The sequence below is a fragment of the Ipomoea nil genome, unplaced genomic scaffold (genome assembly GCF_001879475.1).
Source record: "Ipomoea nil cultivar Tokyo-kokei standard unplaced genomic scaffold, Asagao_1.1 scaffold0114, whole genome shotgun sequence".
Taxonomy (NCBI): domain Eukaryota; kingdom Viridiplantae; phylum Streptophyta; class Magnoliopsida; order Solanales; family Convolvulaceae; genus Ipomoea; species Ipomoea nil.
The window spans coordinates 92,208-164,296 of NW_017616542.1; the positions used below are offsets into that span (position 1 = coordinate 92,208).

A 72,089-nucleotide genomic window follows, 5' to 3' on the forward strand; every position below is an offset into this window, starting at 1 on the left:
GTCTAGCTATTAGGTTATTAGTGTTGCACCACATATCAAATACTGAATATTATCATAACTTATCCTAATGTTATAATAATAGTAGCGGATAAACGTTACACTTTAAGCTCCCACATGCTCGAAGTGTGAAATTGGAGTTTGCAGTGACTCGAATACGGTTAGGAGCCAGAAGCTGCTCGAAAGGTTTCTTCCGTTGCGTACTAAATTTCTGTATGTAACATTGGTGTTTCCATTTAGAGGATTTATGAATGCCTCACGTAACAATTGGTGCTTTCATTCTTCCAAAAGGCTGAACCCCAACCCTAAGGGCCCCACACTCCGACCCGACAGAGCATTTGGGAGGATGTAGGATGTAAATCATGGAACGTACTAAATTTCTGTATGTAACATTGGTGTTACCACAGAGGCTAGATCGGTGCTCACTGCGCACAAGGAACCCCCCTCACTTTGAGAGGTTGTTGTTGCTCCCACACTGCCGCATTGGTGTTTCCCTTGAGAAGATTTATGAATGCCTCACGTAACAATTAGTGCTTTCATTCTTCCAAAAGGTTAAACCCCAACCCTCAATTGGTGCTTTCATTGATTTTATGGGTGAGAGCTTTCCATATCTTTTTTATTTTTATTATTATTGTTATTTTGTTTGTTAGCGGCATTCCTCATAAATAAAAAATAATAATAATAAAAGGTGAAAAAATAGTGAAAAAGGGGAGAAAAAACGTAAAAAATTTAAAAAAAAAAATTAAAAAATCCAAGAAAATACAAGAGAAAAGGAGTGGAAAAATACTGCAAAAAAAAAAATTATGATTATTATTATTATGAAAAATATTACTCATTGGTGCTTATTGGTTTCTGTACATCAAGTATAGTATCCAGTTGATAATTTTGTATTGTATGAGATCATTTCTACAAAAGGACCCATACAATATATTCATATTTTAAAGGATGAGGGTCACATCTTCTAAGCTTTGGTATGGTTTGATTTTTATCTTGGATGCATTCATGGCCAAACAAGCTCTTCACGGACAAAATATTTATGATTGGTGTTGTGTTTTAAACATTAAATATCCTAATTTAAAGCTGTTGGTTGTGTGTGGAGACTTACAGACGGATCAAGATGACACTTCGAAATGTCACACTCCTAGTTATTCTAATCCAACTTTTCAAGAAGAACAAAGTAGCCCAGAATCCAAGGAATCGTCAATAGCAACAGTTCTTCTCCCAACCACTCATGATGAAAGCAACATTCAAGATTTCAACAACATAGAGTCTCTTGAGGATTATCTTGGGACAAGACTTGTGAGTATTACCTTAGACTTGGAAATCAACAGTGGGGAGCAAAAGATATTTTTAGACGGTGCAAGCCAAAAGGGGAAGCTATTTATGTGTCACTATCAAGCTCGAGAACCATTTCAATCATTTGTTTTGCCAACTAGTCGTCATCCAAAATTGCATGGACCGATTCAACAAATATGTGTTTATTCTATTCCTCGCTGCACCTTGAAGACAAGGTGTTTTTTGAAAGGGTGGAGAGTGATACGCATCAAAGGAATGAAATAATTAGTGGTTTAATTAGTTGATGGTCTAAAAGGAATGAATCATATGTAATTAGAAGATAATTGAGTAAATATTAGTATAATGAAATTATGTATATTAGAATATATTATTACCTTGTATAGTTAAAATAATTTTAGTAACTTAATTATTATTGATGATAGTAATTTAGTATAAATAGGTATTGTATATAAATACGGGAAACCACTGAGAAATATATTGTTATTCTACTATTCTAGTCTATTCTTCTTGGAGCCCTCACACGGTCGAAGTGTGAATTTGGAGTTTATCGTGACTCGAATACAGTTAGGAGCCACAAACCTGCTCGAAGTGTGAATTTAAAGTTTGTCGTGACTCGAATACAGTTAGAAGCCACAAGCCTCCTCAAAAGGTTTATTCTGTTGCATACTAAATTTTAGTATGTATTACGATGACCACAAAATAGTTCATGTCTGGGTATATCTTGCACTTGTAAGAGTGACGACGATCATTAACACATTTGTTTTACTTCACAAATTAAAATTATAATTTTTTACTGGGCGGTGGAAGAAAGGAATTTTAGAGTCACCAGCTCTATGATTTCATTATGAATGAGAACAACATGGAGGCTGTGCAAAATGAAGAATTATGATTTCTTTAGTCACCAATCCATTGTATTTATGGGTGAAAAAGGTAAGAATTATAAATTTATATGATTTTTCAAAAAGAAAGTGTAATTAGTTATTTAAAGTCTTTAAATACTAATCCTAAATGAAACTTTTGTGCAATGATATTGATATTACTAAATTATCTCTGAATTTGGGTGAGAAAATTTCACAATCATTTCTTTCTGTTATTATCATAAAAAGCTGTCTACGAATGACTTTGAGTTTCTCAAATCCTCCTGTATATAAGGGCTGTCTATGAATGACTTCGAGTTGCTCAAATCCTCCTGTATATAAGAGCTGTCTATGAATGACTTTACGTGCAGTGCCTTGTTCAAATTCTCCTAGTATACTTTATATAAGAGCAGCCTTGGCCTTTTATAAATCCTCAGCGAGCATAAAATATATCTATCTTGCTAGCTTGCTTGCTCTAATTTCAGTGATGGAGGTGGCATTCAACTTCATTTCTTTCGTGTACTGAAGGTACATTATTTGTGTACTGAAGGTACTTTATTTGATATTATAAAAAATAATGTAGTTTCAGTATTTAAACTAGTAATTCACCCGCGCGATGTACGGTAAAAAATTATGTTATTATAAATATAAATAAAAAATAGAAAAACTAAAATATTTTAAATTATTTAATATAATAATATTTTTGAGCTTCCATTGGTCAAGTATTTATTATTTTTATAGAATACAAAATTACATTTAAAATTAAAATTAATATTAAAATTATAATTTTGTATGGTTAATATAATCTCTAATTATGTGCGTATTCAAATAAACTTATAGAGAGAATTTACATAATTACATTGATTTATTCTTAATTGTATTTCATCTATATTATAATTTTCACAATACGAATAATAACTAAGATAATTACATTTGGAAAGCAAATTTCAAATTTTGTATGTGTAAATTTAAACTCTGATTGAATAAATTTTTTATATGATTATATAATATATAGCTATTTTATTTTTCAAAAGTATATTTTTTATATGATTATATAATATATAGCTATTTTACTTTTTAAATGTTGTGCTTTTTTTTTTTTAATAATAAAGGATGTTGTGGCATTAATTGTAACATTAATTATTTTCCAAACCATATAGCTTTATTATATAAAGAATAATGTACTTTATGTACATAAATAATGTACTTTTAGTATATTAACAAAGAAGTTTCCCCCGTTAGGTGTTACAATGCAGACACGATATCACTATATACATACTATGATCCACTTGTCTTATTATGAAGTAGATTACGGAGACCGACCAAACCACATAATTAATCTTTAATCTTTCACTGCATGAACTGCGTACACCGCAAAGTGTTAGAAATGTAATTTTAAGATTATTTTTCTACCTAAAAATTAAACCTAGACTCATCTCTGCTTTTTTGCCAATGAGTTTCACTTCACTTACGATTGCAACGGTTGCATGTGCAGTTGTCTCCACACTTGCACCCATTTATTTAAAATCTTTAAATACTAATCCTAAGATTATCCATAATAGTGAAGTTCTTTTGTGGTTGTTGAAGAGTTTTTGTAACTGTAATCAGGAAAGAGAGAGTAGAAAGAGCAAAAAAAGAGAAACAAAAAACAAAATGATTTGACATTTAAAAAAATAAATAAAAAGTAGGCGCGTGCACACGCTCCCGGCTTTGGCTATGTTGTGGGCGAAACCGCGCACTATCTCACTTCTTTCTCTGATCAAAGCAGTGTTTCAAAAAGCAGTACTTGCAGAGCAAATAAAATCTTCTCCCTCTCCATTTCTCTCTCCGCCATGTCAACCTCTACTGTTCCAAAAACCACCAAATATCTACGATAATGGTGCTCTAAATGAAACTTTTGTACATGTTGATATTACTAAATTATCTCTGAGTTTGGGTGGGAAAATTTTACAATCATTTCTGATATTATCATAAAAAGCTGTCTATGAATGACTTTACGTGCAGTGCCTTGTTCAAATTCTCCTAGTATATTGTATACAAGGAGTTATAAATCCTCAGCATAAAATATACTCCGTATCAATCTTGCTTAGCTTGCTCTAATTTCAGTGATGGAGGTGGCATTCAACTTCATTTCTTTCGTCTTCTTTCTTTCTTTTTTCATTTTACTCCACACACAGTGGAGGAAGAAGGCAAAAACCCGCCGGAATCTGCCGCCGGGGCCGCCGGAGCTGCCGATCATCGGAAACCTGCACGAATTGATGTCAGATTCACAACAACCCACCCACCGTGTCCTGGGAGAGTTGGTAAAAAAATACGGCTCCCAGGGAATGATGAAGCTTCAAATCGGAGAAATTTTAGCGGTGGTGGTCTCGTCGCCGGCGGTGGCTAAAGAGTTGCTAAGAACCCACGACCTCACTTTCACGACCAAGACGCAGTCTCTGGCGAGTAAAACACTCTTTTACAATGGTTTGGGCGTTTCGTTTAGTCCGTACGGTGATTATTGGAGACAATTGAGAAAAATATTCGCCATGGAGCTCCTTAACGCTAAAATTGTCAGGTCTTTCAGTTCAATCAGGCGCGATGAGATCCATTGTCTATTGGCCTATCTCCATTCATCATCCGGCCAGATGGTGAATATCACAGAGAGAATCTTCTTACTTATGTCCTCCATTATATGTAAATCTGCATTCGGTAAGATCAAAATCTGCATTTGAATTTTGAAGCTAGCTAGCTAATTTAAAAGTGATGATAAATGTTGAGTAGAGTTTGTTTTATATAAGGAATAGGAGTGTCTAAGGAAGTTTACATTAGTTGTATAGTGGGTGTTTAGTCACTACTATCACGGAATAAAATAATAGACTTACTGTGGATGTAGACACGTTACCGAACCACATTAATATTTGTCATTCTTTACCTTTCAGCCATTATTATTGTTTATTGTTCTCGTTAATCTCAAAAATAAAATATTTGATAACTGCAGGTGAGGTATTCAACGGGAGAGAAGAGTTCTTAGAGCAAGTAAAAGAAATATCGGAGTTGTTGGGTAAATTGGATTTGGCCGGTGTGTTTCCGTCTTGGAAGGTTCTTCACGGCCTGTGCAGCAACAAGAACAGGATCATGAAAACTCACCGTAAAGTAGACGCAATTATTGAAAACATCATAAAAGAGAAGTTGGAAAGTGGCAATAAGGGAAGGAGTGGTGATAGTTTAATTGATGTCCTCGTAACACAAATGGATAGCAGTGGCCTTCAACTGCCCATCACTCATGACACCATCAAAGCCGTAATTGCGGTACGTACGTATATATGGTATTGTCGTCTCCCTTAGAACACTGCTGGAAATTATAGAATTTCCGACCACTTGAAAGTGATCTTAAATCAAGTCGAAAGTCTTGTTCCGACTATTTTTGGTATTCGGAAAAACTTTTGTTGCTATTTCCGACCACTTTTTGCTTTCGACTTGATTTAAGATCACTTTCAGTGGTCGAAAATTTCATAATTTCCAGCAATGGAAATAATATAATTTTCTTAATTATATATATATATATATATACTACACCTAATATATGTAGTCTACCAAATAAAATCCCACCTAGGTAGCATGATGGGATAATCTTTATTCTTGTTTTACAAACAGCTTGAATATTACTGTACCTCGTCCTATTTTCCATTAGATATATAATAAGATTGAATTCTTGTTTGAGAGTATTATATTGTATTACTCCATTCTTAATTGGCAACTTTCAACATGCGACATCTTTGTTTGAACACAAGTTTTCTTTGTGAGAACATAAACTGCGAATTTATAATTTAATTTGCTTAAGTTCAACATCAGTTTATGTAAAGTATGAATGAATAGATGATTATTATTGAGTTCTGATGCACAAATATGAGTGAATTCTATTTTTGGTCCTACTATTATAGGGGTCATTTCAATTTTAGTTCACCATAATTATTTTTGCCACATTGCGTCCACTATTATTAAAAATGTTCCAATTTTAGTCCACGAAAAATCTTAAAGTGGACTAAAATTGGAACACTTTTAATAATAGTGGACGCAATGTGGCAAAAATAATTATGGTGGACTAAAATTGGAAAAGCCCCTATAACAATAGGACCAAAAAAAGGAATTCATTCCACAAATATATAGTACAATAGTGGAGAAGATGAGATCAACGGAAGAAACAACATGCAATTACGGTTGGAATTTTTAGTATAAAATGATGTTTAAGTGGTTATTTTGGGTTACAAATATATGTGGGGTCCACTCCTGATTTAGGTAGGGGTCAAAGTGAATTCGAGTTTTTCGTAGTAAGACCAAGAAATCAATATATTGTACGCTCAAAACGAATTATAGGTAACACCACTATATATACAAGACCCCTTTTAGGAGTTTGAATTGAATTGTATAGCATAGAGGCTCTTCTCTCGCGTAAGGTCGTGTGCGTCGTGGCATTTTCATAAATAACTTGAACTTTGAGAATTGTCTACATTTCACAATTTATGGGTTTTTTTGTGTGTGTTTGGTTTACGGTTTAACTTTTTTTTTTTTTTTAAACTTGATTTAGAAGTTAACTTTAGAGTTTAGTAATTATAGTATGCGTTAAGAATGCACCTAGCAACAATATAAAGTACACCCAATAATAGCATAAAGTGAGAATAACGTTGTCATTAATTACACTTTGGGTTCACCTTTTAACAGTATACTCTTATGCATTTGTAATTTCAAAGCTACAAAATGAATTTCTTGTAAAGTTTATAACGAAATTTGCTCGGTGTAACCAAAATAGTTTATCTCTTTGAATAACCTAGTCTTCTGATAGCACTTGTCGATCTCAAGCAAGTTAAAGTCTAGAAAGGTAGGAGTTGAATAGACTTTAAACAATTTTTAAAATGTGTTAAGGAAATAAATTTCCTTCAAGTGAAAACTTTAAACTTGCAAAGAAAAGGTTTTGTAGCTAAATTTTGATGAAATGAGTATCATCTTTGCCCAACACATTGATATAGGTTTTACCCAAAAAGTAACTGCATGCTATCAATTTTTCTTATTCAAGTGGTAGAATTAATGTGTATTGTAAATTTGAATTTCTTCGGAACTTTAGTCTCATGGGTAGATCCATAATTCTTACTTGGAAAATTCAATAAACCAATTGTTCTCACAATGAGTTTGGTTTCATTGTCTTTTATGATTTACAAGATTTTTGTTTCCCACAAAAGAGTATTTATCTTACGTGTATAACTTTGACTAATTGTAATCAAAACTATTTTGTGGCTACGACTAAAGAACAACCTATCACTTGGCAGCTACCATTTTACAGAACAACTATTTTGACTGGGAAGGAAAGAAATTGCTCGACCCACTACTCAATTTAGCAACATGAGCTAAAAAAAAAAAAAAAAAAAAAAAAAAGGAAGATTGGGTGTTTGGGATGAGAACTGTAATAATTGTATTGAATAATATATTATAAATGTGCGGATTACAGAAATATATAAAGATAGAGTCTCATGAGACTAGGATAAGGAATCACAATCTAACTCAAATACATAGAGTCATAATACTCCCGCTCAAGCACAAGGTACCGTAGTGACTTGTAGCTTGTCTCTAGAAAAGAAAATCTAGGGCCAGGTAGAGCTTTAGTAAAGATATCTGTCAGTTGATCCTTAGTCGAAATAAAATTAACTTGTATATCTCCATTTGCAACTCTGTGTCTAACAAAGTGATAATCAATTTCTACATGCTTAGTCCGAGCATGAAAAATAGGATTTGCACACATATATGTAGCACCAAGATTATCACACCACAACTTGGGAGTAGACACACCGGTCACGCCAACTTCACGCCGCAGAGAGAGAATCCAAATTACTTCAGCACAGATATCTGCTAGAGCTTTATATTCAGCATCAGTAGATGATCTAGCAACAGTTCTGTGTTTCTTACATACCCATGATATAAGATTGGTACCAAGAAAAATAGCATAACCACTAGTTGACTTACGATCCTCAGGACAACCAGCTCAATCAGAATTAGAAAAAAGTATGTAAATCTCTAGACACTGACTTCCTTATTCGCAGACCATAAGTAACAGTTCTCTTTACAAACCTCAATACATGTTTCAATTGCTCCCAATGAGAGACCGTAGGAGCATGCATGTGTTGACAGAGTTGGTTGACCGCAAATGACAGATCTGGACTAGTAACCGTAAAATACTGGAAAGCTCCAGCCAAACTCCTATGCTGCGTAGCATCATCATATAAGTCTGCATTAAAGACAGTGGATTTCGAAACAGATATAGGAGTGGCTAAAGATTTACAATCTATCATGCCACCACGTTTTAAAATATCGTCTCTCATGTATCTTTGTTGAGAAAGCAAAATTCCATCATCACACTTAATAGTTTCAATCCCAAGAAAGAAACTAGGTTCGCCAAGATCCCTAATCTTGAATTCAGAGGACAATTCTGCTAGTAAAGTACTAACAAAATTCTGATCATTGCCCATTACAAGAATATCATCAACATATACTAGAACATAAATGAAGTCTGAATCTTGCGAGTAGTAAAATAAAGATAAATATGTTTTTGAAGCTTTAAACCCTGATGACATCAGAAACGCATGCAAGCGATTAAGTCAAGCTCTAGGGCCATTCATTTCACGCACACTAATATTACATACCCACGCTAAAAAGGGGGGAAATTTCGGCTAAAATTGAACAGAAAATGCACCGGAATGACCAAATTCGCTAAGAAAGTAATAGTCATGGACCAATTTTGCAAATTTTGAAAGTCGTGGATCAAAGTTGTTAGTAACACCATAGTCGTGGAACTAAAAGTGCAAATAACTCATAACGGGAATTTGAAAAAGTTAGGTCCAATTGTTTGTTGAAATGAATGGTTCATATTATTTTAATTTTAATATTTTTTTTTTCTTACTTTACCCTCTATTATATATTTATATTTTCTAAATACCCGATTTGACATAAGACGCCATTCCCATCAGTGCCATTTGATATCTTCCACCTGACATAGTTGAAATATAGCACAAGGCACTAAGGGTGCGTTTGGCAAGCGGATTAATTGAATGATTAAATAAAATTAAATTTATCAAGTGAAGAATTAATTACAATTTTTCTCCATCATGCGTGATGATAAAGTTTTGTTTTATTTTTTTCATGCGAGAGTGACTCTAGAAAGAGACTCAAATTTATCAACGAAATTAAAAATCGTTAAGTAAGTTTCCATAGAAAAATTTAAAATTTTGTGATTATCTAATTAACAGTTTAACTAATTTGGAATGGACATGGTAAATTAGTTGTGCCATAGGCTATTTAGAGTAAACAATTACTTCAAATATATATATGGTGAAAGGATTAGCCGATTAGGAGAGCTCAACGTTAGTGAAATGAATCAAAATCTCCTGTGAAGTTTGAACCAAACATGCCACAACTTGCTAGTACAATGCAGTCAAAGTAGTTGTGCTTCAAAGAGGACTTTTCTTTCTCAATAGTACAATAATACATTTTGTTAGGTGTAAAACACACTGTAGTCCAAGTCTTTCTCTATCCGTACTAAAAAAAAAAACTTACAATAATGCATTAATCGTACTAAATACTAGCTAGCTCGACTCACTATAAAAACCCATCTAACCTTAAAATCTCAAAGTAACTAAATACATATTTCTCATTGTTGCTAGCTTGCCCATTCTATAATGGATATCCAACTTGCATTATTAGACCTCATTTCTTTCTTCTGCTTTCTTTCCTTTGTTACTCTAGTGATAAGAGAATGGACGGCGGCTACGAAGACGAAAACCGGCCGGAAGTTGCCGCCGGGGCCGCGGAAGCTGCCACTCATCGGAAACATGCACCAATTAGTCGGCGAAAAGCCGCACGTTGCCCTGAGAGACTTGGCCGAAAAACACGGCAAGGACATCATGCACCTTCAGCTGGGACAAGTGTCGACTCTGGTCGTCACGTCGCCGGACATGGCTAAAGAGTTCCTAAAAACTCACGATTTGACCTTCGCCAACAGGCCCGCGTTTCTAGCCGCCAGCATAATCTTTTACGACAAAGCGGACCTGTTTCTTTGTCCGTACGGTGATTACTGGCGGCAAATGCGCAAGGTGTGCATGTCGGAGCTCCTCAGTGCCAAAATCGTACGCACCTTCAGCTCCATCAGGTACGATGAGACCTGTCGTTTGTTGGAGCGTGTCCGGTCGGCATCCGGCACCCCTATCAACGTACACGACCAGTTCGCCCAGTTTACGAGCTCGGTAGTGTCTAGAGCGGCATTTGGTAAGTGCCCATTTTTCTTGTAGCTTTTTTATTTTAATACTGTTTATGTGTTGATTAATTAGTTGCAATACTCACTTTAATTTAATGTTGGGATGAATTAAATGTCAATTCAAATGGTAGAGCATTCCACTGCATAAAATTTTACTCAGAAATACATTAGGATTGTATATATATAACCTATAAAGTGTTTATTCGTAACATTATTGTGGTTGAGCGAACTATTACTTATGAGAGGATGCAGAATTTTAAAAAGAGATTTAATTTATTTAACTCTCATCTTATATATATATATATATATATATATATATATATATATATATATATATATATATATATATATATATATATATATGTATGTCTCTAATTAAATTTATATTCATATTTAGAAAAACTCTATTTTTTAAAGGATAAGTATTAAAACATTGAATAAGTTTTTTTTTTTATTTCGAATGCTACTCACTCTTCCTAATGAAACATACCACACAGAGCTTATGACCTCCTACATAGAAAAGATTACTACATACCATCTGAGCACACGGTGTTTGGCAGCAAAACATTGAATAAGTTAAACTTATAGAAATATATCAATTATTATTAAACCCTTATCAATGATATGATTTTTCTTTTATGTCTTGTGGTTCCTATGAGTTGAAACTTGATAAGAAGTAGTTTTCTTGATGATGACATTTTTTTAAGAGTCAAACTTGTCGCCTATCAGGCCTTGTGGTTGCAATTAGGAGGAAATTATTACAATTCCGAGAGAGGGGTGGGCTTTGCAATTCCTCAAATTTGAAGAATTGTAATTGAGTTAATTCTATCATAGGTTCCTTATTTTTTGTGATAATTTTAAATCTAGTCACATACTATCGTTTTTGTCATTTAACATTCTAGCCTATTATTTATGGACATTTTTAGTCCCTCTCATGACTTTTTCTATTTTTAGTGAGGGAATTGTTGTCTTTTCATATTTTTCTTTGGTTATTTTTCGGGTTTAAACCGGTTAATTGGTTTAGAACTTTAGGTAACCTTTGATTTTTAGTAACCATATTTTCAACTGGTTTTTAGTAAAGTTCTAAATCATTAAATCGGTTGAAACCGAAAAAAAAAAAATATGAAGAGACAAAAATGCCCTTACTAAAAAAGAAAAAGTAATAAGAATGACTAAAGATGTCCAAAAAATAATAGTTTGAGTTATTAAATGACGAAAACGACCGTCTGAGACTAAATTTTGAATTGTCACTAAAAACAAAATACTCTAAACTGGTGGAATTAACTCAATTGTAATTTTATACAATTGCAATTATTCCTCCCAACTAACCTCTGGAATTTTCAATTTATTGAAGTTAAGTGAGAAAAGAATTACAATTCCAAACACCCCATAAAAGATTCACTACTGGAAATTATGGAATTTCCGACCACCTGAAAGTGATCTTTAATCAAGTCGAAAGTCTTGTTTCGACCACTTTTGATATCCGGAAAAACTTTTGTTGCTATTTCCGACCACTTTTTGGTATCAACTTAATTTAAGATCTTTTTCAGGTGGTCGGAAATTTCATAATTTTGTAGTGATTAGAGTTTGTATTACATTATTACCATTTATTTCTTACACCTTATTAATACGGAAAACTTGTTTTGACTTAATTGCGTTTTTTATTCATCACTTGTAGGTAAGGTATTCAGCGGGACAATAGAGTTGGTTCATGAAATAGACGAACTATCGAGGTTGGCGGGTGGGTTTTGCATGGCGGATATGTTTCCTTCATGGAAGATCCTTCACTCGCTCAGTGGCGACAAGACTAGGATGATTAATGGTCACCACAAAGCAGATGCAGTGATAGATAGCATTATAAAGGAGCATATAAGAAATTTGGATTCTGGGAAAAAGGGCAGCGGCGAGTCAGGTGCCGAGGATATGGTTGATGTCCTCTTAAGGCTAAAGGATAGCGGAACCCTTCCCGTGCCCATCACAGACGGCAACATCAAAGCTATAATAACCGTATGTCGTCAAACTATTTTACTTGTCATCATGTTTTATTTTTTGGAGTTATTATTAAGATAAGTTTGTAGGAAATGTTGGGCACAGGTCCATAAATGGTCAAATCCATCAATTAGTGGTTAAGGAATTGTTGGACAGAAGTCTGTGAAGGGTGAAGTCCAATACTCTGCGTCTCGAAAATGTGATGGTGGTGTATATGAAAATAAAATTGTGTTTTCGTTACTAGTTATAGTTTTTGGTGAGTATCAAGTGCTTATCACTTACGCCAAAGCTATAGCTAGAAGAAGACGTAATTTTATTTTCTTATACCGCCACACATTTTTGAGACACTGGGTGTTGGACTTAACCCTTTAAGCCTTTTATAGCAACCTCAATAGTTGTACATTTTTTTGTGGGTTTTTTGTCAGCCATGTAAGACAGAAAAACAAGTAAGAAGGGAAAAAAAAACTAAAGTCATTACACGCCCAAATAATGCATACCCCTTCTGGGCGCGTAGATTGATGCACACGCGCAGCATTCTACCAAGTTTTCCTCCCCCACCCAAAATGGACCCCACCCAAAAATCGTATTTGCAGGAGAAAAATCTAGCTAAAATCCCTCTTTTCCATTACATAAAAACCAATTCTAAGTTTTTTCTTCAAAAATTGAGCAAAAATCACTATTGTGAATGCTTTTACCTGCCTTTGCCCAACAATTCTCTAGCCACTGGGTGCTAGGACTTTACCCGTCTTTGCCCAACAAAGAGTCTGGTCACAAGTTACAATTCCACTAGCTTAATCAGGACATAATGATAAGCGTTTGATCTAACAGAAAAGATGCATACATGCATGCAGGATATGTTTGGCGCAGGAACAGATACATCGACAACAACGACACTATGTGCGCTAGTAGAAATGGTGAAAAAACCAGAGGTGTTAGCCAAAGCACAAGCTGAAGTAAGAGCAGCGTTCCAAGGGAAAGAGATGTTGGAAGAGAATGTGGTGGAAGAGTTGCAGTACTTGGATTTAGTGATAAAAGAAACTCTGAGGCTTCACCCTCCGGGGGCCTTAGTTATAAGGGAGTGCAGGGAAGAGACAGTGGTACGAGGATACACCATTGCACCCAAAACAAAAGTACTTGTGAATGCCTGGGCAATGGGCAGAGATCCCGAGTACTGGGACGAGCCGGAGAGCTTTATACCCGAGAGATTCAAGCTGGATAGCTCCATTGATATAAAGGGAAGTCAATTTCAATACTTACCATTCGGTGCTGGGAGAAGAATATGTCCCGGGATTTCATTTGGAATGGCAAATGTTCAGTTTCCTTTAGCACATATGCTCAACCACTTTGATTGGACTGTGCCTGCTGGAATCACAGCTGAAGAGTTGAAGATGACAGAAATGCCTGGATTAGCCTTAGGAGTAAAGAATGACATTTTCTTGATTGCTACCCCTCGTGCTACGTAATTAATTAATGAGGTGTTTCTTCTTAATTAGTATCAAGAATAATGTATAAGCAATGAAGAATATATATAATAATAAAGTATAAGCTAGCAATGAAGAATTTCACCTGACGATATTTATTACTCCCTCCGTCTCATTTTATGTGTCTAACTAGTTCGACTAACGAGGCTTGACTGAAATTACTTTTAATTCAATTTTTCATAATATTAAGTTTAGTATTAGTGTACAAAATTTATATATTTAGAAACTACACTAAAAATACTATTAAATACAAAAAATCAAATTTAAAAATAAGTAACAAAATTATTAAAGAAAAAAGAGTTAGTTTGACCCACGAATCCTCGACAGAACATTTGAGAGGATGTAAATCAAGGTGACTCATATATATGGCTCAACAAACAGGGTCAAATGCCGATGCCCACAAGAAATGTACTCACTTCGAACCTTGGTTCACTACTCGTATATATATGTGCTCAATGGATTTGTTGATAAACTGCTGTGATCTAAAGGCTCAATATCGATCTTATTCAACTTTTTCTTGTCTCAATCCAGAAGGCTTAGGGCCCCTGATTGACCCTAGCCAATTCTTGTTTGCAATTAGTTAATTGGAAAACTATATTGTGGACCATAATCAACATTACAATATGGATAATATATAAGTGTTCATTTTTAATGTATTTAAAGTTTATTTTTATATAGTGTACCAAATAATAAATTTTTAGTTAGTACACAAAAAATTAAAAATTCAAAAAATGAGCATTGAATGTATTGAAAATGAAATTTCAATATAGTAAAAATAAATATTATGTTAATGGTTCACCTTACAAAGTGAACCATGGTTTATAGTATAATGATTGTAGTTAATCATTGCCTGGCTTCTCGATTAATCTCTGCTTAACTGCTGGCAAATTATGCTGTGCAACCGTGTGCTCCATGCATGGTGTACACGGAATTGGATCCATAATTTCTATACTATAGATCCATAATTTCTATACTATAAATTCATAATTTTTATACTATAAATTCATAATTATTAAACTCTATATTCACAATTACAAAACTCTATGTTCATAATTTTCAATGTTCATATTCAATTGTTGAACTTTGTATTCACAAATCACTGAACTATATGTTCATAATTTGATAACTATTCAGTTTAGAAATTATGAATCTATAGTATAGAAATTATGGATCTATAATATTATAAAAATTATGAATTTAATTTCGTGTGCACCTTGCATGGTGCACACGGTTGCGCAGCATAACGCTCCCTGATAATCCTTTGTATCTAATTATCCTCAGCTCTGTCCCTAGGCCCAATACCGGCAAATTATGCTGTGCATCCGTATGCACCATACGGATGCAAAAACGACGTCGTTTTAATAAAACGCGCGTCTCCCCTTTAAAAAAAAATCAAGTTCAATTCCCAGCAACAACATATGAACTAAAATTCCATAATCGATGAACTATAATTCCATAATCGATGAACTATAATTCCATAATCTAATCTATGAACTAAAAATTTTATAATGAATGAACTAAAATTCCATAATCTATAAACTAAAATTTCAGAATCGATGAACTACAATTCTATAATCGATGAACTATAATTCCATAATCAATGAACTATAATTCCATAATCTATGAACTAAAATTCCAGAATGAATGAACAATATAATGTTGTTGCTGGGAATCGAACCTGAATTTTTTTTAAAGGGAAGATGCACATTTTTTAATAAAATGACGTCGTTTTGGCATACGAATGCACAGCATAACTATCCCCCAATACCCCCCTTCACTAAAAAAACTATGATTTTTCTTTGCTAGCTTAATATGAAGTCCAACTCTTCTTGACGAAGAAAATTCAAGTCTTGATGATTATATTGCATATTAGGGAGAGGTGAAACCACACAGTCTCAAGACTTACATAACCCATAAGATAAAGCCCAAGTTCCCAAATGTAAGATGGGTGTATATATATATATATATATATACTAGTATTTGCGCCCGTGCGATGTACGGAATAAATTTGTTGTAATATATTAAGACTATTTGGATCGATGTATAATTATTTAAATTAGAACATCAAATATTATATAGTGCAATTAAATATACGGGCTGGATCATTTATGTATTTTTATATTATCATTGTTTGAATTTAAACAAATAATTGCTCAAATTAATAGCTAATGTGTAGATATATGCATGCAGTGCTGTAACTTTGGAGATTTTATTTATCATTGTTTAGTTTTTTTTTTTATATATAAATTAGACAAATGTCTTCGTTCTCTAGCAACTCAGTTATATGAATGAATTGCTATCTTAATTAATTTGTATGGAGGATATTTTTATTTTTTTTGTCTATATATATAGCAATTTTTGTCATTTAAAAAAATATAATATCAACGATTTTATTTACACATTATTGAAAGCTATCTGTAGACGGCATTGGTAGTAGCAACACAATCTTGTCCATCATCGTCTAGAGCTAACATCTTCAATCGACCAGGATGGGTGACTCAGTGAAAATATATAATGCTATAATATTAGTCAATTAGTGATCCTTTTATATTTTAAATAAATTAATAATATCATATTCATTTTCAGCCAATTATTCTTTTTTATTTTTAGTCAATTAGAATATCATATGCAGTCATATTTTTATCTAATTTCTGTTCCATTTTTAATTGATGATGTATAATATTATTATTGAAATATTTCTGTTCCATTTGTAATTTACCTTTACTATTGTTTAAAATATGCATTTACTATTTATGATGTAAAATATTATTATTGAAATAATTGGCGTTCAATTTTAGTTTCCCTTCCATTTTTAATTAAAATGCAATGATCTAACTATTTTTTTTCATATTAGTCAATTATGGATAATTTTTTATTTGCAGTCAATTATTAATATTCATTTCCTTTTATATTTTTAGTCTATTAGTAATATCATATTTAATTTTTATCAAATTATTTGTTTTTTATTTTTAGTCAATTAATCAATTAGTGAACTAAAATATCAAATTCAATGATATTTTTACCCAATTTTTGTTTCATTTTTAATTGATGATTTAGAATATTATTATTGAAATATTTTCATTTTATTTTTAATTTTCGTTACATTGTTAATTTACCTTTACTATTGTTTAAACTATGTCTTTACTATTGATGCTGTAAAATATTATTATTGAAGTATTTCTATTGTCCTATGCTCTAAGTGTTTGTTTCGCTAAATTAAATTAAAAGCAAAGGACATTAACAAAACAATCAAATTTTCACCTTGATTAATCAATTTTCTCGCTGTATTACCTATTTCAATTATAATTTAGAATTTGATTTCGACAAATTTATCTCTTAATTTGTGCTATCCATGAGGGCAACTATCAATTAACAATAATGGTAAAATGATTTTAATAGTAAAATGGAAACTTTGTATAATTGGATTCGTTGTTAATGTATCAAAGCGGTCATGGATTCATATTTATGATTCAATTGATTTAGCATTTTAGCTTATTAATCTAGAATAAATTGTATTTGTAGAAAGCTCAAAACCAATTGGCCTATTAGCTCAGTTGGTTAGAGCGTCATGCTAATAACGCGAAGGTCGCAGGTTCGAGACCTGCATGGGCCATTTTTAATTTCTTACAGCAAAACACACCCTCAGCCCTTCTAAAATTACGAACTCACCCCCATGCTCCTACAGTTGAAGTTTGCTCTATTAGTCAGCCCTTCTAAAATTATCTTTATATTTTGTAAAGATATTGATAGTTGAAGTATATTAAAAAGTTTTATGTAAATATACTAAATACATTAACATAGAAAATAGTTCGCCAGAGCAGACTTGAAGAGGTTAAGTGGTTAAGTTTAAACTTTGTGTACAAGTCAATTTTGTAGCCAATGACTTAGGTAAGTACATTTCGAATATTGTCTGGATTTTATTTACACAACTTTAAAAGTATATATATATATATATATATATATATATATATATATATATATATATATATCTAAAAACATAATAAACCTTAGTTATATCCTTGATTTATGTCTCTATTTTTGTATGCAAATAAGTGTGTACATTTTATTTTAAATGTTGTACATTCCAACGTTATTAGGCAAAACTACCCTTGCACCGTTATAACACCGTTAATTTTTAATTCTAACATTGATAACACATCATTATTACCATACACCTATATTTATCATATCTTTTTCCTATTTTTTAATTATCATTTTATTAAAATCATTATATATTAATTTAATACTTAATTATATTTTAATTAAATTTCTATGAATGATAAATTATATATATCTGTGTACAAAATACATATATTATTTGTGTATATATAATTCAAATTATAAGTTTTAATTATTTGTATTTATCAATGTTTTAATATTGGGCATGAATTTTCGCGCGTACAAAATGCTAGTATATATATATATATATATATATATATATATATATATATATATATATATATATATATATATATATATATATATATATATATGCTTAATACACCAATTTAAACTAAAGAACCGTTCTGTGGTTCTTATTTACAGATCTAGAAGACTGAATTCTCAGAATTGTTAGATCTGTATCTAACTAATAATGTTTAAAGTTTATGGCCATGAACAAATTTCTTCTTAAAGTCAATTCCAAACTCATAGTACCTTCATATGATCAACATGTTCTCTGATTATCAAGGAACCTCTATGTTAAATAGTGCTATAACTATATTCAAGAAACTCTAGAACTTCTTATTTTCAAATATTGTTTACCGCAGTCAAGTATAAACGAATATGTATCCATCTTCTAAAAAAATTCTTACCGCAGTTAGGGAAAAATTACGAGGAAGATTACACTCTATTTTTAATTTTTTTCATAATTATGTTGGAAAGTAAAGTTTGATATCATGTGTTGAACTCCCAAATTAGAAAAAGAACCATATATTAAAACTAAAAATACATTTCAATTTACACTTTCAAACAAAAATACTTGTACAAAACCAATACTGAAAAATGAATAGTTTTAGAAGACTGTTCTTCTTCTTGCACAATACAACCAAAATTGAACACAACTCAAAGCAAAACCATTTTTTGAAAAATACTAAGTGTCTTCTTCCTGATTGCTTCACATTGTCAATCACTTTAAAGTGGTCGTTCATGATTGCAAGTGTGCTGAACTATCTGTAAAAAAAAAAAATGACTTGCAAATAACATAAAATAGATTTAACTGCTAATATCATTCATTCAGTTAGAAAATCATTAACTCCAAAATCAATTTAGTTGTGTTTAACGGTTGTAATCAGCAATCATTCACACAAATTTGTAATGACTGAAAAATGAATAAGTTATAAAGTAAAGCAGATTCAATAAAAAAAAATTAAAAAAAAAAAAAAAAACCACACACACGCAAACACACAAAATCAATTACTACAGTCATTCATACTAATTCCAAAAATATGAACTTAAAAATGAACAGGTGCAAAATGGATGTGGAAATTGTTGATGAAACTGGACATGTTGCGGCATCAATATTCAGACTACCTACAGAGTTATTGTTGTACTATTAAAATAGAACAAGAGGTACTATTCATGAACCTTCTACAAATATATAATAAATATTAATATTTTATTCAATACTTCCACATGAAACATGTAGGAGTAAAAACTACAATTGCAAAATATCAACAAGCGCTTACAAGAACAAGAGTTCATAGTACAACTAAGATTCTAGTCATATACACAACAAGACAAATTCACAGCTTTCTACACCATAATCTCATTACATGACACTATCATCTATGCAATGTACCACTAATAATCCAATTGCAAATGACACACTACTAACAAATAAAAAAGATGACAAATAGTGAAGATTGAGACAATGACAATGCTACCCCAAAGAAAATTAAGAAGACTTAGAGAAATTCAAACCAATAGTAGTATTTATTTAGACTATCGTGTTTAGACTAAGTATTTAGACCATCGATTTTACAAAGTTGCAAACATTTATTTTAGTGACAATTATAATGAATCTCATATATTATCTTGCATTCATATACTTTGAATTATCTATTTAAATAAACAAATTCAACATTCAATTACCTATGTATTAACTTATCCTATATAATCTTGCATTGATATACTTTAAAATACTTATTTAAATATAAACATTGAACATTAACCCGGTCACACGTGCAATTCGCGTATAAAACTAATACACATAAGAAAGATAAATTATATTACGAAAACTTATAACAAGTTCAATCAAAAAAGTGTTAGCTAGCTCGACGACTAAAGTATTAACAAGAATCAAACTCGCAATTATTCTTATACTGAAATTATGCCACATCCACTAGGCGGCAATTGCTATTTTGCTAATATCTTAATGACATATATTATTAATATTTGCATGGAAATCCAAGTTTTAACCTTTTTTTTTTTTAAAAGAAAAATACTAGTCATATAAAAATATGGGGAAAACCAAGTTTGAATGATGTCAAGGTCAACGAGATTCTAGAGATGAAGCATCTACTAGAAGGTTTTCACAGATTTATTGGTGAGGTGATTTATTTGGGGCACAGTACGTGCAGCTTCACTAAAAAGTGAGGCTGCTTTGGGATTATATATATTGATGACTAGAATTATTTTTCATTTTATCTGATTATATATTAAACTCTATAAATTTGTTTCTATATTCATAAAAAAATTCACCCAATTTAATTTCAAAACTCAATATTAAATAATTGTGTTCTATGCATAATGAGGTTAATCCAAACTTAAACCGTATTCGCACGATATTTCTTAACGTCATGTGTTAGACTAATTAATTGATTATATTCAACCTTTCAATGTGATTTGATCAATGTGCATTATAGTCCAGCGATATTGGCTCAATCTTAATTTATAATATGGTATCAGAATTGTCCGTTGTCCAAAAAAGTGACATTAAGCCAATCTTAATTTATAACATCAATCAAATCACACTAAACAATTGAATCTAATCGATCTTAATTTATAATATGTTATCAGAACATGTTCGATACTCCCAATATTAGTTTATAATAATTTTGTGCAGCCATAAACCTACGTAATGGGCTGCTAACTACTAAGTACAAATTAAACTAAAGCAGCCTGTGGGCTGCTTCGTGCATGCAGCGAACTACTGTACTGCTTATATTTAATTTATAAAACAACAAACATAGTACCGACATTCGAATCCTACCGCAATCACCCTGATAGTTAGTTTATTATATTGTAAACCTTCTGAAGCAAAATATACAATAAAAAAAAAAGAGAAAAGGGTCAAATAAACCCTTAAACATTTCGCTAAATGTCAATTAACCCCACAAACTTTTGAAAAGGTCAATTGAACACATGAACATACAATTTTGAGTCACTTGACCCCATTAACCGGTAACTTTTACCTGATGAACCGGTAATTGACACCGTGGCGTGACACATAAGCGTTGGAGTGGGTACTTGGCTGCCACATAAGCATAAAAAAGAATTAAATTAATAAAAACATTTTAAAATCAGCCATAAAGAATTTAACAGATTATATTGTACATGGCTGATTTTAAATTCTTTTTTTTTTTAATTTAATTCTTTTTTTATGCTTATGTGGCAGCTAAGTACCCACTTCAACGCTTATGTGTCACGCCACGGTGTCAATTACCGGTTCATCAGGTAAAAGTTACCGGTTAATGGGGTCAAGTGACTCAAAATTGTGTATTCATGTGTTCAATTGACCTTTTCAAAAGTTTGTGGGGTTAATTGACATTTAGCAAAATGTTTAGGGGCCTATTATTTGACCCTTTTCTCTAAAAAAAAATTAACGTAAAAACATATTTTGTAGTCAATATCATTATTTGGTTTTTCAAATTTGATGAACTTAAGAATTTTATTGGGTTGTATATTCTTAATTAATGCCTTATGGGAATATTAATTAGGACAGTTAATACTATAATATGATTCATTTGTGGCATTTTCCTCTTTAATACATGAATCTGAACAACTTGTGTCTACAGGATGACGTAAGAATTTCTCCTATAAATTGGAAATCTAAGCCTTAGCTTTCTCCAGCAATAGAATCATAATAACTAATGGAGGCTGTAGCATTCAACTTCATCTCTTTCGTTCTCTTTCTTTCTTTTATCATTCTAATTCACGCAAAAGTACAATGGAAGAAAAAGTCAAAAACCGGCGGGAAATTGCCGCCGGGCCCGTGGAAGTTGCCGATCATCGGAAACTTGCACCAGTTGTCAGATTCGGTATTGCCAACCCACCGCGTTCTTGGAGAGTTGGCGAAGAAATACGGCAGCTCCCAGGGCATCATGGGCCTTCAAATCGGAGAAATTTCTGCTGTGGTCGTGTCGTCGCCGGCAATGGCGAAAGAATTCCTAAAAACTCACGACCTGGCTTTCGCGACCAAGCCGGAGCTGGTTACCAACAAAATAATCTTCTACAATTGCTCCGACATTGCGTTCTGTCCGTACGGTGATTACTGGAGACAAATGCGGAAGATATGCGTGATGGAGCTCCTCAACGGCAAAAATGTCCGATCCTTCAGCTCTATCAGGCAGGACGAAATCCATAGTCTATTGGCCTACGTCCGTTCTACTTCCGGCCATGGCCAGCTCGTCAAATTCCCAGAGAGAATGTTCTTACTCATGGCCTCCATTATATGTAGATCCGCATTCGGTAAGATGACTAGCTCTACTGTCAGCATTTTCCTTGCATGCATGCATCCATACACGGGGTTAACTTAATGGTTTAGTTGTCCGTATTTTAAAGAAGAGACCAATGTTCAAATTTTGGGAGCAATAATGTGGTGATTATGCCCAAAGTGGGCAGATCCCTAAGCACTGACAATTGACCATGTCTGCTCAGCCATTGAATCACCATGATTTACATTCTACCCAAATGCTCTGTTGAGTTGGGGATTTAACCTTTTAGGGAAGAAATATTAAGAGTTTACCACCCAGCCAGGGGCGGACCTATCATGGGGGGCACCCACTAACAAAAATTTCTGGGTTCGCCACTGCACCCAGCCAAAAGCGTGGTTTGACCTAGTTTTGATACCAATTGTTAGAATTAAGGGCTTTCATGTCTAGCTAGTGTGAGCATTCTTGAACCCGTCCAATCTGACTCTGATATCATGCATGCAAAAGTATACTTAGGATTAAGCGTTTATTATAACGTCAAAAGTATATATGGTGATCTGACTCTGATATTACTTGTTTGAATCAAGTGCGTGTCAAAAATTATAACTCACATCAAAGACACAATTTTATTTTCGTCACCACATTTTTCAAGAGGCATGGTGGTATACTTGGCACTTTATGGACTTAAGACCAAAATTTCAGTAATTGCTGGATTTGGCTCTTTATTCTTCAGCCCAACAATTCTCTAGTTACTAATTATTAGATTTGACTATTTACCAGTTTCAACCCAAAAATCTCCTAACCACCAAGGCAAATTATTATGTGAAAAGGTATATCCAGGTTCAAAAATACACAATTTATATACTGAATGTTCAGAATTCAAATTGTGAACATTCAGTATGAAAATTATGTATTTTGAATTAGAGTTCACATTGCAAGGTGGATCCAAGTCCATGGTATAACGGTTGAACAACCCATTACTAGGCTTAGTCCTTTATGCCCTTTGCCCAACACATATTAGTTTAAATACAAATGATTCATTGTACAATTATTATAATTAAACAGGCAAGGTATTCACCGGGAGAGAAGAGTTCATGGAGCAACTTAAAGAAATATCGGAATTGTTGGGCAGCTTTGATTTTGCCGATGTGTTTCCATCCTGGAGGGTTCTTCACGGCCTCTTCGGCGGAAACAAGAATAGGATCATCAAAGCTCACCGCAAAGTAGACGCAATCATCGAAAACATCATAAAAGAACACAGAGAGAAGTTGAAAAATGGCAGTGAATCAGGGAGTAGTGATTGTTTAATTGATGTCCTCATAAGACAGATGGATAGCGGTAACCTTCGAGTTCCCATCAGTCACGACAACATCAAAGCCATAATCATCGTACGTATTATATATATAGTATATCCTTATTTCCCATCCTGAAATAATCGAGTTAATACTTAATTTAGTTGTCAATTTAGTCCTAAATGTCTATTTTGTATTTAATTGACTCTAGAATTTCTATTACTTTATTTAAACGGTGTTTGGAAATTCGAAAAATGATTTTTGGAAATCATTTTTCAATAATTAAGTTCTCATACGGGTTTCTAGTGTTTGGCGGCGGCGCGGGGGGGGGGGGGGGGGGGGGTGTGTGTGCAACCAAAATTTATTTCCAGTCAAAGGGAGAACAAGCCCATTTATCCGGAGAAGTCATTTTCTGAAAAATCCAAAGAACTTTTTTCTTGTTCTCCGTCTTCTTCGTTGGTTTCCGTAGGAACAAGAAATTTCTGGTTCCCGACAGAAACCAGATTAACTGGGGTTTCCCAACGAAAACCATTTACTAGTTTCCGTTGGAAACCATAAGTTTTTCTGTTTTCCGAAGACGAAACCGTACCCATTTTTTTTTTTTTTAAATGAAACAATTATTGCTCTTTTTATTATTTTTTATAAATAATATTAATTTTTAATACAATTTTGCTCATTTTATACAAAATGATCTAAACAAGACAGTTTTTGGAAATGCAACCAAAATTTGAAAAGGAAAATATTTTCTAGAAAATGACTCATTTTCCGAAAACATTCTCCTGAAATCATTTTTCAGATTTCCAAACACACCCTTAATTTAGTCATTTATTAAGCCTTCCGTCTATTGGCGGTTATAATTAAAGATTATGTTGAGAAAAAATCACTATACTAAATTAGGTAAAATCACTATAGTGGATAACTAAATTGGATATTAATAGAGATGAAATTACCAATCTATCATTATTTTAACAGCTAATAAATGGAAGGCATAACATATGACTCGATCAATTAAGTAAAATCAGCATGTCCAGAACCCAATTAACCTAAAAAAAAAAAAGAAGATATTTAGAACTAAATCAAGAATATTGATGGATTTAATTAACCCGGGGTGGACCCGAATCAATAAACCCGGATAAGAATATATAATAAGAATAATAAACAAATAATATAGAACGATATCGTAAAGGTCGCGGTGGACCGTATATTATATTAATTGCCGTAGTATTCGGCTATTACAAAGATTCGGTAGGACAAAAGTGTGTAATAATCGTATAATGTGGAATGAATTGCCCTTTGTTAGGACATGGAGGGGGGTTTTTATACAAGCAAACCCCCCAACCGCCTCCCCTTAAATCGGGGGTGGTTAGATCTCAAGTTTGACCGGGCCCGGGTGGACCGGGTCGGGTCGGGTCCCGAGCCCGGGTGGTGCCGAGCTCGGGTCGGGGCACCTCCATGGTGCTCCGGGTCCGCGTTGCTCTTGGGCACCTCCGTGGTCCCCCGGGTCCGTGTTACTCTTGGGCACCTCCGTGGTCCCCCGGATCCGTGCTGCTCTTGGGCACCTCCGTGGTCCCCCGGGTCCGTGCTGCTCTTAGGCTCCACCAAGGTGCTCCGGGTCCATGTTGCTACCCCGGGTCGGGTCGTGGGTATAATATATCCATCAAATATAGTGAGAACAAAAATGGGTATTAACTCAGGAAATAATCATAATAACATGCAAATAAAGCAATGCTAATTAAATTGATTGTTTTATGCAGGATATGTTTGCAGGAGGGAGTGAGACATCAACAGCAACAACTGTGTGGGCTATGTCGGAAATGATGAAGAATCCGAGGGTGATGGAAAAAGCACAAACAGAGGTGAGAGAAGTGTTTAAAGGGAAAGAAACGTTGGACGAGAAAGACATTATTGAACAACTACCATATTTGAAGCAAGTTGTCAAAGAAACATTAAGGTGTCACCCCCCATTTCCTGTGTTTTCTCCAAGGGAGTGCAGGGAGGAAAGCATTGTCAATGGCTACACCATTCCCCTGGAAACAAAAGTAATTATTAATGCTTGGGCAATAGGGAGGGATTCCAAGTATTGGGAAGATCCAGAGAGCTTTATACCCGAGAGATTTGAGGAGAGTTCAATTGATTTTACTGGAAATCACTTCCAGTATTTGCCTTTTGGTGCAGGGAGGAGGATTTGTCCAGGACTTGCATTTGGTTTTGCAAACTCCATTTCTCCTTTAGGTCACTTGCTCTTCCACTTTGATTGGAAGCTCCCTAATGGAGTTACTGTTGATTCTTTTGACATGACGGAGAAACCAGGATTATCTGTGGGAAGAAAAACCGATCTTTGCTTGATTGCCACACCTCATATTGCTTAATTACCTTTAAATTCTTTTTTTTTTTGGTCATCATGTACCTCCATTTTCTTCTAGTTTTCCTTTATTTTTACTCTTCTTTCTTCTCTCGACTATGTTCTTGGCATAAGATTACTATTGAATCGTCGCGGTAGATTAAGCTAAAGTTGGCCAAAATTATAACACTTATGTTATTGTTTATTTTCATTTAATTACTAGTGCCTAGTTCTTTGATATTGCATATACCCTCTATATATATATATATATATATATATATATATATATATATATATATATATATATATATATATATATGTATGTATGTATATATATATATATATATAACGCTCAATTCCGAGATAGTGATGTTGCACACGTGCACTCTATGTTATGTCAATTAATAAAATACAAACAGTAATCCTTCATAAACTCGAGATAACTAGACTGAATTTCTACCATTTATGCAATAAAACACGAATAGAGCCTCAAGATAAATAATATGCACAAGTGTCAAATAGATCCATCTACTATTGCGAAGTGCTCAATTTCCACCACGAACTAAATTAAGTGTCAAATAGATCCATCTACCAGCTAAATTTGTTCGATTGACATTTTTTACAGGTTGCTAGCATGTTGCCTATCTAATTATTAAAAATAAATAAATAAATAGAATAATTTTTTTTTTTTTAAAAAGAATATCAGCCACCGACTGTTTGCGAAAGGGCAGCCACCGGCTGTCCTCACCGGAAAGCCGGTGGCTGATATTCTTTTTCTTATTCTTTTTTTTTTTTTTTTAATTTTTTTTTTAAAATTTTTTTATTCTATTTATTGATTTATTTTTAATAATTAAATAGGCAACCTGTAAAAAATGACAATTGAACAAATTTAGCTGATAGATGGCCCTATTTGACACTTAATTTAGTTCGTGGTGAGAATTGAGCACTTCGCAGTAGTAGATGGGTCTATTTGACACTTGTGCCTAAATAATACAATCCTAGTCCAAGTCCATGCCATAAACTAATTACTCATACATGCATATATTAAGCATAAAAATCATAAAAACACAAGTAATAAGCATAAATATTACAAATGGAAGAAATAAGAGAAATAGACTTACCTATCTTAATCTTAATAATTATAATAAAGCCATATGGTCTTGTGAAAATTAAATGTTGATATTATTTAATTTTCACAAGACCATATGGTGTGTGTGTGTATATATATATATATATATATATATATATATATATATATATATATATATATTACAATATTATTATTATTATTATTATTTTTGTAATAATAATAATAATAATAATATTGTAATATATATATATATATATATATATATATATATATATATATATATATATATATATATATATATATATATATATATGAATACGAATATGAATTGCAACTATGTTGATATTAGGTTATGTATTTTTTAATAAATAATATTATTATAATGTTGTCCAATATTCATTCCGTGCATCGCATGGGTAGCAAGGATTAGACATACTCAAGATCAAATATGTATACCGCTAGCTGTGATTAATAATAGTAACTTTTTGTATCATACTATTTTCAATTATTAAATTAAATATTGTAAATACAATATCATAATTATTTTGTCATATACTTAATAAAAATGTAATTTTAAACAATTAAATTGTTGTTCATGTTTTCTTCTTCTGTAGTTCAAATACCATTATTAAAAACATTTTTTTACCTATTCTAACATTACAAACAAATCTTTAATATTTAGTCCGTGCATCGCACGTGACAATACTAGTTATGTTAAAAATGAAAGAAAATCTTCAAATCCAAGTGTCGAATCATTGAATACAAGCTCAAAATAAGTTTAAGTAACTAAATCTAACCCTACCCTAACCTAGGCGTTTGTGAGGAACAGATGCCTATTGTCATAAAAGACATTTGTAAAAAACAGATGCCTAAAGGTTAGACTTTCAATGTCTTGTTCATAGGCATTTGTTGTAAAACATATGCCTTTTCATTTCTACAACAGATGCGAATGAGTTGTTTTGTATTAGTGCCTAAAAATGTGTAAAGAAAGGCATGAAAAAACTAGGGGTCGGAGTAGAAAATGACTTATAACGCGCTTATATGGTGAGCAGTGTACCCAACATCAACTTGAGAGATGGTGGTCCATCAGTTCATCCATCTTATGACAAAATGCAAATTATCTTCAAGAAATAGAGTAGTAATGGACGTCCGTCCGTTATTCCTTCCTTCTTATCAGAATCTCTTTCCTTACCATATTAATGTGAGAGTTATGCTTGATGGTCTTTATAAAAGTTACAACCATTTGAATTGTATTTTCAATGGACATTCTTATTTCTTACATTGAGTTATGATCAAAATACTGAACAGTACTATGGTAATGTTGAGTTAAAAAGCAATGCAACTTTATGGATTTTTTGTTCCACTTTTGCTTTGGTTTGCTCATATAATCAAGTCGTACCATTGAATACACCGCTTTTTAACTCTCTAAAGAGTATTGCATCCATCTCCTTGCCTTATAGTTGGCTCTGACTCTAAATTAATCCAAAATGTTCCAAAAAAATTTCATTTCTACTCAAAAATAAGAATTATATTATACCTAATTGATCAAATAAAACAAATAATTAAAGATCCTTTTAGACACAGTTATAACAATTGACTACCAAAATAAATATGTATATAATATAAAAATTAATAAGTGTGAATGAAAATTATACCCGTCATTTATATCTATTTTTTCCGTTACTCTTTTAGTGCATTATGCTATAAGAATTGTACTATATAATATTTTGGTAAAAAATACTCCTACGCAGTGGCGGATTTAGCATGGGGCAGTGGGGCAGCTGCCCCCACTCACCCCACCCCCACTCCCACCCCATATATAACCCTTATATATATATATATATATATATATATATATATATATATATATATATATATATATATATATATATATATATATATGTATGTATGTATATATAGTACAGATTTTAGTATAAGTATAAACAAATAGATAAAAATTAATAAGAGATGGTTAGATTAGGTGGCAAAGCATGTGATTAGCCTTAAGAATAGACAAGGTTTGAATCCTATATTAAGGTTTTATTCAACACAACTTAATTATGGCTTTTCTTTTCAACACACGTAATTTCTTAATGACTTATAAATATTAATTAATGGTGTGATTTGTGTGACACCCCGGAAATTAATTCATTAAAACCGAATTTAATTACTTAATTAAATCCTAATGGCTTTGCAATTACTTCTTAATTTCCCGTTGAGCATAGTCGAGGGACCTAAATTGACTAAATCCCTTAGCCTTTTTAACTTAGTCAATCCGAAGACTTGGTGCTTTATTACTTGTACTCTAGCCTTTAATTCTCTCCTAACTTGCTTGTAGAAGGAAGAGGTCTTTTTGGTCTTTTCACAATCCTAACTTGGAACCCAAGATATTTCCCTAGACTCCCATCCTAGTCTTCCTCACTTAGACAGGAAACACCTCTCTTTCTACACTCTAGCTTTCTCTCCAAGCTACCCTAAACCCTCCCAACCTAACCAAAGAAATCCATCATCTTCTCTACCTTGAAGACCACCAAGTTTCCACATGTCCTCATCTAAAACCTTAGGAAGGGTAAGTTATAGGCTTTATTGGTTTTATTACTTAGTTTTCCACATCCTTTATCAAAGAATTATTGTATTTGTTAGGTTTTTGGTTTGTGTTTGAAAGATCTTTTGGAAGAGGACCTTCAAGGAGGATCTTAGGAGTTTGAGGAAGTGTTGTTTAGGCTACAAAGGTAACCCATGTCTTACAAAATCTATTTACACTTGCTATTTATGATTTCTTGATGCTATTGAGTGATTCTATGCATTTCCTTGTGTAAATGCCTTGTGAGAGCTTGTATTAAGGGTTCTTTAATGCTATTCATTGAGCTATTCTATGTGTTCAAGTTCCTTTGCTGATTGATATGACTTTTGAGGTGTTTTGGACTTGAACTTGAACATTTTGACAATTTTCCCCGAAGTGGAATTTCCCCTCTGTTTTCGGTACCAGCGGGTACATTGGCGGGCGGTGTGCCACCCGCTGGAACCAAGTGGTGTTGGTGGCGGGGTGCGGGGGTGGGGGGGTCCACGGGTGGTTGACCACCCGCTGGTACAGTGGTGGGGAGTGGGGCGGGTGGTTTGACACCCAATGAACCGTCCACTGGTACGTTAGTTTTTGGCCTCCGTTTTGTTGACCCGTTGTGCACTTGTGTGTCTTGATTGATGTTCTGTAAGTCTAGAATGATATCTTAAGTACCCGTGGTAGGACTTGTGAGTCTTGAATCGTAATGGTGATCCAACTTTGTGATTCGTTGGATTGATGTGAAGTCTATGCCATTCGTATGAGCCTTTATGGTTATCTTGTTGAATTGCATGCTAGCTACGTTGTTCGTTGGTACTAGTATGTGTTTTCCTTGTATTGATCTTGCCTATTTGGAAGTCTTTCGTTATTGTGGCAATACCTTGGAATGTTTCCTTCGTGTTCTTTCTTGAATTCCTTCGATTTAACCTATCATTGTGAGCTTGTACAATGGTTGTACTTATCTCGTTTATTCCTTGATTGGGCTATTGTTGAGCCTCGATTATCTATGATGATGACTGTGTGTTATGATTGTTATGAGATTGGTGGTAATGATCTTTGCTCAAAATGATTGGTTGTATACTATCACGTGATAATGATATATGATTATATTTATGAGATCGGCGGCAAGATGGAGGCAAGAAAGTGGGGAGAAAAATCTCCGGAGGAATAAGGTTGGACTGGTTGTACAGGGTGGTCTCGGAGGTACAGGTTGAAACTGTTATAAGGATGGAGCGGTGTAAAGGTTGGAACTTGATTATGATTGTGATCATCGTATCCTTTGATTGTGATTCTTGTATCTTTATGCTTATGAGCATATCTTTATATGTGACCTTTTGATGATTGTTGTTGATTACCTTACCTTGTTGGTTACCCTTGCAGCCTTAACATTGTCTCCTCGAATTGATTCTATTGTTTAGCCGTATGTTGATCGGTATGATTGAGTGTATCACTCGATGAGTCAAATGATGCTTCTATCTCTCTTGTTTTGAAAGCTAGTGTAACACCCCGTGTTACGACCCCTAAACCAAATTAATTAATTAATTACTCACCCTAAAAAGGGAATTAAAAATTAAAATACATTAATTAACTAAAAGGGGGTCCACCATAGTCCATGGGCCCTTATCCCTAAAGCCAACCCTTAGTCCTATAGGAAATAGAATTAGCTAATCCATACCACTTAGACCCTAATTGGGACTCTTAGATATATAAATAGGGACATAGGAGGCACCTAGAACTCACACCACAATAAGTTTCACCACACAAGAATTCCCAAGAATTCCCATAGGAGAAATCAAGAAAGAAGAAATCTTAAAGAAAGACCCTTCATAGCCAAGGAAATTAATTAAGGCTAAGAGGTAACCCATGTCTCAACAAAACCTATTTTCTTTGCTGTAATCCTCTTCTTTAGTTCCCTCTATATACTTGTGTCTTGATGAAGTTCTTTATGATATTCGTGATATAATCTTGTTGATTGATGTGATGATTTTATGTGTGATCTTGATGATCCTGATGTTAAAAAGAGGTTCTTGATATTTAAGTGATGATTCTTGATGTTAGAGATAAAATATGATCTTGATAATCGGGATCGAAATTAGAGCCCTAGGTTGGGTTGGGAATTTGTATTGTGATGTTCTTGATGTATATTTGGGTGGGAATTCGCATGTTCGGGTTTGTTGTTATGTTTAGAAGTCATGTTAGGATGTGCTCAATATGATTCTTGCTTTTGATCCGTTATTTGCCTATGTGGTGTCGTTAATTACGTTTAAAAGTGTCTAAGCATGGTTTTGGGTTCCACAAAGGATCCAGGGATGTTTATTGAGTTAAAGAGTCAGTGGGGCGTCGGTGGGGGTAGGGGTACCCACCACCTACCCGTTGCCCGAGATTTACCGCTAGGCAGCGGGCAGCCGGCGGGCAGGCGTTTTCCAGCCGGGTACAACACTTAATTTAAAAAGAACTCCCCCTTCGCTTATCGCATTAAGGTAAGGGTACAACACTCTGACTTGACATTTACTATGAACATTTGGCTCTATAGATCAGCATCATGGCACCAAGCAGAAGGCCATCAAGGACTGCGGAACCCGCCACACACGACCCCCTGGCCTAGACCTTGCAACAACTAACCCAGGTCGCCCAAACACTGAACGACGTAGCTCTCCGCAACAACAGACCACAACCACCTCTACCAAACACAAACTCAGAGGTCGCCCGACAAGTTTCAAATCATTGACCACCCACCTTATCGGGAGAAGAAGATCCCGCCACCCTTAAGGAATGGATTCGAACCTTCGACAAAATTCTGGAGTTGGTAGAATGCCCAGAAGAGCGTCGTGTAAAGATAGCCTCGTTTTAATTCGGACACGAAGCGGACCTCTAGTGGATCCACGAGGGACCCACTTACAGACAGGAACCAGGATTCAACTGGGAAAGCCTAAAAACACGACTACGAGAAAGATTCTACCGAGCCCACATAAGGGCATCCATGCACGAAGAGTTCCTCCACCTAAAGCAAGGAACAACTACCGTCATGGAATACCATAAAAGGTTCCTCGAACTAGCACGCTTCGCACTAGAGTTGGTTCCCACAGAGGCAACCAAAATAGAACGATTTATATCGGGCCTCAACTTCGAAGCCCGAAAAGCACTAGTGGTAAGCGGACCCCGGACCCTCAACGAGGCTTACTCCAGTGCCGCCAACCTCTACCGAATCCAAATACTACAACTAGGGGTTCAGGAGCAGATACGAAAAAGGAACACAGGAGGTGGGGCACCTCCTATGAAAAGACTACGGAACGACGCTAACACCAGGCCAAGCAATCCGGCCAACCAAAAGGCCGCCCAGGGAAACAACGAAACTAGTACGAGGGGCTTCTCATGCCCAAGGTGCAACAAGGACCACAGAGGCAAGGACTGCATGGGAAACCCCTTGCGATGCTTCAACTGTGGAAAAGAAGGACACAAGTCCTTCCACTGCACTCAACCCTCAAACCCACGCCCCATAGCCATGGGCCAACGCGGAGGCACAAACAATCAGGGGAATTACGGTGCCCCCGAAAAAGTATTCGTCATGAGCCGCACCCAAGCCGAACTAGAAAACGAGGGCATCCCTGACGAAGAAAACACAGCCCTGGGAGACGAAAATCCCACTAACCAAACAGAAGAAAACCAAGAAGATGAATTTTGTCTAGGGTAACTAGCAAAATCCCTTGTAACCACCCTCGTAGTAGAATTACTTGTTTAGATTAGCTACTTCGAAATTATTATAAATAAATAAGTAAAATCAAAATAATTTAGCATAAAGAAAAAGAGGCTAGAATACCCCGAAAACCCGCATCAACAAACAAGAAGGACCAACCAAATCTTCTACCACTAAAAGACAAAAGAAGGAAAAAAAAAAAGGAGTACACAACAAAGGAGACCAAAATTACCAATGGGGATTAAACTCTAGACCTCCCACTTAGAAACCCAAGTCTTTAATCACTAGACTATGAGTGTTTCTTAGAACCTCAAGGGAATACTCCCTTCTTAAACCCCTCCAAGTTCCTAAAACCCACACAAACCCCCAAATCAAAAACCCTTCTTCTTCCCCCAAGCACACAAAATCTCTCTCTCTCCTCACCTCCACACCACACCGCCGGCGCCACCCAAACACACCCAACCGCCCAGCCAACAGCCACCGCCCAGCAACGCCACCGGCGATCACCCGCACAACTCGCCGCCGCCGCCCGGAAGCTGCCTGCGACGGACCCGCTGCCACCGCTGCCCGGAGGACGCCCGTCGACCGCCCACTGCCACGCAACACCGTAACCCACGCCGGCCAAGATCCCCGTCAACGACACATCCGCCTACACCGCCCAGGTCAGCCGCATCCTTGCCACCCGAAAACAAGCCAGTCGCTGCCTCGTCGCCGGAAAATCCCCGCCGGAGTCTCGCCGGAATCCCGCCGGAAAAACAACACCCGAGAAGACGCCACCTTGGAAAACCGCACAATGCCGAAAAAGCCCGTTGGTATCCGAACCCCGGATTGGAACGACGCCGATTACACGGTAATCGGAGGTAAAGCCCTCGAACCCGACCAATTCTCTCCGGAGTTGGTCGATATGCTTAAATTTCAAGGACTCTTGGATACGTATCTCACCATCAAAGGGGATACGTACCCCGAACTAGTGAAGGAGTTCTATCACCACTTAGTGGCCGTCAAACGGGGTGATAAAGTGGAAATCACCGCAAAATTCTGGGGCAAGGAGAAAATACTCTCCGAGGGCCGCTTGGCCAAACTCCTAAAGCTGACCACCACAGGTGTGTTGGATTACGACCGAAAGGGATGGATTGGTACCCAAGGCACGGGGTATATGGATTACCTCGGGTACCTACTAGGAAGGGAAGAAGGCTTCACCTCGGCCACTCGGCCAAACAGGAAATGGGTAACTGCCGAGCAAAAGATACTAATCATGATTGTGACCGATAGCTTGTTGCCCACGAACAACAAAAACAAAGATGTGGGAAATTTGGAGTGTACTTTTGCTTACTTCCTAAAACACAAGATTAAGTTCAACTTAACGGCCCTCATGTTGAAACACATGGAGTTTTGCAAGACTAGCAACCGACTTAGTCTACCTTACGGGATGATCCTCGGTTGGATCATGGAGAAAAAGGGGGTGGACCTAAGCCACACAGAAATCAAACCCGTAAGTGACATGGTTTTCAATGCACAGAACCTCCGTCACAATGACATCTACACCGAAGGGGGACAGTACATCACCCTCGAGGAGATTTGCCTTAAACCCGAGGAGGAGCAAAGAGAATTGGTTGATCGATTTGATATCTCCAACAAGAAACTTAAACGGGCAATGCAAGATTGTGGGGGACTGGAGGGAAATGAAGAACAGGAAGAGGATAGCGAGCCTAACCCGCCGGCACCCGCACGAGCAAGAGGAAACCCAAGGGGCCAAAATGAAGAATCCTTCAACGAGCGCATCCTCGCATAACTCACCTGGCGAAACCAAATCATGGACGAAGGTTTCTCGTCCCTAATCCGCGCGACACGCACTTTGGACCAAAGGGTGGCAGCAATCGAAACCATACTGGGCACTCGCGCGGCATCCAGCTCGGGAGCAGGGAACCAAGGTAGACCCAAACCTTCCAAACCACCACTTCACCAAAGATTCAATCTACCTCAGCAAAAGACAACACGTGAGGGCCACGTTCCTAATCAGGAGGCCAAAATACGTGACGTCCAGGGGTGAAAGAATGGATCCACGCACCGGCTTCGGGGACGAAGCCTCTTGTAAGGGGGGAGAGTGTAACACCCTGTGTTACGACCCCTAAACCAAATTAACTAATTAATTGCTCACCCTAAAAAGGGAATTAAAATACATTAATTAACTAAAAGAGGGCCCACCATAGTCCATGGGCCCTTATCCCTAAAGCCAACCCTTAGTCCTATATGAAATAGAATTAGCTAATCCGTACCACTTATACCCTAATTTGGACTCTTAGATATATAAATAGGGACACAGGAGGCACCTAGAACTCACACCACAATAACTTTCACCACACAAGAATTCCCATCGGAGAAATCAAGAAAGAAGAAATCTTAAAGAAAGACCCTTCATAGCCAAGTAAATTAATTAAGGCTAAGAGGTAACCCATGTCTCAACAAAACCTATTTTCTTTGCTATAATCTTCTTCTTTGGCTCCCTCTATATACTTGTGTCTTGATGAAATTCTTTATGATATTCGTGATATAATCTTGTTGATTGATGTGATGATTTTATGTGTGATCTTGATTATCTTGATGTTAAAAAGAGGTTCTTGATATTTATGTGATGATTTGATAAATCTTGATGTTTCTTGATGTTAGAGATAAAATATGATATTGATAACCGGGATGAGAATTAGAGCCCTAGGTTGGGTTGGGAATTTGTATTGTGATGTTCTTGATGTATATTTGGGTGGGAATTCACATGTTCGAGTGTTGTTATGTTTAGAAGTCATGTTAGGATGTTGTGACACCCCGAAATCCAAATTCATTTGAGGGATTAATTAAGTAATTAATCCTAATTCAATTGGTGAATTAATTCCAAAAATCCTGAAAATTCAATACTTGGGGACTAGTAATTGACTAGTCAACCCCAAAGTCAAAGTTGTACATTGAGCTTTGTAAGGAGTTCCCTTGTCCCTTACACTTCCCTTGTGTTAGTAAGGGTATTCTTGACCTTTCACTTGTTGTTGGTAATGTAACCTAACCTAGTAGACCACTTCATTCTATCCTTACACTTTTCTAAAAATCTAGCTCCACCCTCTCTCTAAAAGGTGAGTAGCTTTTCTTCCAAGGCAAGTTGGAACCTTGCCAAAACTTCAAGAGTTGCTTCCAAGATTCAACCTTTCTTATATTTGGGCATCTAGGAGGGTAAGATCTAAGTTCATCTTGTGTTTTTGGTTTTATCTAAGGTGTCTTTTCTTAAAGATAGGATCTTTATGATCTTTTGGTATGTTCTTGAAGTGGGTTTGGAAGGTGAGCCTAGTGAGGAGCTTGTTGAGGTGTAAAGTGAAGTCTTTAGTCTACAAGAGGTAACCCATGCTCTACAAAATCTATTTTGCTTACTTATGTGAGTATTTCTTGGATTCTACATGTGTTTTGCTATGAAATGTGAGCGTTTATGCATTGCCTTGTGAAAATGCATATCTAGAGCTTGTTATTAGGGTTCTTGTATGCCATTGCTTGGCTATTCCTTTGATTCAAGTCATTTTGTTGTATTTGGTGAGATTTGGCATGTTTTGGACTTGAATTTGAGTTTGGAGTTGAAAATCAGCGAAGTGTGTTATTGTGGTACATGGGTGTACCCGTGGGTGGAACGGCAGGTAGGGGTCCAACCCGCTGCCCACCCGCGGGGTACAATGGCCGGGAAGCCTGTACCCACGGGCGGAACCGCGGGTAGAGGCCTACCAGTGGGCCTACCCGGGGGTACGTGATGTTGGCTGTTGGGGGATTTGTTCCCCGTGATCCTTTTGACTCGGTATTTGGTCTTTTGACTTCCCGATGTTCTTTTGTGGAACTATTTGAGCGTCTTCTTGATGTTTCGTATGTCTAGAACTATATGGTAGGTATTCATGTAGGTTTTGGTGTCTTGAATCGTGCTAAGTGTTCAACATTGTGTTTCGTTGAAATGTGATGAGTCTTGTGTGTTCTTCGGAACTACCTTTGGTTTACCCGTTTGATGAGCATACTATTTTGATGTTTAAATGCTAGCGTGTGCGTTGTTTGTACCTTCCGGTTGGTTGATGATAACTTGTGTTATTCATCGTTGTTGTTGTTGGACTGTGTTCCATTCCTTGATTGAGTGTGGTTTCATATCTTCGTTGTGATCCGTTGATTGATTCCTGTTGTGGTGTGATGTGTGAGTGGCTTTACCTGGATTGCACGATTAGGGGTATGGGACACTAGTCACCAAGGTATTGTAGCGGTCCTCGTGGTGGCCGTGACGCGATTATGGAGTTTGTGGCCTTTGTGTAAGGTTCACGTGTTTATTTCTGGGATAACATGTGTTATCCAGGGCATGAGTTGCCATGTGTGATCGGTACCCTCTTGTACTATGAAATCGGTAGTTTTGTTGCAGGGACTGTTGGAGGGGGAATGACGATTCCCGGGGGAATAAGGTTGGACTTGGCGTACAGGGTCCTGGAGGTAAAGGTTGGAAGTAGATATAAGGTTGGGGGTAGCCATAAGGTTGGAACCGGGCATAAGGAAGACATATCAACTCATGATGAGTGATGTCACGAGGGCTTGTGTAGCCGTGGTTGTGTGTTCTCTTCTTGTGACGTGTGTTGTCACAAAGGCATATATTGTCGTCGGTCTTGTCTTTACCCTTTGTGTTGTGGTTATCCTTTGTGGTTGGGATGTGTTCCCATATTGTTGTTGAGAGTGTTGAGTCTTGTGTTGACTGTTGATCTTGGTTTTGTACTTATATACTTATGTATTCCATTTCGGAAATGGCTTTATAACTTATATCTTACTTATTTATGATATTTCACATGTATTGGTGGGTTACCAGCATTATTCGCTGACCGGGCGTCGTCCCATGTTTTATTGTGTTCTTTCAGGTGATGTCTAGGCGAGTGCGCAGTCTAGTGCCTGTTAGCATAGCTCTCCCGTTGGTTTTATGACATGTGTGCCTATCTAGTTGTAGACCTGTTGAGACTTTGGATAGTTGTAAACAATGCAGATATTGTCGTAGCGTTCAACCTTGTAGGTGAACGTGACATAACACCCCATGACTTGGATTTATGTTTATCCAGTTATCGTTTAGTCTTCCGCTGTGTTTGTTGTTTAGTTGTGTTATCTGCTTGTTTTAAGGCTTTTAAATAGCCCGTTTTTAGGGGGTGTTACAGTTGGTATCAAAGCCTAGGTTTGAGCCTAGGAAGGAGTTCAGTCTAGACTTTCTAAGTGGCTAAGTGTGGTTTGAGACCCTTAAGCGACCTTAAGAATCTAAGTGTTAGGCTTAGGACTCTAGGGTGCGCGGTGAGTTGAGTGTTGTTCTTTGTTCTTTGCTTGCTTGCTATCTTTTGGTAACCGTGTTGTTGATGTAGAAGTTTGCGATGCCTCCTCGTCCCCGAGCTCGCACCCTGGAGACCCCAACAAACGAGCAGCTCGCTCAGAATCTCCACCAGTTGACGCAGACAATGCAGACGCTCAGTGAAGCCTTGCTGAACAACAATCACGCTAGGCCGCCTCCTCACCCTGCTGGGCACCGCGATATAGGTCGCTTGGTGTCGGGACATAGGCCGCCCACCTTTACGGGTGAAGAAGACCCGGTGGTTTTAGAAGAATGGTTAAGGGTGTACGACAAGATCTTCACAGTTGTGGGCTGCCCCGAAGAGAGAAGAGTGGAATTGGCAACGTTTTACTTTTGCCAAGAAGCTGATCTGTGGTGGGTCCATGAAGGTCCGACCCTCCTTGAAGAGCCTGAGTTTGGCTGGTCCGCGCTGAAGGATAGGATGCGCGAAAGGTTTTACCCAGCGCATGTGTAACCCGCCATGTTTGATAAGTTCCTTCACCTGCAGCAAGGATCCTTGTCTGTGGTCGAGTACCACAAGAAGTTTTTGGAGTTGGCGCGCTTTGCTCGGGTGCTTGTGCCTACGGAGCTTGCTAAGGTTGAGAGATTCGTTGCCGGTCTGAATTATGAGGCACGAAAAGCGTTGACACTAGTAGGCCAAGTTCCCTTAAGGATGCGTATCTGAGTGCCGCGGATCTGTATCGCGTTCAGTAGCTTCAGAAAGGATCGTACGAGCTAGCCAGGAAGAGAGTTGGGAGCGGAGGTTCTTCCACCTTCAAGAAGCCACGACCGGGTTTCCAGGCCAAGAACGTGTCATCTTCGTCTCAAGGACCAATCAGGATGGAGCATCGGGATCAAGTCAAGACACCTCCTTGTCATAGGTGCGGGAAGATGCATGTCGGTCAAAGTTGCAACGACTTTGTGCTTCGGTGTTTCCGATGTGGAGATCGTGGTCACAAGGTCGCGGAGTGTCCCAGCAAGCCGGTCAGAGAGCGTTGCCGCCACCCCTGGGAGTCGGAGGAGCCCATGGAGGTAGTTCGGGTCGTGGAACAGTTGGAGCTAGGCCACCTGGGAGGGTCTTCGTGATGGAGCGTTCGTAGGCAGAATCTGAGGGTTTGGTGGAGGAGGAGTTGGCAGGTAATCCTTTCCCTTAGCCTATCCTTGTTTTTCGCGAGTATCGTGTTCTTTGTTGTCTCGAGTGCTATCTTGTGTTTCGTCGTTGTCTATTTGAGTTACTTGGCTGTCCTTGGCATGTTTTTCTTTGGTAATGATTCCTTTGGGGTTAGGTTTAAACTCTTCTTGTTAAGTGACTTCTTTAGTTTGGTCTATAAGTTTCGTGGTCTATAAGTTTCGTTGTGGAGTTAGCTATCCGTCTTTGAAATGTGTTGTGCTTGGATTAATTCTACAATCCTTATATTTGGTCATCCTTGCCACTATTCTTTTTAGAAATCCTTTGAATTTTCTCAAGTATTCTTTGAAATTGAAATTAGTAAATCCATATCAAAAATCCTATCTTGTGTAGCCTAAAACCCAAGAAAAATGTTTAAATTACAACCATTAAGTTTTGAACCTGAGCCTATCCTTTGCCAACCCAACCCCTAAACCACTTAAACCAATTATCTTTCTTCGAACCTACCCAATCTTAATTCCATTTGAACCATAAATCTTCATATTACCAAAATCCCCAAATTAAATCATCTTTTCCCCAATTTCTCCCCAAAATCCCTAATTTCCCAAAGACTTCTTCTTTTCTTTTCTCTACCCGTGAGACCACCGAAACCCACCCCCCTACCCGTCGCCACCAACAGCAACACCCGTCGACGCAGCTGTCCGACACCGCCTCGCCGTCCACCGGAGTCGCCATCGCTGGAGCTTCCCGCCGAGCTGCCTGGTTTGCCGAAGCCGAGAGCGAGAGAGAGAGCAGCGAGGCCGAGAGAGGGAACCGCAAGGAAGAGAGGAGAAGAAGAGGTAGTGTTGTGGGCTTTGTTTGTTGAGCTTTGGGTCATCATCAACCATGCCTAGAAGGTCAAGTTTGGCTAGGAAAGCGGAATGGGTGGATACCCATTACCATGTTCTTGAAGGTAAAGCCTTTGATCCGGAATCTTTTCCTAATTCTTTGTTGGATATGCTTAGATTTCAAGGTTTGTTGGATGGGTTTCTCGCCATAAGGGCCAAGACTTACCCGAGTTTGGTTAAGGAATTTTATCGTCACATGGTTGTGACAAAGGAGGGTGATAAGCTTGAAATCACTTCTAAAGTGAGAGGTGTGAAGGTTGTGCTTTCTGAAAAGAGGCTGGCTCAGCTTTTGAGTTTAACTGCTTCAGGAGTTGCTCAGTATAGTGGCCATTCATGGATTAGTACGGATACCATGGGGTACCGGGACTATTTGAGTTATCTGTTGGGCCACACGAGTGGTTTCACTCAAGCTTCGAGGCCGGAGAAAAAGTGGTTGTCCGCGGAGCAACGGATTTTGGTTATGTTGGTATCGGATTGTTTGTTGCCGAATAACAACAAAAGCAAGTTGTTAGGAAAGTTGGAGTGCACCTTTGCCTTTTGCCTCAAGAACATGGTTAAGTTCAACTTGCCGGCCTTGATGTTGCAGCATATGGTTTTCTGTCGAGATCATAACCGGAAAAGCCTACCGTACGGGATGGTGTTGAGCTGGATTTTGGTTAGAAAGGGTGTAAGCGTGGATGGTTGTCTTCCGAAGGCCGTGGGAAAGTTTGTGTTGGATGCCGCAAATCTTCGGAGTTGTAATTTGTTTCGGTTGGAGGATGGTGATTACATCGCGTTGGAAGAAGTGGCAAGGAAAGCACCGGGAGAAAGGGCCGAGTTGGCAACCGAGCTTGGGATTCATGCCGGGAAGTTGAGCCTCGCAGTCCAGAGTTTGGGCGGTGATGAAGAAGTTGAAGAGGAAGCAGGGCAAGAAGAAGTGGAAGCTGCCGAAGCCCAAGAAAGTGACTCGGAAAGTGAGGAGAACCAACGAAGAAGAGAAGCCCGCACCAAGAGGGAGCACGACTCCATGACGCACGAGGTGCGTGTTGTCACCTTGCTTCGCCAGCAGAACAGCATGATCGCAGAGGGTTTCGCCTACATGAAGGCGCAGTTCGTCGCAGTGCACCAAAGGCTAGACCAGATCGAAGCCAGTTCAAACCGCAGAGGAGAAGATGCGGAAGAATCCGAGGAGTCGGAGAGCGAGTCCTTCTAGAGTGGAGCTGTGGCCGTCTTGTTTGCTCTTCTTTGGTGGTTGTTATCTTCTTAAGTTGTCGTTACCGTTTAGTTGTTGCTTGTTCTTGCCGTTGTTTGTTGGTTAGCTAGCTTATTAGTAGTTGGTGTTTGGTGTTGGTTATCTAGTTCTTAGTTGTTGTCTAGAAGTCGGCGTTGTGTTGAGGCTAGAGTTCTTGATGCTCAATCTATTCGTTTGTTAAACTCTTGCCAATCCTTGATTTGAAACGCCTTATTTCTTGCTATGAATACTTCATTGCCTAGGAATTTTGTGGAATCTTTTGGAGTTTTTGACCTAAAGAGTTTGTTCTTGAACCTCTTGTCACAATGTTGTTTTTTTTCACCGTTTACCTTTAATTCGTCGTACCCAAGCTTCGGGGACGAAGCTTCTTTGAAGGGGGAGAGGATGTGACACCCCGAAATCCAAATTCATTTGAGTGATTAATTAAGTAATTAATCCTAATTCAATTGGTGAACTAATTCCTAAAATCCTGAAAATTCAATACTTGGAGACTAGTAATTGACTAGTCAACCCCAAATTCAAAGTTGTACATTGAGCTTTGTAAGGAGTTCCCTTGTCCCTTACACTTCCCTTGTGTTAGTAAGGGTATTCTTGACCTTTCACTTGTTGCTGGTAATGTAACCTAACCTACTAGACCACTTCATTCTATCCTTACACTTTTCTAAAAAATCTAGCTCCACCCTCTCTCTAAAAGGTGAGTAGCTTTTCTTCCAAGCCAAGTTGGAACCTTGCCAAAACTTCAAAAGTTGCTTCCAAGATTCAACCTTTCTTATATTTAGGCATCTAGGAGGGTAAGATCTAAGTTCATCTTGTGTTTTTGGTTTTATCTAAGGTGTCTTTTCTTAAAGATAGGATCTTTATGATCTTTTGGTGTGTTCTTGAAGTGGGTTTGGAAGGTGAGCCTAGTGAGGAGCTTGTTGAGGTGTAAAGTGAAGTCTTTAGTCTACAAGAGGTAACCCATGCTCTACAAAATCTATTTTGCTTACCTATGTGAGTATTTCTTGGATTCTACATGTGTTTTGCTATGAAATGTGAGTGTTTATGCATTGTCTTGTGAAAATGCATATCTAGAGCTTGTTATTAGGGTTCTTGTATGCCATTGCTTGGCTATTCCTTTAATTCAAGTCATTTTGTTGTATTTGGTGAGATTTTGCATGTTTTGGACTTGAATTTGAGTTTGGAGTTGAAAATCCGCGAAGTGTGTTATTGTGGTACTGGGGTGTACCCGCGGGCGGAACGACGGGTAAGGGTCCATCCCGCCGCCCACCCGCGGGGTACAATGGCCAGGAAGCCTGTACCTACGGGTAGACGCCTACCCCTGGGCCTACCCGCGGGTACGTGATGTTGGATGTTGGGGGATTTGTTCCCCGTGATCCTTTTGACTCGGTATTTGGTCTTTTGACTTCCCGATGTTCTTTTGTGGAACTATTTGAGCATCTTCTTGATGTTTCGTATGTCTAGAACTATATGGTAGGTATCCATGTAGATTTTGGTGTCTTGAATCGTGCTAAGTGTTCAACATTGTGTTTCGTTGAACTGTGATGAGTCTTGTGTATTCTTCGGAACTACCTTTGGTTTACCCGTTTGATGTGCATGGTAGTTTGATGTTTAAATGCTAGCGTGTGCGTTGTTTGTAACTTCCGGTTGGTTGATGATAACTTGTGTTATTCATCGTTGTTATTGTTGGACTGTGTTCCATTCCTTGATTGAGTATAGTTTCATATCTTCGTTGTGATCCGTTGATTGATTCCTGTTGTGGTGTGATGTGTGAGTGGCTTTACCTGGATTGCATGATTAGTGGTATGGGACACTAGTCACCAAGATATTGCAACGGTCCTCGTGGTGGCCGTGACGCGATTATGGAGTTTGTGGCCTTTGTGTAAGGTTCACGTGTTTATTTCGGGGATAACATGTGTTATCCAGGGCATGAGTTGCCATGTGTGATCGATACCCTCGTGTACTATGAAATCGGTGGTTTTGTTGGAGGGACTGTTGGAGGGGGAATGACGATTCCCGGGGGAATAAGGTTGGACTTGGCGTACAGGGGTCCTGGAGGTAAAGGTTGGAACTAGATATAAAGTTGGGGGTAGCCATAAGGTTGGAACCGGGCATAAGGAAGGCGTATCAACTCGTGATGAGTGATGTCACGAGGGCTTGTGTAGCCGTGGTTGTGTGTTCTCTTCTTCTGACGTGTGTAGTCACAAAGGCATGTGTTGCCGTCGGTCTTGTCTTTATCCTATGTGTTGTAGTTATCCTTTGTGGTTGGGATGTGTTCCCGTATTGTTGTTGAGAGTGTTGAGTCTTGTGTTGACTGTTGATCTTGGTTTTGTACTTATATACTTATGTATTCCGTTTCGAAAATGGCTTTATAACTTAAATCTTACTTATGTATGATATTTCACATCTATTGGTGGGTTACCAGCATTATTCGCTGACCGGACGTCGACCCATGTTTTATTGTGTTCTTTCAGGTGATGTCTAGGCGAGTGCGCAGTCTAGTGCCTGTTAGCATAGCTCTCCTGTTGGTTTTATGGCCTGTGTGCCTATCTAGTTGTAGACCTGTTGAGACTTTGGATAGTTGTTAACAATGCAGATATTGCCGTAGCGTTCAACCTTGTTGGTGAACGTGACATAACACCCCATGACTTGGATTTATGTTTATCCAGTTATCGTTTAGTCTTCCGCTGTGTTTGTTGTTTACTTGTGTTATCTTCTTGTTTTAAGGCTTTTAAATAGCCCGTTTTTAAGGGGTCTTACAGATGTGCTCAATATGATTCTTGCTTTTGATCCGTTAATTGCATATGTGGTGTCGTTAATTACGTTTAAAAGTGTCTAAGCATGGTTTCGGGTTCCACAAAGGATCCCGGGACGTTTATTGAGTTAATTAGTCAGTGGGGGGGGGGGGGTAGGTGGGGGTAGGGGTACCCACCACCTACCCGCTGCTCGAGATTTACCGCCAGGCAACGGGCAGCCGGCGGGTGATCCCCTACCCACCGGCTACCCGCTGGTCCGTTTCCCACCCCGGGTCCTCGGTTCCCCGTTTGATGTTCCCCATTCCCCGTGGTGTCCCAACGGTCCCGTTTGTCGTGCTTGAGTCTAGTTTGATGTTTCTGGTGCCATTCGTAGGATAAAAGAGTCTTAGGAATTGCATGCTAGTTGAATCGGTAACCCGTTGACCTAGGTGGAAGTTGTATGAACCCCTTAGGACTACTCTTAGTATGTGAATGATCACACGTAAGCTTATTTATGCGTCTCCCCCTCCCAATGTGCTATTATGTGCTATTATGTGTTATGTGATGCATGATTCCCCAATTTGGTTGTGATCAAATTGGCTATACGGGCAGTTGGATGGGTTGAAAACCATACCAACTGTTAACCAGGCCGGTTGCGATCGGTCAGGTATATAAATATTATATAGGGCTGCGGTCCACTGTTTGGTTGCACATGAGCTGCGGTTCATTTTCCTGGCTGCGGTCAGTGATTCACTTCTTGGGTTACAGCCCACGGCCTCTTGTGCGGATGGTCCACCGACTGGACGCGCCAGCGGTGTGTAGGGCCACCAGCCTGAGGAAGACCATAGCCCACCGAATGAGTGATCAGGCGGTGTGTACGGCTATGGTTGGCTACGATCCACCGAGTGAAGGGCTAGCGATGTGTAGGGTCATAGTCTCCGAGGATCTTTGCCCACCGTTTGAGTCCCTCAACGGTGTGTAGGGCTTGATCCGCTACGATCCACCGACTGTGCTCGTCAACGGTGTGTAGGGTTGTAGTCCCCAAAAGAGGATCACAGTCCACCAACTGAGCGCGTCAGCAGTGTGTAGGGCTGTGATCCGCCGCCGAGCTTTCGGCGGTCTGTATGGTTGGTTGCAATCAACCCCTTCATGCTGCGGTATGAGGTAGGGTGCTGCGTGGCCATGTTAGTGCTATACGCACTAACCCGCATGTTCGGGGCATGTGATTGGTCCCGTGGCGCCACCAAAGTGTGCTTATGTGATTTGAATGATGACTTGAATGACGAATGAACGATGATTGAATAATGATGTGGATGATTTGAAAGTAAACTGTGACCTTAAATATATGTTCATTATGATGTTGTCTCTATATAACTGTTTATCATGATTGAATGTGCTTACCCCCACTTGCTGAGTTTATCCCTGATTTTAAAGCTAGAGTCCACTAAGTATATCTCTTTCTGCTTCAAAATGATTTCCGTATATCTTTATATATATATCTACCTATATTGTATTTCAACGCGTTGGAGTGGGGTTACCAGCATCATTCGCTGAACAGATATATTTGGCTTTCAAGCACAAATGAGTAGACACTGGAGCGCGCTAGATATCCGGAGCGTAGTCTAGTTAGTTTCCCTTTCGGCCTGCGTGCCATGATTATGTATTGACATTGCTTTGAGATTGTTTAGTTAGTTTAGCCTGTGCATCTGAGTTTTCCAGCTCCGATGTGGCATAGCACCCCGTACTCTTATGTTAATTTTGGGATTTAATGAGAATTCACCTTTATTATATAAGCTTTAAAAGTTTTCAAAATTTCGGGGTGTTACAGCTAGTGTTGCTAAAACTATACTTATGTATTCCAATGTCTCAAAAGTGGTTTTCTTATGTATATATGTATATATATTGTACTCAACGCGTTTGAGTGGGTTAGTTAGCAATTTTCGCTAATGGTTGTAATACCTTATGCTTTTCAGGTACAATCTCGTTGGTCAAGAGAACGCTAGTTGGAGCCGTGGTTCCTAGACTTAGTTCCCCTTTTAGCCTTAGTTTTGATGGAATGTGAGCCAATATGACATACTGTTGACATTATGAATAGTATACTTTGTTTGATAGATGTTTTTGGCCTGTGCATCTAAGTCTGTAACTTAGATGTGGCATAGCAACCCAGTATTGTTTAGTTAGCTTGCGCATGGTTTTGATTTTAATGATTAGACTTTATCTTATTTCCTAAGCTTTAAATGTTTTAATTATTGCTTAAAATCGGGGGTGTTACAGTTGGTATCAGATCCTAGGTTAGTGTTTTTAAGAGCAAGACTTTAAGTTGCTAAGCTTGATTATTTTCTCCAAATACCCCAACATATAATTGGCAATATTATTATGGCAAACTATGATAGGGTTTAGCTTGGTGTCTGGTCCCTACTACAGAAGACTGATTGATCAGGTTCATCAACAGACATACTGACACTGAAGATCTGATAAAGGAAGGTGTTCCCAAAAATGCTGAACGCGGTGTGAGAAGATAGTTTTGGAAAGAATATCAGCGGATCTGTTTTGGAAGGTATGGACCGAATATTTAAGATTGCATTCTTCACAAATTGTCCTACCATCTACAATCAAAGATATTTTTAGAGAGTGTCCTTACCAAGGAAGTATAAGTACCCTTATTCGGCCAAGAATTAGGGTTACGAGTTTAAGAAGACAATAAACACTATATGCTACACTGAATCAAATATCTTTGATTATTATGTCTCTTCTCAAGACAATATGTTCTTGGTGATTATGATGAAGAACTTGAGAAGAATTATCGTTGCTTAAACGAAAGGACATGAAGATCACTGATGAACCCTATTTTGATTGTTATTTTTAATAGTCTTTTTATAGTTAATTTACAATAATTGATTAATTTTATATAATTTTTTTTATTTATTATTGTTTTTAATAGCTTTGTTAATATTGTTTAATTTTAGGTTGTTTTAATTATTAAATTTGTTTTGTTATTTGAATTTTGCCAGTTTAATAATTCATTGATCCTAACTTAATAATAATAATAATAGTATTAATTAGTTTTAGTAGTACTTTGTCAGTAGGAGAATAATAAGAATAAGACCCATTAAATATGGACTCTAATTTATTAAAGTGTTTAATTGTGTTTTATTTAATTAGTAAAAAAGAAAATAGTTATTTGATTGTGTTTTAGTCTTGGTCGTAAGTCTTCCAACAAAGCCGGTCAAGCGAGAAAGGAGATCGATGAGCAGCTTCTTCGGCGATAGAGGAGGGGATTCGATTGATCAATTTCGGTGAAGCGGTTGGGCAGAAGAGAGTATAAAAGATGGCAATTTTGTAGACCAAGAGAATCAATTCACTTCGGACTAATTCCGGAGGCGGCTTTGTTCTTCACCAAAAGCCGGAGATTTCCGGTGGGCAGTGCTTGGCAGCGACGATTTCCGTCCAACAGTGGCTTGAATTCTTCCTGGCGGTAGTTCCTTGGACGGCAGTAAGCAAGCTCTGGATTATCATTGAATTTGGCTTTACTAAAGCAAGAAGTTTATCATTGTATTTGGCTTCCTTTTGTTATTATTTATCACTGTTTTTGGCTTTAATATTTTAATTAGTTCATTGCGTTGGATTTTACGTGAAAGTTGATTAGGAGTTTTGTTTCTCCACTTTCAATTCAAATTGAAGTATTGTGGCCGCAGCTTTAATTAAGAGCATGTTAATGGTTGATTATCTCTTAAACATGATTTACTAAGTTTTAATTGATTAATTGTCTGCTATCTTAGTTTTCTTGATTTTTGATTATATCAAATTCTTAAGGTGCCTTTATTTGATTTAATTCTCCGCAATTGAAACTTTATTTTGAATTCTTTTCACTCTTTATTCTCGAGCTATTTTATTTCATGGTTATTCAGTTATTCTGTCTAATTTTTGCAAAGTCTCCATCAAATTGCTGCTTTTGTTTTAATTCTTTAATTCCTAAATTGTGAGAATTGTTCAATTCCTAAACACTGCTCTAATTCTTTGATTCCTTTATTTTCTATAATTATTATTATTAATTTGTTATGTGATTAATGAAACTTTGTGATTTAATTTTTGTAAGTTTCATAACAATGCACTTTATAATGAGTTGCTCTTGCGATGGACTATAATGTTTAGTTGGTAAATTTTAAAGTCTTTTAAGTATTGCTTTAAGCTGTTGTTAGCTTTGAATGATCTGTCAAATTGCTTAGCTTATTCATATTTACTTTTAATGGTTGATTTTTAAATGATTTTATTGGCTTAGCTTAATTTCAATTTAATTATTGTGCATTTAAATTAATCTTGATCTTTTATATTCGTTTTAGTACTTTAAAAAGAAGTTAATTGTTTTATTTTTCAATTTATTAAATTGCTTCGTATCAATTCCCTGTGGGATCGACCCTTGTCTTTGCACATTATTACTACAATTGACTCGTGCACTTGCGAGGACAAATAAATATAAAAATTGTCCAACAATCACTCAGTTGTGAGAACAACGTGGGACTGTGTCATTGAAGCGGACTGCATCAGAGTTAGCTCTCCAATTGAAGGGATTTCATTGGACTTCTGCATGCGTGGCTCTCCGACTTCAACAATCCACTAAACCATTGTATATTGGGTACGTACCTTGTGTGGGGCACTTGGTGAGATTGTTGTTTCTCTACCTTTGTACATTGGATTATTATGAGTTAGTGGATTGGACGCCTCGGTGATCGTCCCCCAGATGTAGATACACACTGTATCGAACTGGATAAACATCGTTTGTGTTGATTTATTATCTGCTCTAGTTTTCTTCTACAAACTAATCTGCGATCTATCTAACTGACTGACAATTCACGTCTCTGAATCAGTCAGTCCAATACACCAGTCGTTTATTTCTAATAATCATCTTAAACTGAGGAAATGCAAAATTACAATATATATATATATATATATATATATATATATATATATATATATATATATATATATATATATATATATATATATAAAAGAGGGTGGATTCAAATGAAAACAACCCTTCTAGTAAAAAGTGATGACAAATCTCAACTGCCCATCAAGATTCATCAATGGTGGAGGGTTTTAGTAAAAAAATAATAATAATAATTTTAATTTTATAATTATTGTAAACTTTTAAGTTCTCAATATTTATAAAATTAACTTTGCTTTTTTTTTTTTTTTTTTTTTTTTTTAATTTTGAGCAACCTTTAGCCATTACTTTACCCCAAATAAATAGATCATATTACTCTTTACTTTAAAACATGTTGAGCAATTTTTACTTTTTACTATATATTCAAAAAAATTTATAATTTCCAAATTTAAAATTCTAAAATTTGAATACATATTTGTAGCATCAAATAATATTATTGTATAGGTCCCCAATTTTTTTAACATTGGCCCTGGTTTATGGCAAATTATGCCCTGCAACTGTGTGCACCATACATGGTGCACAAGGTTGCAATAACGGCTTCGTTTTGATTAAAAACGACACGTTCGACTTAAAAAAAAAAAAAAAAATCAATTGCCGTTAACGGCATTATGCTGTGCTATATATCCAGAATTAATGAACTATATATCCAGAATTAGTGAACTATATATCTACACCAGTTATTGGTATACTGTTTTGGCTTATGGCAGTTCGCTACGTCTGTATATATTCAGACTGAATGAACTATATATTTAGAATGAATGAACTATATATTCAGAATTAATGAACTATAAATTCAGAATTAGTGAACTATATATCCAGAATTAATGAACTATATTTCCAGAAGGGTGAATCAACGATTTGGTCCCTCACTTATTCGCGACTTGTCAATGTTGCCCCTGAATCACGTATTCATCGATTTAGTCCCCGAAAATAATTGTTTTTCGTCAAATCAGTCCCTATGGCCGTATTCCGTCAAGTCTCAGGCGAGAGCTCCGATTTGCCCGAGGCATTTTAGTCTTTTCACGCCTTCTTCTTCATTAACTCTGACCAAGCTTCGCCGGAGAAGCTCAAGCTCGCCGGAGGGAGCTCCATCTCTTCTCTACTCGTCGAAATGAGCCCATCCGCAGTAGTGATTCATCCTTGAGAAGCTTCCATGACTCGGTTTCCCGCCAATCTTGAACCAAAGACTTGCTCTGAAGGTCCTTGAGAACATCCCTGAGCTCCCGCTGGAAATGGTCGAAGAGGATAGGGTAATGGGTGCAGGTTTTCAAGCAGATGGCCTCGAGGCCTAGCGGCATCGGCACGGCGTTGATGTAAGGCTGCGCCTGAATAACGAAGGTCAGACCTGGCCCCATTTGCTGCCGGAGCTCCGAGAATTCCCCCTCCCCCTGAACCTCCGCCGTAGCAAAATCTAGAGCCATGGCTTTCATACCTTGACTAATCCACGTCACCACACACTTGCCGAGATCCCTCAGCCCCAACGGGTCGCCGCTTTGGTACAGTGCGACAACGTTCGCCGGCGTGTTCGTATTTTTCCTTGTTAGCGCCGGCTTCCTTCGTCCTTGCCGTTCAAACTCAACCGACGAGCTCACTGGGGAAATTTTCAAATTCTCAACGGGTCCGGGTCCGGGCCCACTACTTCCCCCGGACTTGCAGGTTTTCCGTTTGGCAGTACGGACGGCCTTGGTGCCTTCGCCATTGGAGTTCGCGACCTGGAAGCGGCAATGCGGCAAAGGCGACGCGAACGAGATGGAACGAGAGAAGCTACTGTTCCCGCCGAACGGAGTAACAGAAGCAAAGAAAGAAGAATGAAGGGAATCCCTCTGACGCCGCACCCTTATACCGAGGAAGCTCGATGCACCGCCGCAGAACACGCACGATGCTTCCATTTCCCCAGTCTTTAGCGCATACCCGACCCCCCATCACCGGGTATTTAAGCTTTCTCCGGCCACAACTTTCAAAAAAAAAAAACCTAGAGGAAGAAAAAGAAGAGTTGGAATACTGTGGATGAACTCATTTCGACGAGCAGAGAAGAGATGGAGCTCCCTCCGGCGAGCTTGAGTTTCTCCGGCGAAGCTTGGTCAGAGTTAATGAAGAAGAAGGCGTGAAAAGACTAAAATGCCCCGGGCAAATCGGAGCTCTCGCCTGAGACTTGACGGAATACGGCCATAGGGACTGATTTGACGAAAAACAATTATTTTCGGGGACTAAATCGATGAATACGTGATTCAGGGGCAACATTGACAAGTCGCGAATAAGTGAGGGACCAAATCGTTGATTCACCCTTTCCAGAATTAGTGAACTATGTATCCTGAATTAATGAACTATATATCCGGAATTAGTGAACTATGTATCCAGAATTGGTGGAAATCCCGTCGATTGGAGTTAAAAAAAAATTGATTGGTGGAGTTAAACGGTGCCACTAATGGTATCGTTACTCCACCATAGTGAAACGGCGTCGTTCGCATGGTGCACACGGTTGCACATCATAATGATTGTGGTTTATGATATAAGATTTTTATAGACTGATAAAATTTTGAGGAAACTTTATAAGAGCTATTTAAATAATATTAGTGATGTTAAAAAGTAATTTGGCATAAAATTTTCTTATATTATTGGCACATTTTATCTATCATATAGTGTGATGACACCTCTGTTACTATTTTAAATGGGTAGACACAAGATCGAAGCTCGGTCTTTGGGCTGAAAAAGATTATAAAGTATACAATCGAACCGGCTAGGCGACGGCGGTGGCGCGTGCGAGAATCCCCCCTTTCCCTCCCTTGAAAACATTTCAAAGACTCCAAAAGAAGTGGTATTTAAAACGTGGGGAAAGAGTCTCTAGGAAACCAATGTGGGACAAGTAATAAGACAAAAACACATCCTTTGAATGTTATCTCCAACAATCCCTCACACATTCAAGGGGTGTGGAGACAGGGCATATGAGTATAGCACTTGAGCTGATCTTAATGCCAGTGTGTAAACTTAAACTGACACGTAGTGACCTGAGTAACTAACTTCTCAGGAGTGAACTAAGTCTTGAATTCTTTGAAAAGTGGGTAGTTTTGAACTCTGGTTCACATATCAGCATTTTAGGGTGCTCTTCGTATGTCAAAGTACATTTTGACTTAGAATCTACCTCTATGTAATCTAATTTAGCTTCATATGGGCATATAAGTCTTTTCATGGCTTTGTTTGACCACTACTGTGGTGTCCACCTCGAATTCCTTACCTCTCATTTTAAGCTCATTTCTCTTGACGTGTTAAGGATAACTTTCCGGTTTAGCCCTTTTGTTAGAGGATCTGCAATATTCCTCTCAGACTTCACGTACTCTAGTGTGAGTACTCCATTCACAATTACCTGCCTTACAGACTCGTGTATGACTCTTATGTGTCTTCTTTTTCCATTGTAGGCACTATTTTTTTGCAACACATATGACAGTTTGTGAGTCACAATGAATGGGCACTGATGGAGTAGAATTCCCCCACAACGGCACGTCTGCCAGTAGGTTTCTTAGCCATTCAGCCTCTTGCCTAGCCAGAGGAAAAGCTATGAACTCAGCCTCCATTGTTGATCTGGCTATGCAGGATTGTTTCGTGGATTTCCACGACACAACCACTCCTCCCATGGTAAATACATACCCACTGGTGGAGCTGACGTCATCACTGTCATTGACCCAGTTTGCGTCACAGTATCCCTCTAGGATATTTGGAAACCCGGTGTACTGAAGGCCCCACTCGATTGTGCCTCTCAAATAGTGTAGTACACGTTTTAGTGCATGCCAGTGGGCCTCACTCGGGTTGTGAGTGTATCGACTGAGCCTGTTGACTGCAAAAGCGATGTCGGGTCTGGTATAGTTCATTAAGAACATCAGACTCCCTATTAATTTCGCATAATCCTCTTGCGCCACTCTTGCCCCAGTGTGTTTTTCCAGTTTGACACTGGAGTCAAACGGCGTTGAAGCCGAGGTCACTTCATAACTGTCAAACTTCCTTAACAGTTTTTCTGTATAGTGACTTTGTGACAACTTTTAGTCATTTCCACTTTGAATGACTTTTACCCCAGTATCACATCGGCCTCTCCCAAGTCTTTCATGTCAAACTTCTCACAAAGGGACCTTTTGGTCTTTGTTATTTCTTCGACATTAGGACTAAAGATTAATATGTCATCTACATAGATAAAGATGAGCACAATGCTAGACTCAACCTCTTTTGAGTATAGGCAAGAATCTGATCTATTTATCATGTAACCCAGATCTAATATTGTTTTATGAAATTTTTCATACCACTCTTTTTGGAGCTTGTTTTAACCCGTAGAGGGGCTTCACAAGCCTACAGACCTTTCTTTCTTGTCCCGGGTCAACACACCCAAGAGGTTGGTCCATGTAGATTTCTTCCTCTAGGTCCCCATTTAGGAAGGCCGTCTTGACATCCATTTGATGGACTGTCCACTTATGCGCTACGGCTAAGGCAAATAGTACTCGTATTGTTGCTATTATTGTCACAGGCGAGTAAGTGCAGAAGTAATCTTCCCCAAACCTCTGTTTGTAGCCTTTGGCTACTAGTCTTGCCTTAAATCTTTCTATTGACCCATCGGGTCTTAGTTTTCTTTTGAAGATCCATTTGCAGCCAATATGCTTAGCCCCTTTGGGAAGCTCTACTAGTTACCATGTGTGATTAGACTTTATTGAGTCTAGTTCACTTTGAACGGCCTCTTTCCAGAATACCTCATCAACCGAGCGCATAGCCACATCGAAAGATTTTGGCTCGTCTTCTACGAAATAGCAATGTAAGCAGAACTGCCAGAGCCACTGGCCACATTATTCATATAGATTGCAGTGTTTCCGTTTGCAATGAAAGGCAACACAAAAAGCCCCCCACGCAGATACCCTTTCCCCAAGTAATCACCCCTGCGAGTCATTATCATTCTTTCATATTCAAATACTAACTTAATCCCGGCCCTTACCAATAAAAGCCCCGAGAATAAGTTCATCCGCAAAGTGGGAACATACATTACATTGCTTAAAAACAATTTTTTTCCAAAACAAAGTTTTATTTCTCTGGTACCACTACCTCTTACCTCGGCCATGCTATCATTGCCCATAAAAACTTGTTCACCTTGTCCTCGAGCAATTGCTTGAAAGTTCTTGAAGGGTTCTTATTGGAGCAGAAAGGGCGTGATGCTCCAGTGTCCATGATCCATTCCTCGGAGTCTTCTACAACATTGGCTTCTAGTGTTACGACTGCTGCCACTACTTCAGATTCTTCCACCATATTTGCCTGATTTTTTGGTCCGCCTTGGTTCCTCTTCTGGTCAGTTGCTCCCTTCCTGTGGTAGCACTACGCTGCATGATGCCCATTCTTCCCGCAGACGAAGCACCCACATCCTTTCCCCGATTTCTGGTTTTTATATACGATTATCTCGTGACTCTTCTGGAGTATACGTGAGTCGAATATTTATATAACTTGTCCACTATCTTTCAAATATATCCACTTAGTGATGAAGTAATGAATTTCTAGTCCCCCAAAAATATCATCATTATCTAGATAGTCTTTTATCTATTTTGAGATATTTGGACGGCAATTAACGTATTGAATGATATATTTAGGACATTTTCAAGAGGGACTTATAGATATCCTTATGGGAAACGATATTTGAATTTTCCAATCACATATAACATTACTAGGCATGATAATATACTTTCATACTTTCTTCTTGGGGAGAAAACTCCTTTAATCAATTTATTGACTATAAGAAAGATCATAGTTAGTAACTTATTAACTTTTATACTTCTTATTTTTGTGATTTTCATTCATCACAATTTGAGAAAATCCATTACGAATTTTGAATATAAGTAGTCAGTTACCCATGTAAATATGTGATAACTATGTTTATTAACTACATATCTAATTTATTAACTGCATGTTTTATCGAATAGCGGAATATAAAGCCATGACTAATATTGGGTCTCTGCGAAAACCCTCAACTCGCCTTTTATTAGCGAGTTTTGATTTGTATGCCTTAATTGCTCTTTTCTATCAGAACAGTTAGCACACTGCAGACGTTATGCTACTGTTTTCATTTCTGGATCCAGATTTAAGCATTTATGTGCAATAGAGGCAAAATGTGTTGTCAACAACTGTAACAACTTTGTAAATATCTTTTATACACATGGCAATTTTTTATCATCCAAATATATGGCATTTCCCAAGAGTATTTGAATTTGATTGTTCCGCTTCCCCAGTATTTTGGTTATTTGGTGCAACTACAATTTTACTGGGGGTTTTTGCCTTCTAGACGAATATCTTCAGGATAAAATTTCTATGCTTCTTGAGTGACGAAATTTCTACACTAGATCTAGTTTTGCAAATTCTTAAACCAATAAATTTCATATGCTTCGGGCATAAAGAAAAACGTTAGAGAATGTTAGTCCTAGTTGGGGATTTCAACTCTTAATATATATGAAATTATTTCTATGGACTTAGTCACTTCATGAGATTTCTAGCAGATTATCTGTCCAATGTTTGAACTTCTAATTCTAAAAGACTAGTACATGGATTTGAAGATTTTTCATCGCATGAAATTTTCTCGGCATTTAATTAATTAGGAACTTCAACTCTCCCCCTAATGCCAAGAAAAAGATCTTATTATGCAACAAGCATTGCTATTGATTTCTCTTGATGGGCTATAGGTAGAAGAGTTGCATACAAAAAAAATTAACGCAGATAGGGAAATGCATCATGTACTAGCGTTTGTGATATGTAGTGGATCATCATAATGGTTTTTCAATTTTGATGGTCCTCAAAAAAGGACATATTTCCTCCAAAATTGCTTAACTTGCCTTCCGAACAAACCTCTATTATATCCGAGAGCTTTGGTTTAGTAGAGATTCAGCTAACACCAGTGCTATCCATCCTTACATACCTAAAAAAGAGGGTGGTGTGGAAAAGAAGACAAGGTCTCGGCAAGCAAATTCGTGCCAGAGACTTAAAGTTTATATGGGACGCAAGTTTGCGTATAGTTGATTTAGAATCAGTCATTTGACTTAAAGTTTTGAAAAATCAAAGATAATGCAGTCAAATGGTGATTTCAGAAAGGACCATTAAAATTATCCTTCGGGAACTTCGATAAGGTATAAGGGTCCGTTGCAGGTAGGTATTTAGAATTCTTTTTTTTTTTTTTTGAATGTTATTTAGAATTCTTTAATGTGTCTTTTACTTTGACACAAGCGAGAAATAATATGCAAAATCATTCCTTAATGCTAAATCCTTCTTAAAGGCACTAAGGCATACTTAAACATGATATTCTATAGGCATATTCATAGCAATAAATTGAATATACAAAGCAAAATAAAACATATTATTGAACTTAATTGCTCATAAAGTTTAGATGGGACGCATGCTTTCTGGGCTGCGTCGTTCATGGACTTCTCAATGATCGTGTCTTTAAAGTGACGTAGGATCGAGATAAATTGGAATATCAAGAGGCCATGTTAAATAATCACTCTCGTCCAGAACAAGTGTGGTAATAGTAGCCAAGATGTAAAACTTTCAAAAAGGTCTATGCATACTAAGTCTGGCTAAATCAGAAGGTCCACTTGTAAAGCACAATGCATAGAATATTCATAGAAAATCATAAAATCATATGATCCAAATAAATTGCACAAAGTAACAATTTTAATTTATGAGCATATTCAATAATAAATTCAAAGAATAAATTGAATGGCAATTTGAAAGTGTTGTAATTAAATATTAATGGTGGCCATTATTTTGTAACGTTTGTAACAGAAATATTAATGTCTCATTATGTATGCCATTAGTATTCCATATTATATATGTGTGTAATCCTTCTGTAAGTTGAAGCCATGGAAATGAAATCATATCACTCCTTTCTCTTTGTCTATTACTTCTTATTGTTGATTCAATCCTGAAACTCACCAGTTAGAAGCTAAGCTATAGGCCAACGAGCATCTCACTTTACAACACGTTATCAGCCGCTCAACCCAGTGAACAGTATTTTAATTCAATATGCACGGTTTTATGCATATATAAATATATGTGTTTTATGCATATTATCTAATATTTGTTCACAATCTCTATGTAATATTATTCTGTATGCTTTCAGATTACAAATACAAATATTCTGTATGAATATATATGCAATCTTTTGTTTCTTTTGTTTCTTCCTATTTCCAGAGCTAATAATAAACGGTTGGAAATAGCAGAAAGCCAAGTCAGATCACATTTTTTAACTTTAAATGTTAAGAGCCTTTCCGGACTCCATAGCCTGCCAACCCCTGGGAATCATCCATGTTTTCCCCCCTCAAACACCAGCTTCTGCACATTAACTGGCACCCCCAAAATAAATATAAAAAATATATATATATATTAAATAAAATTTGTTTTTTTTAATAATTCCGGTTAGAACCGGCGGTTCCAACCGGAACTGGCGGTTCTGAACCGGAACCGCCGGTTCTGAACCAGAACTGCCGATTCTGAACCAGAACCGTCGGTTCTGAACCGGAACCTTACTATAAGGTTCCGGTTCCGGTTTCGCCATCCACCGAACCGGAACCGGCGATTCCGAACCGGAACCGGAACCGTGGTCACCCCTACTTCTTGGCGTCTCTTTCTCTCTCTCTCCAGTTGCGTTTTTTTTCTCTAGCAGACTGCTAGGGTTCTTTTTCAGTAAGAGGAGAAAGTGATGATGGGTTATAATGATGTTGGGTCGGGTCTGGCCTAATTCTCCCATATCTGGTCCATTTAAAAATAATATTTGGGCCTATTTTGATGGATCATTTCTTTTTAATGGGTCAATTCTTGCAATATATTTATCCACATATTTTATTGGGACTTGATTTATATATATAAATTGTTTTGGGCTGCAATTTGTTTAAAAAAAAACATTGAGAAGTATATTACTTTCAAATTGTCATTCAATTTATTATTGAATATGCTCAGACATCAAATTGTGATTATATTATACAATTTATTTGGATATGAGCTGACTGTACTCTATGTTTTACTAGTATAACACCCTGGATGAGCCTAGATAAGGTTTTTCTTTTGAAGATAACATGTGCATTATTTTACTATGGCAATTTGTTTAAGAAACTATATTGTGAAATTGGAGTCATGTACGTTCATAAAGACTCCAAGATTAATAATTGGCACATTTCATTTTTGCAATGTTTATCGTAATAACAATCTATGATAGTTTGATTATCCTTATCAAACATGTAAGAGGCAACATTGGCAATTACCAACATTAGAAGAGACCATGCGATGGCCATACAATTGTCAAACAGTATTCTGAAACAAACCACATAAGTGTTTTTTTCTCAAAAGACAATATTTTATAATAATTCTATTATATTGACAATTGTATGCATGTGTATATCATTGTGATATTTTACTATGACAAATTGTCAAAAAGAATATTTGTCATGAATCCAAATTGATAGAAAACATGATCCATAGACGAAATTATGATATGTTATCTTGATTAGTTCACTCCATACTACATAGTATGTTGAGTACTCCACTTGTTTCTCTAATTTTCATGAAACAAATATTTAATATAAACAATATCATATTTTTTTTAACCAAAGCTCTAAATCTTAATAGAGCTTTGTTCGGAAAGCAAATTAAGCATTTTTGGAGGAAATATTTTTTTGGGGACCTTCAAAAATTGAATAACCAATATCCTGATCCACTACATATCACATACGCTAGTACAGGATGCATTTCCCTATCTGCGTTCAATTGTTTTTAGTATGCAACCCTTCTAGTTATATCATCATGAGAAATCAACAATGATGTTGGTTGCATTATAAGATCTTTTCTCGACATTAGGGGGAGATTTGAAATTTCTAATTAATTAAATGCCGAGAAATTGGTAAAAATCTTCAAACCCATGTACTAGCCTTATAGAACGAGAAGTTCAGACATTAAACAAATTATCTGCTTGAAATCTCAAAGAGTGACTAAGTCCATAGAAAATATTTCATATATATTAAGAGTTGAAATCCCCAACTAGGACTAAATATTTCTACCATTATGCAGGAAGCATATATTGGTTTAAGAATTTACAAAACTAGATCTAGTATAGAAATTTCGTCACTCCAGAAATATAGAAATTTTATCCTGAAGATATTCGTCTAGAATGCGAAAACCCCCAGTAAAATTGTAGGTGCACCAAACAACTAAAATACTGGGGAAGCGGAACAACCAAATTCAAATAATCTTGGGAAATGCTATATTTTTTGTTGATACAAAATGGCCATGTGTATAAAAGATATTTACAAAGCTGTTATAGTTGTCGACAACATTTTTTTGCCTCTATTGCTCATAAATACTTAAATCTGGATCCAGAAATGAAAACAGTAGCATAACGTCTGCAGCGTGCTAACTGTTTTGATAGAAAAGAGCAATTAAGGCATACAAATCAAAACTCGCTAATAAAAGGCGAGTTGAGGGTTTTCGCAGAGACCCAATATTAGTCATGGCTTTATATTTCGCTATTCAATAAAACTAGCAGTAAATAAATTAGATATGTAGCTAATAGTTATAGTTATCACATATTTATATGGGTAACTTAATTGTTACTTATATTTAAAATCCTTGATGGATTTTCTCAAAATGTGATGAATGAAAATCACAAAATAAGAAGTATAAAAGTTAGTAAGTTACTAACTATGATATTTCTTATAGTCAATAAATTGACTAAAGGTATTTTCTCCCCCATAACAAATTATGAAAACATATTATCATAAACATGCCTAGTAAGGTTATATGTGATTAGGAAACTTAAATATTGTTTCCTCTTGAAAATATCCTAAATATATCCTCTAGTTCATCTTGAAAAATCCCTAATGGATTTATAATTCCCGAAATGAGGATTTAGTTAAGTGTCATTATTTACTCTTTAAAGAGTTGTGAATGGGGTTATTATCCTCATATAGAAGGAATAATATGTACCATTATGTGCTCAATAAAGAGTTGATAATGGACTTATTTATTATCTCAGTCAATATTTATGGTGTAAACATCAATGAAATATATAAAGAGCTTGATGATGTTAAGTTATGAGATAAGATAACGAATAGTAAATCAAGGTACAAATACTCGTATTGATGCTTTTTGGCATGAAGTCATCATACTTGTTACAGATAAAAACGTATATAGTTTTTCATGATATAAAATACCTTGATCCACATGAACTCCAGAAGAGTGAAAAAAAATATTTGTTCAGAAGGTTTGCTCCATTGACAAGTTAGCAAATATATACCTACAAAATATCCATAAGATTGATATGTGTAGATAAAGAAAAATTATTATATTTAGGGGGAGCAACAAAATATAAACTATAAATAATTTTATTGGTCCAGATAATCATGAGAAAATATGATAAATTCTAATGACAATTCTGAAAATTGTACCATATCCCTTCTCTAATCCCTTTAGAAACAATGATTTTACAAGCAATGTAGAATTTGAAGATTGTTATCTTCAGGGGGAGACATGAAGTACATTCACTCGAGTCAATCCCGTAGATTGGGTCTTAAAAAGACTAATAGTTGCATTTTTTTGCAACGTATATATTCAATTGAGTCAATCCTGTAGATTGGTTCTTAAAATGACTAATAGTTATACTTTTTGCAGCATATACATACCATGTGGTTTTTAATGAGGTATGAGTATGATATATTAATGGGAAATTTGTATATAAATACTTAAGTAAACAAACCCTAAATATCCTGAAGATTATGCCTTGAAGGCTTATAATTGTGCTCTTTTTCCCTTAACTAAGTTTTTCCCATGAGGTTTTCTTAAGTTAAGGTTTTTAACGAGGCAATCAGTACAATATATGAGTTTACAAATATCATGTACTCTTTTCTTCAATCTAGGTTTTTCCCATGTGGTTTTCCTAGTGAAGTTTTTAACGAGGCATGAATATATTTAAATATACTATACCTTGTACTCTTTTCTTGTATAGGTTTTTCCTACAGGGTTTTCTTAGCAAGTTATATACGAGGCAAGATCATGGACAAATAATGTCCAAGGGGGAGTGTTGTAATTAAATATTAATGGTGGCCATTATTTTGTAACAGACATATTAATGTCTCATTATGTATGCCATTAATATTCCATATTATATATGTGTGTAATCCCTTTGTAAATTGAAGCCATGGAAATGAAATCATATCACTCCCTTCTCTTTGTCTATTACTTCTTATTGTTGATTCAATCCTGAAACTCACCGGTTAGAAGCTAAGCTATAGCCAACGAGCATCTCACTTTACAACAGAAAGCAATATAATTTTCAATGCCTTTAAAAAAAAATCAAATTGCTAGCCCAAATCAATTTATACATATAAATCAAAATAAATTAGATCCAAATAATATATATATATATATATATATATATATATATATATATATATATATATATATATGATTAAATCATAATAGGCCCAAAATAATTAAAAACCAAAACGTCCTTCCTCTTCTTTCAATCGTCATACCCTACACCACGACGCACATAGCACTGTGCGTCGCGCGCCTCCCAAAACGGCGTCGTTTTGGGGTCGTTTTGGGAAGCGCGGTAGAAAGTTGCTGGGATTATGTGTATTTGTTCACAAAGTTATGTGTATTTGTTCATACAGTTATGTACATTTTTTATACAATTATGTACATTCTTTTTATACAATTATGTACATCCGAATCAGAAAATTTGTGTGTATTATGTTAAGAGTTGATGTGTATTATGTTAAAAGTTTATGTTTATTATGTATTATGTTAGATTATGTGTATTATCTTTTAAAAAGAGTATGTATATTTTGTTAAATAATTATGTACATTCATGTATACAATTATGTGTATTCTAGTATAACATTATGTATATTCTTGAACAGCGGGTTTTTTTTTTTAAAGAAAAAACTACTGCCATTCACTGGGGCGGAAAATTTCAAAAAAAAAAAAAAATTAAAACGACGTTGTTTTGCATCTGGGCGCATAATACAACGCGCGCCGTGGTGTAGGATATAAATTGCCCTCTTCTTTTGTAAACCCAATCTGAGCAATAAAAAGCCCAAACCCAGTCCAATTAACAAAAAGAAGGAATGAGACCCTTCTTATCCAAAAAAAATCTGCCTAGCGATAACAAAGGAGAGCCCTGCGGAGATGCGATGAAGCTAACGACCAACAACGACAACAATGGGTACTGCCGTCGGCGATCCTCCCTCGGTCAGATCGGAATAGCCACACTGCTCAGCGCCGCAGCCGATCAGCAGAGCAAACATGGCATCACCGTCGCCGCCGCAATGCCGCATCTCCAACCGGAATACAGCCAGCAAAAATATCCAATGTTGCGACCATCAGGGACGCAGATTTGAGACAGATAACAGCGGTAGCAGATTGACCAAGAGCAGGTTTTGATTGTGTTATTATTTGTTTTTGAATACAAAAAGTCTTTTTGGAAACAAAATTATGTAGTTTTGAAAAAATATCATCCACGAAAACTTCTTACATATTTTCGAAAAAAAATTATGCTGTGAACATTAGTTTTTTTCGAAGAATAAAATTTTACAGATATTTTTATTGCAAAAAAAAAAACTATTCTCTTTTATGGATGCTGGTTTTCAAAATAGTTTTTCGAAAAGAAATATGGATACTATTTTCTTTTATAGATCTTAATAAACAACATGGATTACTTTTCTTTTACAGAAAAAATTCACATATGTATATGTGTGTATATTGTACGGAGTATATCTGTATTTTTATGATGTATAAAGTTTTTCATGGCTTGCAAATATGAATACACATACAGAGAACTACCGACATTCATATTTTTATATCAATGTATATACACAAAAGACAAATTGCATATATATATATATATATATATATATATATATATATATATATATATTAAAGCATATATATATATATATATATATATATATATATATATATATATATATATATATATATTAAAGCATATAATACAAATCAACAGGAATTCACAATGTAAATATGCACTTAGTTGGCAATTTTAACAGTTATGAACTTTAATTAGAAAATAAAGATACCGTTCACCGGAAGAGTTTGCTGATAACGTATTGTAAGTGATTAATTCGTTGGTTTGTTAGCTCCTAACCGGTGAATTGAGACAATGAGCTAGAAAGTAAAAGAGCAAAACAAAATAGAGAGAAACTAGATTGCACAAAGGAATTCTTATTCAACCTCTTCCTTCATGTACAAAAGCTACAATGTATATATAATATACAAATGTAATAATGGGTACAATAATGATGAGCATAATAACAGACCGTTACATCCGTTACATTAATAATGTCCACTTAATATATATATTTATAACACTTAGTCAATTATAGTCAATTATATGTTTTAATTTTCAAAATTTTAGCCGACCTAGAAAGGTCATGCATGCAATATAATTCATTATTTCTTCGTTTTTGTGGCTATAAAACCCCTAGCTCTCAGCCACTCATTTCTGTACTGAAATATCTCCATCTAAGCTAAGGTAAGCTAGCAAGCTAATTTTAATTTCTTGCTGCTATAGTATAATGGTGAACCTCATTTCTTTCTGCCTCTTTCTTTCCTTCATCAGTTTTGTCCTTAGACAATGGATGAAGCCGAAAAGCGGCCGGAAGTTACCTCCCGGACCGAGGAAGCTGCCACTCATCGGAAACATGCACCATTTAGTAGGCGCAAAACTCCCACACGTTACCCTTAGAGACTTGTCCAAACAGTACGGCAAGGACCTGATGCACCTTCAACTCGGAGAAGTTTCTGTTGTGGTGGTCTCGTCAGCCGAGGTAGCCAAACTGTTCCTCAAAACTCACGATCTCGACTTCGCCAGTAGACCCAGAGTTCTTGCCGCCGACGAGGTCATGTACGATAGCTCTGACATCCTTTTTAGTCCTTACGGTGAATACTGGAGGCAAATGCGTAAAGTTTGCATTACGGAACTCCTCAGTGCCAGAACCGTACGTTCCTTCAGCTACATCAGGCAAGATGAGAGCCATCGTCTATTGGATCGTGTCCGTTCATCATCCGGCGCTGGCAGGCCAATCAATATAGTTGATGAAGTCACCACATTTATGACCTCCATCATTTGTAGAGCTGCATTTGGTAAGACCATCTTCAACCCTCTCACCAAATTCTGGACCAAATTAATATTTTCAGCATATTCTTACACCAAATTTTTTTCATTTCAACCTATTACATCAAATTTTATTTCTACACTAAAATAATTTATATTCTCATAAATTAAAAATTTATATTTATACTTTTATTATTTTAATATAACATATAGTTGTAATTTAATAAATTAAACTTTAATTATGTTAAAATTAAGCTTTATGTATTTTAATTTTTATTTAATATATGTTCAATATTAGACTTGTTTTAATCGTCCAGATCTTTCAAATGATATAATTTAATTTTAATAACATAAAATTTATATTTAACACAAATACATTAAAACTAAACTAAAGACATAAAAGGAATTACAAATAAAAATAAGGGCAAAATGAGAAACAAAAAGAAGATAAAATTTGGTGCCGGTGAACAGTTGGCGCTGCACTGTTCACATTGAGGCAAAAGTTTGGTGTTTTGCCGACTTGATTGGAGGCCACAAATGCCATTTTTTTTTTTTTTTTTTTTCTGTTTTGGTGCTTTGGCGACCCGTTGGAGATAGACTAAGAGTGTAAGACCAATCATGCTAATTTAGCCGCCGCATGGGTAACTCAACTGATCAGTAAATTTTGTTACAAAAAACTAAAGTACGAGTCTCACCAGCCATAATGTGGGAGCAACCCATCAAAATGAGGGGTTCCTTGTATACAATGAGCAAAAGTATAGCCTCTGTTCACCATTATTTATCCCTTCACAAATTGTAGGGCCGGGGTGGGGAGGTGCTTGAGGTGGACTATTACACGTTTTAGTCTTTTAATCCTAAAATATTATGAACCCGCCATTAAGTCAATGATTGGGTGCTCACAAAGAATTTATCACATTAGGGTAATTTTAATTGTTGTCATAACTTAATTCTGTGTTCTTGCCTATAGAACTAGTTGAACTACCCATGTCTTGCTATTTTACATTATTATTATTATTATTATTATTATTATTATTATTATTATTATTGGTAAGTTTTTACTCCAATTGGGCTTGCAGGTAAGACACTGAACAGGACGGAAGAGTTGGTTAAGTTTGTGAACGAAATATTGATCATGGTGAGTAGCTTTAGCGTGGCGGATACATTTCCCTCTTGGAAAATCCTTCATTTTCTGACTGGAGAAAAGAGTAGGATGGTGAAAGTTCGGCAAGAGACAGATGAAATCATGGGAGACATCATAAAGGAGCACAGAAACAACTTAGGTAGTGGGAAAACGGGAAGTGGAGAATCAGGTAGTGAGGACATAGTTGATGTCCTCATAAAGCTAAAGGATAGCGACAGTCTTCCAATGTCTATCACAGACGACAACATCAAAGCTATAATTCTCGTATGTGCACTCATACATAATATAATCCCTCTTCCTTTTGTTATATTTAATACCCTTAGTTAATTATCTTGTGACAAAAAGTGGAATCACCCATTCATGTACCCCACATCCTGGTATGACAGGACTATGGCATAAATCTGATTACTAAACTGATGCAACAAAAACTAGACTGTTGTTCACTTTGCACAATAAGCCCTTTCGGCCTAATAGGACTGTGGGATAAATCATGATTGCTAGATTTTTGCATCTTTATGCACAATGAGCCCTCTCATTTGAGAGGTTGCTTCGTTACTGTAGATAGCTAGTGAAACTCGATTCTTGGTCTTTTGTGACAAATTTGACGTTTGTGACTAGTTGAACTGCCCATTGCTTAATTAATTATCTAATAGGGTGGGTGGGAATGTACGTAGGACATGTTTGGAGGAGCAGTGGACACATCAACGACAATCACCGTGTGCGCCATGGTGGAAATGGTGAAGAATCCGAGGGTGTTAGCGAAAGCACAAGCCGAAGTGAGGGAAGTTTTCAAAGGAAGGGTAGAAGAGAGCAATGTGGATAAGCTGGCATACTTGAATCTAGTGATCAAAGAAACTATGAGGCTTCATCCTCCAGGTCCTGTGATATACAGGGAGAACAACAAAGATAGTGTGGTGTGTGGATACACAATTCCGCCCAGAACAAGAGTTCTCATCAACGCCTGGGCCATCAGCAGGGATCCCCAATACTGGGAAGACCCGGAGAGCTTTAAACCAGAGAGATTCGAGGATGACCCCATGGATTTCACTAGAAGTAGTCAGTTCAAATATATGCCATTTGGAAGTGGAAAGAGAATGTGCCCTGGCATTTCATTTGGTTTAGCAAGTGTTTACACTCCTTTGGCACACTTGCTTTACCACTTTGATTGGGAACTCCCTCATGGAATCACACCTCATACCTTGAAGCTCACAGAGTTGCCTCGAATGGCCATGGGAGTAAAGAATGACATTTTCTTCATTGCTGCTGCTGCTCCTCCTACTGCTTAACTATCTTTAAATAAATAAATGTAATTATATATGGAAGATGATATACCGAGGAATAAATTCAACTTCGTACAGTTGATATTATTTAGCACAATCGTTATACCATGGACCAGGATCCACTGTGTACTGTGGACCTTAGTCCTAAACGACGTAGTTTTGAATTTTAATTTTGACGACGATCGTTTGTTGTTCAGTTCCCGTTAGAGGTTTTTTTTTTTTTTTTTTTTTTTTTTAAACTGTAAACCATGTCCGAATGATGAAGAATCCGATGATGATGGCAAAAGCACAAACAGAGGTGAGACATGTGTTTAAAGGTAAAGAAACATTGGACGAGAAAGACATTATTTCCTGTGTTCTCTCCAAGGGAGTGCAGGGAGGAAAGCATTGTCAATGGTTACACCATACCGCTCAAAACAAAAGTAATGATCAACGCTTGGGCCATAGGGAGGGATCCCGAGTACTCGAAAGATCCAGAGAGCTTTATACCCAAGAGATTTGAGGAGAGTTGGATTGATTTCATTGGAAATCACTTCCAGTATTTGCCTTTTGGTGCTGAGAGGAGGATGTGTCCAGGATATGCATTTGGTTTTGCAAACTCCATTTCTCCTTTAGCTCACTTGCTCTTCCACTTTGATTGGAAGCTCCCTAATGGAGTTACTGTTGATTCTTTTGACATGATGGAGAAACCAGGATTATATGTGGGAAGAAAGGCTGATCTTTGCTTGATTGCCACACCTCATATTGCTTAATTACCTTTAAATTCTTTTTATTTTTCTTTTTTTGGTCATCATGTACCTCCATTTGCTTCTAGTTTTCCTTTACTTTTACTCTTCTTTCTTCTCTGGACTATGTTCTTGGCATAAGATTACTATTGAATCGTCGCCGTAGATTAAGCTAAAGAAGTCCAAAATTATAACACTATCTTATTGTTTATTTTCATTTAATTACTAGTGCCTAGTTCTTTGATATTGCATATACCATATATATATATATATATATATATATATATATATATATATATATATATATAGGCTTTGGTTCCCATGAGGTACCTAATTAAAATGAGATCATGAGATCCCATCACTAGCATTCACTCATTTAAATTTGATGGCTTAGATTAAAAGAGATTTAGGAAATAATTTTGGTCAGATTATAAGGATAGGGAGTTTAACGTAATTTTGAATGTGTATTTATTTTTGGGTAGAATATTAATGAATTATTGTGCATAGTAATAGCCAACCTAAGAATGGTAATAACTATTACTGCCATGTGATTACATAGCTACAGCAATTCCAATTAACGTAGTGACCGGGGAAGGAAACGCCGGTGAGGGACTGTGCATGCCGAGCTGAAAGGGTGTAGAAGACGGCGTGGTGGCTTAATTGGTTTTTTAATCTGTTTATCTTCATAGTTTGTGCATTTGTAAGTTATGGCGTGTGCAACAACTGAGTAGTGTGGTCCTTATTTGGGTTTTTAATCTATTTATCTTCATAGTTTGTGCATTTGTAAGTTATGGCGTGTGCAACAACTGAGTAGTGTGGTCCTTAATTGGGTTTTTAATCTATTTATCTTCATAGTTTGTGCATTTGTAAGTTATGGCGTGTGCAACAACTGAGTAGTGTGGTCCTTATTTGGGTTTTTAATCTATTTATCTTCATAGTTTGTGCATTTGTAAGTTATGGCGTGTGTAACAACTGAGTAGTGTGGTCCTTAATTCGGTTTTAATCTGTTTATCTTCATAGTTTGTGCATTTGTAATGTATGGCATGTGCAACAACTGAGTAGTGTGGTCCTTAATTGGGTTTTTATTCTGTTTATCTTCATAGTTTGTGCATTTGTAAGATAAGGCGTGTGCAACAACTGAGTAGTGTGGTCCTTAATTGGGTTTTTAATCTGTTTATCTTCATAGTAGTGTTGTCCTTAATTATTGGTTACCCATGCATACTTGACAGGATGTTGGAAAGACTACTATGACTTTGAGGAATTGATTCTTGAACGTGAGAATAATAACTCTTGTTTGGACAATAATTACTCTGCAAATAACTGTGTTGTCATTTCATGTAATGCAGAATCTCAGTGTGTAATATCCTCCATGTTCATCAAGTATGAGATGTATTATTTGTAATTAATAAATAATACTGTTGGTCCCGATAGAGTGAGATGAAAGTCTAGAGGGGGGGGGGGGGGGGGGGTTGAATAGACTCTTTTCGTTAGAGGCCCTAAACGTCACCTTTCGGTGTCTTGGCGCAGCGGATAAGATAGATTCGTTTTAAATACTTGCACGAGTTTGCGTACTTAGACAAACTTTCGGTAAGGATAATGAAGAGGTGATCTGAAAGCAAAATGAAAGAATGTAAGTAAAGAGATAGAGAGGACACGAGATTTTATAGTGGTTCGGCCAATGTTGCCTACTCCACTCTTCTTCCACAATTGTTGGAAGGATTGCACTATCACTCTTAGTACAATTACACAAAGACTTCCTTGATCACTAAGCCGGACAGCCTTCGTAGGTTTTTCAACTCCTTGAGTTTACTCCGCCTCTATCAACTTCTTCTCCTGAGTTGAGGTTGGTAGAAAAAGATTTCTTGAATTCTCCAACGTAGAGATCTTGACTCTGAGATATGATAGCTACAAACTGATGTCAAGACTTCCTTGAGGTATAAGACAAGTGATTCTCCAAATAACTTAACACCTCAAAAACTGGTTCACAAAAGCTTTTTGTAAATTGTAGATGTTTCAAGAGCTTTTGTACGTGAGTAAGTCGAGTGATAATGAACCAGCACCTTCTTAGTTGATGAAGGTGAGTTTATATAGGTGATGAAAATTCATCCGTTGGAGGGAGATGAAATTTTCGTACCTTTTAACCATTGGACAAGGACCGGGGAGCTTCCTGCATTAAATGCTCCATTAATGAAGTTGTACCATGTAGCCGTTGAAGGTATGGAAAGCATTAGGGTTTTGTCCTTTAGCTCCAAGAGATAGTACATCTTCATTTAATGCTTCTTGAAAAGTGAGTCCCATAAGATGAAGTCCTTATTGTCCTAGGATGTTGTCAAATCAGATAGGTGAAACATTCTCCTCGTTGTTGAAAAGAAGTAATGTTTAACAAAGATCATTTTTACAAACACTGTCCTTTCGTGTTTGTTGACAACTCCTGCTTTACTCTTGTTGTTGTTTTTCATGTCTCGTGTCTTCTTTCGCCTTGGAGACCCTATCATCTAGTCATAACTCATTTTCGTGTGTTTGTCTAGCTTAACACGAATTACAAGGGAGTTATGGCAACTTTCGTCTAAGACGAAAGCAGCGAAACAAAAACAGCTAATGGTCAGGGGTCTACTTTTCTACATTACATTGGTATCATCAAAATCCTAATACAATGTTCCTAACAATTTCCCCCTTTTTGATGATGCCAAAACCTATACTCTTCTTATAAGGCTGATAAAAGTTCCAAAAGGATTTTTCTTATTTAAGAACAGCCATACTCGAGAGTTTACAAGTCTTTTTCTAGATAAAAGCGTTTAATAAGCGATATAAGGACAAGTAACTCAAACAGGTGACACGAGATGTGTAACAATGAGAGCTTCATATATAAAGATGTGATCATTACAAAAACTTCATAAGAGGAATATAGCAAAAGTTAACTTACATTTCTAAAAGCTTTGATTTCTGTCGTTCAGCTTCCTTGAGCTCTTGGTCATCCTTTTCTTTTTGTCGCCTTAGCATCCTGTTGAAGTCAATTTTCTCATTGATTTTTGCCCTGAAGACTTTGATAGGATTAGTCCTGACAAGCTCTTCATGTTCTCCTTTGATGTTCAGACCAGTGTAATTGTTGTAGGCTTCCCGAATGTTGCTTCCTTCAACAATACCATGCTTCCACCACGAGATCAGTTCAAACGAATTCATGCCTTCTTGGTAGCTCTTTCCTGATTCCTTGTGCACTTTGAAAGCTGCATTATGCATGACATTTTGTGGGGAATCTTTGGTTACACTCGAAAGATCTTCAATGAGATTCTTGATCCTCTTTCTTTCCATTGCTTCATCTTCTCTTCTCTTTTTCTCTTCATCATGCTTCTTCCACAGTTCTTTGTTTGCTCTTTTGATTCTTTCATTTTGAGTGCTCATGTGGTTTTGTCTTGTATGGTTGTCTTTTGTTTTCAACCAAGTGGGATTATTGCAACCCTCGAATCGTTTGCCACTGCCTTCTTCATATGGGACAAAGTCCACAAAGTTTCATATGCCATCCATAGTTACTTTGTTGTCTCTCATAAGCTTTTGCCTTAATTTCATCTGTTCTCTCTTTGGCAGTCCTGTGAAGATGTATTTGGCTTCAGAACCAAATGATTGTCGAGGCTTGATTTGTTTGGAGGATTGGTATCGACCATATCTTGACTTCGATGATTGATGGCCACGATACCTGGAAGATGGATTCGGGTTTCTTTGGTCATAGACTCTTGGTGTACGAGATGGGGAGTGTCGTGCTTCATGAGGTTGATCTTTCGTGCTATCTCTCGGCTGATCATCATCCTTATCTTTGTCATCATTTCTCTTTTCCCCCTTTTTGGCATCATTAGCACAGGTGGTAGGAGGGATGGAAGAGATCTTGTTGATTGCAAGCAAGATATCCTGAGCATATCCGAGAATTTGAAGTGCATATTCGCCCAGTTGGTACGAATTGTCCTGATATGTGTCAATCTTTGTACAGGCCAAATCCATACGCTCTTTGA

General features: G+C 36.8%; 5 protein-coding genes and 1 non-coding gene across 6 annotated transcripts in view; 5 read left to right on the top strand and 1 right to left on the bottom strand.

Annotated features, from left to right (window-relative positions):
* Window positions 1–4,258: 4,258 nt before the first annotated feature.
* LOC109192576 (premnaspirodiene oxygenase-like) lies at window positions 4,259–26,315 on the top strand. Its single transcript, XM_019343311.1, has 3 exons — window positions 4,259–4,841; window positions 5,131–5,441; window positions 25,599–26,315. Exons 1-3 carry the CDS (start codon window positions 4,259–4,261, stop codon window positions 26,211–26,213), a joined length of 1,509 nt encoding a protein of 502 aa, XP_019198856.1. The 3' UTR covers window positions 26,214–26,315.
* LOC109189513 (premnaspirodiene oxygenase-like) lies at window positions 9,796–13,906 on the top strand. Its single transcript, XM_019340150.1, has 3 exons — window positions 9,796–10,439; window positions 12,107–12,435; window positions 13,269–13,906. Exons 1-3 carry the CDS (start codon window positions 9,854–9,856, stop codon window positions 13,878–13,880), a joined length of 1,527 nt encoding a protein of 508 aa, XP_019195695.1. The 5' UTR covers window positions 9,796–9,853; the 3' UTR covers window positions 13,881–13,906.
* On the top strand, window positions 17,438–17,511 carry TRNAI-AAU. Its single transcript has one exon. It is a non-coding gene; the product is annotated as a tRNA-Ile (tRNA).
* Window positions 26,316–64,293: 37,978 nt separating the features above from the next.
* Window positions 64,294–67,445, top strand: LOC109189592 (premnaspirodiene oxygenase-like). Its single transcript, XM_019340236.1, has 3 exons — window positions 64,294–64,971; window positions 66,019–66,347; window positions 66,758–67,445. The coding sequence occupies exons 1-3, from the start codon at window positions 64,404–64,406 to the stop codon at window positions 67,367–67,369; spliced, it is 1,509 nt and encodes a 502-aa protein (XP_019195781.1). The 5' UTR covers window positions 64,294–64,403; the 3' UTR covers window positions 67,370–67,445.
* Window positions 67,446–67,668: 223 nt separating this feature from the next.
* On the top strand, window positions 67,669–68,115 carry LOC109192661 (cytochrome P450 71D7-like). Its single transcript, XM_019343376.1, has one exon. The coding sequence runs from the start codon at window positions 67,669–67,671 to the stop codon at window positions 68,113–68,115; it is 447 nt and encodes a 148-aa protein (XP_019198921.1).
* Window positions 68,116–71,007: 2,892 nt separating this feature from the next.
* Window positions 71,008–72,089, bottom strand: part of LOC109192723 — a 3,315-nt gene continuing 2,233 nt past the window's right edge. The window contains exons 3-4 of the mRNA XM_019343456.1: window positions 72,081–72,089; window positions 71,008–71,168 (exon numbers count right to left, since the gene is read on the bottom strand). The exon at window positions 72,081–72,089 is cut by the window's right edge and continues 651 nt beyond it. Of these exons, the coding sequence (XP_019199001.1) occupies window positions 71,008–71,168; window positions 72,081–72,089 (170 nt within the window). The remainder of the gene's footprint in view (window positions 71,169–72,080) is intronic.

Bases quoted from the DNA above. Each gene is read 5' to 3' on its own strand.
- LOC109192576 (XM_019343311.1), top strand. From the start codon at position 4,259: ATGGAGGTGGCATTCAACTTCATTTCTTTCGTCTTCTTTCTTTCTTTT. The intron at 4,842-5,130 runs GTAAGATCAAAA...TGATAACTGCAG, and splicing joins TATATGTAAATCTGCATTCG to GTGAGGTATTCAACGGGAGA. The intron at 5,442-25,598 runs GTACGTACGTAT...TGTTTTATGCAG, and splicing joins CCATCAAAGCCGTAATTGCG to GATATGTTTGCAGGAGGGAG.
- LOC109189513 (XM_019340150.1), top strand. From the start codon at position 9,854: ATGGATATCCAACTTGCATTATTAGACCTCATTTCTTTCTTCTGCTTT. The intron at 10,440-12,106 runs GTAAGTGCCCAT...CATCACTTGTAG, and splicing joins AGTGTCTAGAGCGGCATTTG to GTAAGGTATTCAGCGGGACA. The intron at 12,436-13,268 runs GTATGTCGTCAA...ACATGCATGCAG, and splicing joins ACATCAAAGCTATAATAACC to GATATGTTTGGCGCAGGAAC.
- LOC109189592 (XM_019340236.1), top strand. From the start codon at position 64,404: ATGGTGAACCTCATTTCTTTCTGCCTCTTTCTTTCCTTCATCAGTTTT. The intron at 64,972-66,018 runs GTAAGACCATCT...TTGGGCTTGCAG, and splicing joins CATTTGTAGAGCTGCATTTG to GTAAGACACTGAACAGGACG. The intron at 66,348-66,757 runs GTATGTGCACTC...GAATGTACGTAG, and splicing joins ACATCAAAGCTATAATTCTC to GACATGTTTGGAGGAGCAGT.
- LOC109192661 (XM_019343376.1), top strand. From the start codon at position 67,669: ATGTGTTTAAAGGTAAAGAAACATTGGACGAGAAAGACATTATTTCCT.